At 35.5% G+C, this 72,089-nt stretch overlaps 1 protein-coding gene across 2 annotated transcripts; it reads right to left on the reverse strand.

Moving 5' to 3' along the window:
- Positions 1–18,195: 18,195 nt before the first annotated feature.
- Positions 18,196–55,292, reverse strand: LOC131061669 (vacuolar-sorting receptor 3). Of its 2 annotated transcripts, none has more exons than XM_057995487.2 (13): positions 55,141–55,292; positions 54,686–55,003; positions 52,049–52,741; positions 51,760–51,848; positions 51,516–51,585; positions 51,358–51,441; positions 51,174–51,250; positions 50,973–51,054; positions 19,562–19,644; positions 19,390–19,456; positions 19,162–19,290; positions 18,960–19,069; positions 18,196–18,820 (listed from the first exon to the last, which is right to left on the reverse strand). In XM_057995487.2, exons 2-13 carry the CDS (start codon positions 54,993–54,995, stop codon positions 18,722–18,724), a joined length of 1,893 nt encoding a protein of 630 aa, XP_057851470.2. In that variant the 5' UTR covers positions 54,996–55,003; positions 55,141–55,292; the 3' UTR covers positions 18,196–18,721. The 2 variants fall into 2 exon arrangements, with proteins under 2 accessions (XP_057851470.2, XP_057851469.2); XM_057995486.2 differs by having other exon boundaries at positions 55,212–55,281.
- Positions 55,293–72,089: the final 16,797 nt, after the last annotated feature.

The raw sequence follows: 72,089 nt of genomic DNA on the forward strand, positions 1-72,089 counted from the left end.
TTACTCAGACCAACACCTTGCTACACACCAACTAGGCCCAATTAGCCCTCTTTTTGAAAGCAAGTACCAACAAATGGTACAACCACAACACCAAACCAAAACACAGTCTTGAACAATGTTCCAAAATAGTATATTTTTCAAGTTTCAGGACAAGAAACACTCATTTGATAGGTTAGATACTAAACCCCCCTTTTTAGGCCTAAAAACTAGGGCCTCCTTGTTCAAACCCCAAAACTCACTTCTATACCTTGAAACTTGGTATTCACAATGCATTTACCATCCCCTAACACTGTTTCACATAAAAACAATACCTCCTTAAGGTAGATCTTCTGTTGCTATACTCATGCCTCCATTTTCATGCTTTTCTTCACTCAATCTCTTACCCTAGGGTATCAACACTTCATCTCCACATTATTCTCTGCACATGTAAGGTTAGAGACACATATAATACAATATTCCTGACCCATTCCACAAGAAACAACAGCCACATAAAGTGGAATGGGTCACATTTGCATTGTGACTCTCAAAACTCCCTAAAACAATCACCTACAACAGATTTTAGAACAGCCAATAGAAGTATATCAGATTTGAATGTAAAACCTTCAATAACAGTATCAAATGATAGTACAAACACTCATCTGCATTGCCAAATCCATTTCCAATAAAAAATGAAGCAAAGAAGAAGAGTTTCAGACCAATAAAGTGCAGATTTTAGACAAAAATTGCAAGGAAAACCTTGTACTTTTATTGCCAAACCCCAAACTCTTACAATGCCAAGAAAAAACAACCCTCAACCTCTTCATTTTGGATCATTATAACCATATTTAAACCTCTTCCTTTCATAGAAACTGAAAACCAACTCTTAACCACCCATACAACCACTTTTGGGTGTTTACAACTTTAATTTATTGTCAAATTAACACTTTTAGTTGTCAATTGACAAGTTTCTAACCTTTTTGCATCTTGAAACTTTCTACTCAACTTTATTACATTAATATGGTCACACAAGACCTTATGAAACTTAAAATTCTCATTAAAAACCTATTCTATTGACATTATTTGCCCAACATGGCAATTTTTACAACTTATTACAAAATGACTCATTACATGAGTTTGATGAGTCCAAATGGCATTATTATCCATGTTTAAAATATCAAATGGTCATTTTAACCTCATAGACTTAATTATCTCATAAATCTTCATTATGGCCTCATGGTGGCCAATCTTGTCTTGGGTGCTCCTGCACCATACTCCCCACCTCAAAAAGCTTCTAAGTCTCTTGGAAATGTTGTACCTGCAAAACAATCATAAAAAATGCACCATCTTGTCCTTTAAGTGCTCTCATATTCACCTTGGGTTTGTACTTGTCATTATATTTAATTCTTATCCATGCTTTGTCTCTTGTACCCTTCATTGTTGCTTTTTCCACTTCAATCTTCTCCTCCATGCTCTGATTAGGTTGCTCCCATATGCTCTCTATCTGACCTCCATCTTTACACATGCCAAAACATCTGATACTCTGACTCTTTCCCTTCATCTTCACTCTTGGTTTCCTATTCATTAGCAATATCAACAAAATAAAGAAGCAATAACATGCCCCTTCCACCATCTGACTTCTACCAACATCCATCATCTTCACCATGTTTGGAATCTCTATCACAACAACATACATCTGCAAAACAATCAGACTTACCACCCAAAGATAACTCATAGTCTTATCATCAGCATATTCCATCTCCATGCTAGGAGAAATCCCACTTTCACTAGCCTTCTCATTCCCCATCATTATCTTATCAACCAACTCAAATTCCCTTTCTCCATCTTCTTCTCCCTCTACTAATACCTCATTTCTGGTAGGAATCTGGAAAATTAGGGCCAACATGTCAGGGGACAAGTCAATCACCACTTTTCCATCTACATCGATACGTTGCCTAGTGTCGGGGTTGTAGAAGCTTGCCACTTGCATAATAAATTCAAGTGCTTGCATCGACTGTGGGAAGACGGTTGCCTCTACCAGGCCGGATCTTTTAATCTGCCTATACTCTGCACTCAACCCTGGTTTCTCCAATTGTTTTTCTGTCTTCGAGCTCTATGTGCCCGATCTTGGTATCCATAACCCATTGGATGGCATCCTCAAGCTTGGAGGCGTATGTTCACCCTTGGTATTGATATTTCATGGTGATCGATAGCTTCTCAAGACCTTTTGCTTTGCAGGAAGATTTCATCAACATAGCTAAACCTACAAGGGCAAACAAGTTGGATTAGACCACATACTTCATAGAAACTTAACACTGCAAAACTCACCTCAGGAACTCGAGATTTGGGGTCCTGATGTAGCCAAACAAAATATAAATAAAACAAACCCAGAAACCCAGAAATTCGAAGTCCCCAGGTAGAACTCACTAAGCTACGACAATCGAGTTTGGGAACTCAGGAACTTGAGTTACTGAGATCGACAAAGGAAAGACACAAAGCAACTTTTGAAATCTGAGAACCCGGGTTACCGAACTTAAAAACTAGACTAAAAACAAAAACTAGAAAACCTACAAAAAACCGACACGGGAAGAAATACAAAACACAAGGGAACCACTTTTAGAACTCCGGAACTCGGGTTTTCGAAGTGGTCAAACAACCCAGAGGACCAGCAAATTCGGAACCCCGGGAACCTGAGATACCGAACTCACCAAAAACACAAAAAGGGAACCACATCGGGAACTCAAGAACCCGGGTTTCTGAAGTGGTCAAACTATTGACTAGGAATAAAAACCCAGGACTTCAGGGTCCCGAAGTTCTGAGGTTGGACTCTAACATGCAACATGAAACTTTGGAGAACTGAAGTTCTGACAAACTACAAAGAAAAAGTAGATAAGAAGGTTCAGGACCCTGGGACTACGGGGTTCCGAATCGAACAGACAGGCAAAAGAGAAACCAATTCAGGAATTTGGGAACCCGGGTTTTTGAATTGGTTCAAACAAATAACCAAAACCAACAAAACCATCATTTCAAAAACTTGAGAAACGGGTTTCCGAATTGGTGGAAAACAAACCAACAACCCCAATTTTGGAAACTCAGGAACCCGGGTTTCCAAAGTTGCGTAAAAGAAAACAAACAAGGAAAGAAAAAGACTATCATTTTGAGGACTCGGGAACCCAAGTTTCTAAAATGATAAGACAGCAAGAAAACCCCTAACTCGGAATCTCGGGAACCCAAGTTTCCAAGGTTAGGGAAAAACGGAAAAAATAAGAAAAACAAGCAAGACAAGCAAAAACAAGAAATCTAAACTAAGCCAAACAAAAATCTACCTAGGAGACACAAAAACCATATGGAGGAGGTGAGAAATTCACCTACCTAGCATGAAAAAAGGAGAAGGTATTGGATCAGGCACGCGGGAATTTGAGATCACGACGTCAAAGCTCTGGAAGCCAGGGAATCCAGGTTTCTGAAGAACAGATTAGAAGAACCCAGGAAGTTCGAGAATCTGAACTTCTGAGGTAAAAACTAAAAGGAAAACAAACACTTCGAGAACCCAGAGTGATGCTTCAAACCAAAAAAAAGGAGAACTCGGGAGTTCAAGAACCTGAACCTCCGAACAAGAAAACAGAAAAATGACTTAGAACTTCGGAGACCTAAACCTCCAAGTCAAGAAAAACAAACGAGAACAAAAATGAACTCGGGCACCCAAGGACTCAGACTCCCGAACAAAGAAAAGGAAACAAGAAAAAACCCACCCCGAGAAATTAGAAACCCGAACTCCCAAAGTGACCAAAACAAAAGCCAAAAAGCAAAGGGAAAACTAACCAAAAAAATACAACAAAGGGGACCCGTATTTTCATTTGAATGAAAATGATGGGACTAGATATGCAGGTAACAGCTCGGTCAGAAGAAAGGATCTTTTCTTTTGAGATCAACTAGGTTTGGTGATTTTTCCATTAAAGACAAAGTTTTAAAAAAAAAATGCAAAATTATATCATTGTGAGGTATGCTTTGAAATTTGGAAGTAGATGAAATTATCATCTTGAGGGTTTCATGGAGTGGCTCAAAGATGAGCATATAAATAATGGCCATTTTGTACATGACATTGACTATAATGAAGATTTAATAAGAAATTGCATTGATACTACTTCTGTTATTTATAGGAGAAAAAAATGGGCTATCCTTGTCAGAATTGAGGATGAAATGAGAAAGAGACACCCTAGTTTCAAGAGATTTTTCAATAAGGAAAAGAATGAAGTGAAAAGAATAGAAACTATGATGGAAATTTTCCACATAAAATATGAAGGAAAATATGAGCTTGGTACAAAAGAAGCAGGGTGGGATGTTCAAAGCCCTCATTAGCTTTCAAGTGAAATAGCCCAAGCACCATTAATATTGACTAATCAATAAAGCGTTCACCAATTGTAATGCATATAGGGGCTAAGGTTGTAAGGACCCCATTGGTCCTATATGGAGGATCTACTTAAAGGTGGGAGACCAGTGAGGCCACAAGTGTTCTAAAAAAATGAATATTTATGAAGAAGAGGTGGAGCAACCATTAGTATCACCCCCAAGAGATGAGGATACAGGGGAGGAACCTAAAGACATAATTGATCTTGATAAGGAAATTCTTATTGAGGAATGCAAATATGAACGCACCCTTGCTGCCCATGCTATCATGTTAGATGATAATTTCATCAAGTGACCAGAATTTAAAGCATTATGGCTAAAAGTAAAAGGACCTATAGAAGAGCTTCCAGAAAATGCAACTTTGGAAGATATTAATCTAGATCGCATTACCCAAGATGAGACAGGATAGATTGTGAAGGAAAGTGAGATGTTGCTAGTTATTGGTTGGAATCTAGAAGATATGTTTCAGTTGGATCAAATAAGGCAACAAAAGGATCCACTTTTTGTTTCTGAATTTGATAAAAATGGGAGTTTTATAGGATCTGGTTACTACCCTTCCCTTAAGGCACTTGCTCAATAGGAAAGAGCCCCGAATAGTAAGAGACCTCTGTTTCTTATTGAAATAGAGTAAAAGGGTAGAAATGGTGATGAGTGCCTGAATATGATATTTTTAATGATAATTTATGCTTAAAAACTCTTAATATTTTGTTATTTAATGTGCCTATCGACAGACTATATACATGCATGTTTATTGATTTTGATTTTATACTCTCCTAATTAGATGATATATATTAGACATAGTATTTTGTGTAAATGTATTACTTTATGATTGATTAATGAAGAAACAACCAATCTTTTAAATTTTTGTTGCTATATCTCATACTATCTTTCTTGGGTATGTTTTAGATATGCTTGGAAGTTATTGTAAGATGTGGAATCATGAAATTCTTGTTCAAACAATGTGGAATGCTTGGTCACCCCTGGTCACTCCAGTTGGATGATACTTTCATTTTTCTCCAAGTCTATTTCATCGGCTATTCTATCAAACTTCAAGTTTCGGATTGAATAATAAATGCATTGTAAAGTCTTTAGTAGTTTAGATTGTAGTCATTACTCATTTTAGGTGAGTAACATTATTTTGAATTTGAATAAGGATATGTATATATATATCCTATGGTTTTTGTTAGAAAGCTAGTTAGCTAGATCGTAACTTAGTCGTTAGTTCAGAGTCTCATTTTTTGTAATTCCAAAACTTGTTTTACTCCCTCCTGGGAGCCAATTGCAATGAAAATTTGAAGTTGATTTGAGATATTTTTGTTCACATAACCCACCAAAGGATGAGTAGTGCCTGCTCAACTGAAGGGAGGTGAACCTAAGTTAAATCTTTGTTTTATTCAGATTTTGCATGCTTAATTTAGTTACATTCTTTTCTACATATTCTTGGCAATTTTAAGAATTGGAAATCAATTGCAATCTGTAGTTTTCATTCATAAGTTGATTCAGTAGCTTTTATTAATTCATTCACATAGGTTAAGATTTGTGTTTTCTTAGTTTACTTCAGATTGATCAGAAGTTGCATTCCAGTTTAGTATTAATCTTGTTAAAGAAGATGGCAATGGTGATTGAAATTATGATTAAGACAAAAACTTTGTTAAATTTGTTCATGAAATTTAGTTTTCTTTAAATGTTTTGTAGAATGAAATACTGATTTCTTGCAAGTGTTTAATAGATTTCATTTTCCAATAAGTAAAATATGATTTGAATTCGTGTTGTAATTTAGATGCGGTTTAGTCCTAGTTAGATAATTTCGTGAATTAGTTCTAATTAAAGTTTTGTCTAAATTGCATCAGAATCACTAGAGTCCTCTTTAGAGTAGATTTGTATCTTCAATTTTGGCTTGAAGAAAGTGTTATTAGCATAAGATTCAGTTCTTAGAAATAGATCATAAGAGCTCTTTGCGGAGCATGACCAAAGCAAAAGTCACCGTTCTCAGTGCAACCTCCCCCCTCCAATTTAAACTCATCCTTATCACATATAGCTCTAAGACACACTCGGTTCGATATTGAAAGAATTAAATGATGCGAGTTGTGACACCAATGGCCTCGCCCATTATTTTTGGTGTCGTTGCTAGGGAGCTAAAAGATCTGGCTACCAAAGTTTGAAGCATTAGTGTTGGTAAGGAAAAATTCAAGCAGTTGATGAGAAGAGCTAGAGATCCTTTTGGAAGTTTTCTTCCAAGGTATTTTAATCTTGATCAATTGCAAGAAGCACAAGAAGATGATTTTGAAGAACAATTTGAACATCAACAACAAGAAGAATGGGTGATGAAGTAGCAACTAAGGATCCCCCACCTAATAGGACATTTTTGTAACCTATTAATTTGAATGTGACAGATAATGAGCCCCCTATGAAAAATATATCACCTTAAGATTTACCTAGTTTCAAAGGAAAAACTTTTGAAGATCCTGATTAGTTTCTCTTTGAATTTGAAGTCCTTTGTCAGACGTATAATTACACATTTGATAATCAAAAGTTGAAGTTATTTCCTTCTACTTTGAGAGAATCAACATTACGATGGTTTATTGTTGTTGATACCATGAATGCCCTAGAGGCTGAGGTCGCTAAGACCCTCAAAAGCCTTATGTAATTGGGTTGTTTTTTGTTGTTGGTTATATCTGTGTCTGGGTTTGGTCATTCTGATGTCTTTTTGTGCCTGGATGGGCTTTTGTTGTCTCTTTGGTTGTTTTTTTTATGCTTATCCTTGCAGCTCGTTTTGTTTTGGATGTTTTTTTCTGATTCTATACCTCTTAGACTTATTTTGTAAAGGGTTTCAAGGCCCCTTCAAAACCTGTTTTTGCCTTAATCCAAAACATTACGATGGTTTATGGATTTACAATCCGGTTCTATCTCAACATGATAGGAGATGGAAACTCTATTATTGGATAAGTAACAAGATTATTGTTGAGTAAGAGATAGGAAGGATGAGTTGTTTTCAATGAAGCAAATGGCAGATGAAAGTTTGGAAGATTAAACTTATAGGTTTCTTTTTGTATATAAAAGATGTGTTAAAAGACTTAATGATGATATTAGTAGGACAATTTTCTTAAGGGGAATTGATGATGAGTCTAGAGAAGCTTTGAATTTGATGGGAAAAAGAGATATCAATAGGATTCCTTTGAAGACATTATTGGTATATGCAAAAATTACTCTAGGACCAAAGTTGGAACTAGGGATTCTAGAAGGAACAAAGTTTTAGGACTTGATGTATCTCAAGTAATGGAGGAAATAGAAAATTTGAAAACCAATCTCTTCCTTCACCTTTATACTCAAGTGAACAAGAAAAACATTGAGCCCTTAGCTATTTACTGTTCAAAATTTAGGGGAAAATATCTTTTGAGGGAATGTCCATTGAATCAAATTGATCTTTGTCAAATATGTGAAAATCATCATGCAACAAGCTCTTGTAATCTCTTACCATAGATTAAGAATCAATTGAAAAAACCTCCTATGGTAGAAGATGAGCTTAATTATGTTGGACAAAGATCTCAAAATACGGTGTTTAATTCTTATTCAGGACAAAATGGCCCTAGAAATAATTGGAATTCAAATAAGCGACAAAATGTTAATCAGTGTACCCCTCCTTATGCAAAGCAACCACCTCCTACATCTTAGGGACCTCAAGAGTGGGTTAGTCCTTAATGGAACCAACCATAGTGGCAACCACAGTGGTAGCCCAATCTACTGTTGTGGCAGCATAACCAACCTCAATTTCAACCATGGCAAAGTCAAGGCCCAAAACAACTTTCGGGACAACCCCCACCTCTTATTACTGGACCAAATTTTGCTTATGAGCAAGTGAATCAACTTCAAATACTAGCGCAACCAGTCTGAAACCCTAAGAATAACCATCCTCAACAAACATTTAACGCTAATTCTAATCCTCTTGGTTTGAATGCAATATAAGTTAATGATATTTAATTAAGGAATTGTAATATTCCTTCAAAACATGATGCTTTAGACAAGGAGGGGGAGAAGAATGAGGAAGCTTAGGGAAAAGATCAGAGTTCTAACAAAATAAAGGAAGTAACTAGTGAAGCACCTTATCTAGAATGTTTTAAAACAACACAAGCAGCTCCTGATTCCTTTCGACCTGATTATCTTGACGTGGTAGATTCTCCACTTCTTCGTGAGCTGAAAAAGATCAATATAGAGACACTTCTATTACAAGCCATTGAGGACATACCAAAAATTAATCAACTTGTTAAGTCACTTAGTATAAAAATGCCTGGAAGAAAAAGGAAGTTTTCTTCTACAATCCAAGTAGGGAACAAGCTCACTAATGTATTCTCAGGGGGATTTCTTCCTTGAAAATATAGTGACTTTGGGAGTCCTATAATTACTTTGAGCATCGAAGGAGTTGAGATACCTAATGTGTTGATTGATTTAGGAGCAACTATAAACGATATCACTGATATTGCCAACACTAGTGTTTATGAGGATGTGATAGTCACAATTGACACTTGGGATTACCCAATTGACTTTTTGGTCCTCAGAGATAGGAAAAAAGAATTAGAATATCCAATAATACTAGGAAGACCTTGGCTATCAACTGCATCAACATTGATAGATTGCAAATCTAGTAGTATGACTATTTCTAATGGTAAAAAAAAAAAAGAGTTGACACTTTGTCCTCCAGCTAAACCAACATTCCATTATGACACTCAATATTGGGTTGATGAGGAAATGGAGTCAAAAGGAGATGGAATGGTTGAGTTAGCCATGGTTACCTTGTCAGAACATATTGGGGAATATGAAGAGTCTGTGGAATGGGGAGAGGAACTTAATGCCAAATCTAGTGAATTCAATCAAGTAAATGAAAAATGTTCCTCTCATGAAGAAGTTAAAGAGGGAAGTTGCAAGAAAACTCTACATCATGATAAGTTACACCCTTGTCCTCTTAATGCACTTATAAGAGGTCCATTTGAAGGGAAGAGTGACACAAAGGAAATTGATGTATCTTCAGACAAACCTCTCTTCATCAATTCATCTCTTCTTCTAAAGCAAGAAGAGGAGTTGAAGCTCACTTTAGAAAAAAATTCAAAATCTTTTACTTGGGAATACAAGGATATGAGAGGAATACACCCTTCTATTTTTACACATCAAATTTACACTAAAGATGTTGAATCTATGAGATAGGGACAAAGGAGGATCAATTCAGCTCTAAGAGATTTTGTTAAACAAGAAATAGAAAAATTGCTACAAGTAGGGTTCATTTATCTAATTTTTGATAGTCAATGGGTTTCCCCACTGGTTATGATACCCAAGAAAAATGGTAAGTGGTATGTTTGTGTGGATTACAAAGAATTAAATAAAGCCACTAATAAGGATTATTTTCCTTTACCATTTATTGACCAGGTGTTTGATGACCTAGTTGGCAATAGTTATTTCTCTTTTCTTGATGGTTTTAGTGGTTACAACCAGATACAAGTGGCTCCTAAGGACTAGGACAAAACAACATTTACATGTCCTCGGAGAACTTATGCATATAGGGTCTTACCATTTGGACTCTATAATGCACCAAGCACTTTCCAACAAGCTATATTGGCTATTTTTTGCAAATTTAACTATTTCATGTGTTGAGGTGTATATGGATGATTTTACAGTTCATGGAAAGACATTTGAAGAAGCACTGTAAAGTTTGAATAGTGTTGCAAAGATGTAAGGATCACATGTTATCATTGAATCATGAAAAAAGTTCCCTTTATGATGATAGAAGGAATTGTTTTGGGACATCATATTTTTAAGGAGGGAATCAAGGTTGATCCAAAGAAGGTGGAAGTTATTCAACAAATTGAAATCCCAAAACTCAAACTGATGTCAAAAGCTTTTTGCGACATGCGGGGTATTATAGAAGATTCATTGAAGGATTTAGTAAAATTGTTGAGCCATTGTTTACATTTCTTAAAAAGGATGTAGAGTTCTTATGGACATCTGATTGCTAGAATTTTTTTGAAACTATTAAGCATGCCTTAATTACTTCCCCCATTATTAAAGGACCTTTTTCGGGAGAACCATTTCACATACATAGGGATGCCTCCAACTTAGTCGTTGGAACAGTTTTGGTAAAAAAAAAAGATGAAATTGGAGCAATGCATGCTATCTATTATGTCGACAAAAACTTGAGCCCCACATAAAGGTACCATACAACAACTAAGAAGGAATATTTAGTTATGGTATACATGATTCATAAGTTTAGACATAATATATTACTCCTTATAAAGAGTTTTTCTACACTAATCATGTAGCCATTTGGTATTTAATGAATAAAGTTGTTGTAGGTGGCCGAATTATAAGATATTTGTTACTTTTACAAGAATTTGACATAACTATTGTGGATAAGCCTGATAAGGATAATGTTGTTGTTGACTTTCTTTCAAGAATGATTTTGTAGGGTAATAACGAACCAGTGGATAACACATTCCCAAATGAACATTTGTTTGCTATTTCAGTTCAGTCACCTTGGTTTGCCGATATTGCAAATTATCTCATAACAGGGAAGTGCCCAATTTATTTCAGTTCGAAGCAAAACAAAAGCTTATTCATGAAAGTTCTAGATTTTCATGGATAGATGGTCTTTTATTTAAAATGTGTCCTAATCATGTTCTTCACAGGTGTGTGTGGGAAATACATGTTTATGACATTATACATGTTAAGATATAGCCCTCGTGAATCTAACTGATGGTAAATCTATTATTATCTGGAGAGTGATATATTAACAGAGCATACAGTTCGGAAATTAAACATAAACAAACTAATTGTTATGAACGGTTGCCTCCGTAGGGGCATGTCCATACATGGCAACTGCCACATATGGACATGTCCCTACGTAGGCAACCTTTCCTCTTGTATTTAAACCGGAATCAATGATGGAGACGATCAATAACTCACGGCAATCATTCTTCCAGAATCGCTGTCATTATTCTTTGATCCATATTTCACAACATGGTATCAGAGCCAGCATATTAAGAAAATAAATTAGACAGCCATATTACCCATAAGCATTTATCGGAAGTAAATAACAAATCGACGCAGAGGCTATATACGCAGAGGATATATCCAACTAAGAAAATATTCAAAATGTCAAGTAATATGAGAGTGGAAGATAGACTCGAAGGAGCCTCCAACTTCGTTTCCTGGAAAATACAAATCATTGCCATTCTTGAAGAACTAGAATTAGAGTCTTACATAGAAGAAAATGTAGACATGCCAAATGATGAACTAGAGAAATCTACCTGGAAAAGGTGTAATAATAAAGAAAAGAAAATAATTATTGAATAAGTCAAAGATCATATTCTTCCATCTATAGCCAGACTGCCTAAAGCATATGAAGTATTTAAAACCATTAAAAATACATATGAAGTTAACAATGCGAGCAGAATGTTAACCTTGAAACAACAACTTTTAAACATAAAGATGAATAAAGATGATACAATATCTACATACTTTTCAAGGATATCTAAAGTAAAAGACCAATTACAAACTATTGGAAATGAGGTAGATGATCAAGAAATCTCTCTCATATCCCTAAGAGGATTACCAATTTCATGGGAATCCTACATTCAATGTATTAGCAGAACACCCCCCTTACCCAAATTTGAACAACTTAAGAATGAGTGCATTCAAGAGGAATCTCGACTAATCTCAAGAGGATTAGGGCCAAATAAAGAAGGAGAAATCCAAGCACTTAATACAAATACCTTCAACAAAAAGAAAAAGTTCTCCAAACGGAAGAGAGGAAATAAAAACCACTAGAAAAGAGGCATGTCTAAAATTCAGTGTTACAAATGCGACAAATATGGGCACACTCATAGGAATTGTCCAGAGAGGAAGAAAACACAAGCTACTCTAGCCAAAGTCAAAGGAGAAAACTCACTTTTCTTCTTAGCCCTATCAAGCGAAATAAATACAAATTAAAACACTTGGATCGTAGACAGTGGAGCATCAAGGCATATAACTGGATTCAGAAATCAGTTTGAAACACTTAACGGGCACTCAAGTGAAGAGGTTACTGTTGGAGATAACTCCACATATCCTATGAAAGGAATTGGGACCTATACTATCAAACTAAGAAATGGAGTATCTCTACAATTAAAGTATGTTCTGTTTGTACCTGGAATAAAAAGAAATCTAGTCTCAATCTCAGGCCTAGCTGATCAAGGATATCGGGTTACCTTCAATGAAGATAAAGTTCTACTCTGGCCTAAAAATACAAATATAAAAAATACCATAACAGTAGGTTCAAGAGATGGTAGCCTATACAAACTATGCAGTGATCAAAAGGAAGCACTAAATCTTGAAGTTTCAAATAACAATGAATTATGGCACAAAAGATTAGGACACCTAAGATATAGTGCTCTATCCAACATAAAGAAGATTACTTTAGTACTTCAGGACTGCCCCAACTAAAATCTGAACACACAGGCATTTGCAAAGGATGTGCCTTGGGAAAGAATGTGAAAGAGTTTCTTTTCCCTCAAGCGAGCACAAATCAAAAGTTATTTTAGAACTAATTCACTTAGACCTATGTGGTCCCATGTCAACACCATCCCTAACTGGATCCTTATACTACACAGTCTTTGTTAACAACTACTCTCGAAAAACATGGATATATTTTCTAAAGTGCAAAGACTCAAATGAAGTACTATCTAAGTTCAAAGAATTTAGGGCACTAGTAGAAAACCAGTCAGGGAAGAAAATTAAGGTGTTAAGATCCGACAATGGGGGAGAATATACATCTGACAACTTCAAAGACTTTTGTAATTCTATTGGGATTAAGAGGGAGTATACTGAACCATATAATCCACAACAGAATGGAGTAGCAGAAAGAAAGAACAGAACCATAATTGAAGTAGCAAAAGCCATGATGCATGACCAAAACTTACACACTTCATTCTAGGCAGAAGCTTCAAATATAGCAGTCTACATTCAAAACAGATGTCCGCACTCAGTTCTAGAAAACATAACTCCTAAAGAAGCTTTTACAGGGAACAAACCAAACTTAAGTCATTTAAGGATATTTGGTTGTCCCGTATATATCCATGTTCCTAAAGAAAAGAGGACAAAACTAGAACCATCTGGAAAAAGAGGTATCTTCATTGGCTATAGTGAAAATACTAAAGGATATCGCATTTACATTCCAGGGAAAAAATCTGTTGAGATAAATAGAGATTTAAAGTTTGAAGAAAACACTACACTCAAAGAACCTGAGGATGATAACATTACTAAAGAAGAAGATCACATAACAGAGATTGAGAGGGAGAATATCATAGAAAATTCTAAACCTTCAGACACTGAGAGGGAGGACATCATAAGAGCTTCTAAACCTCTTGTTGATGAAAATATTGAAACACTCAATAACAAGAAAAGACCTCTATGGGCAAGGAAAATGATTGAAGAGAATAATGTAGAATCAAATGAAATTTCCAAAGAAAATAAGAGAACAAGAACTCTAAAATGTTATGTTGCACTTCTAACCGAACTCACAAATTCTGAACCAACAAATGTCAGAGAAGCCTTATCAAAATAGGCTTGGAAAGATGCTATGGTTGAAGAATATCAATCTATACTAAAGAATGATGTTTGGGATATAGTGCCTAGACCAAAAAACAAATCAATTGTCTCATCCAAGTGGTTATTCGAGATCAAATATACATCTGATGGCAACATTAAAAAACATAAAGCTCGCTTTGTGGCCAGGGGACTCTCAGAAAGCAGGAATTGATTATGAAAAGACATTTGCCCCAGTTGCCCGGTATACGTCAGTAAGAACAATCATTGCAATTGCAGCATCCAAAGGATGGAAAATTCACCAAATGGACGTAAAGACTGCCTTCCTAAATGTTTCAATTGAAGAAGAAGTATATATAGAACAACCAGAAGGATTCACCATACGTGATAAAAATTGCTATGTTTGTAAACTAAAGAAAGCTCTCTATGGGTTAAAACAAGCACCTAGGGCCTGGTACGCAAGGATAGACAACTATCTCTCCAAACTAGGGTACTCCAAGAACCTAACAGATCCCAACATCAACTTCAAGGTTTCAAATGGCAATATGATTATATTGGTCCTTTACGTGGATGATCTTTTGATAACAGGAGAGGATAATCTCATTGAGAAATGTAAGCAAGATCTGGTAGCAGAATTCGATATGAAGGATCTAGGGCTTCTACATTATTTTCTGGGATTAGAAGTATGGCAAAAGAAAAACTACATCTTCCTAAATCAAGGAAAGTACACCACAGATATTCTAACTAGATTTGGGATGATGGAGTGTAAGCCATTAGCTACACCAATGGAAACTAATTTGCACAAGCTGAAAATTGAGGCAGAAGATTCAGAACCCACAGATCCCACACTCTACAGACAAATCGTCGGTTCGCTCATGTATTTGGTAAATACTCGTCGTGATATCTGCTATGCTACAAATGTATTAAGTCACTTCATGTGTGAACCTAAGAAGATACATCTAATGGCTGCTAAACACATTCTAAGATATTTACGAGGCACAATCGGATTTGGCTTAAAGTATGAAAATGTTGAGATTCAACTTGAAGGATATTCTGATTCTGATTGGAACGAAAGTACCATTGACCGTAAAAGTACTACAGGGTGTTGCTTCAGTCTTGGTTCTACTATGATATCTTGGTTCAACAGAAAACAGTCAGCAGTTGCACAAAGCTCCACCAAAGCAGAATATATGGCAACCTCCATGGGAGCTCATGAAGCGGTATGGCTAAGAAAGTTATTATTTGGATTATTTGGAAAAACTCTGAATTCAACAATAATTCACTGTGATAATCAGAGTTGTATCAAGCTCTCAGTAAATCCAGTTTTTCACAATCGATCCAAACATATTGAGATCCCTTATCACTACATAAGAGATATGGTAGATCGAAACGTCATAAAACTAGTGTACATTAGTACTGAAGAACAAAATGTTGATATCTTCACCAAGCCACTTGGAAGATTGAAGATAGAATACTTCAGAAGTAAACTTGGTATGACTAGATTATAATTGAGATTATTAGGATGAAATTCCTACCATGTGTAAGTTGTTCATGAATGAATAAATAAAATGTATACTGCAATATTCTAACTGTGTTCAAGAAGATGACGATCTTCTTATGTTTAAGGTTACTATTTCAAGGTGACGATCTTGACAATAGTTGACCAAGTGTCAAGATTGACTACATTAAGTTGTTGTCCCGGACTGTGCCAGATATCTTGATCCTAAAGTATGTGATCATCTCATGATTGACTTCTTAAGTGATTGTCCCGGACTGAGCTGGATATCATGATATTGAGTTTATTATCATGACAAGACTATATTAAATGTTGTCCCGAATTGTGTTGGAAGTCATGACAGAATATGCTCCCAAGAAAATTACTTAGATCCACTCATGCTAAGAGGGAGTGTTAAGATATAGCCCTCGTGAATCTAACTGATGGTAAATCGGTTATCATCTGGAGAGTGATATATTAACGGAGCATACGGTTCGGAAATTAAACATAAACAAACTAATTGTTATGAACGGTTGCCTCTGTAGGGGCATGCCCATACGTGGCAACTGCCACATATGGACATGTCCCTACGTAGGCAACCTTTCCTCTTGTATTTAAACCGGATTCAATGATGGAGACGATCAATAACTCACGGCAATCATTCTTCCAGAATCGTTGTCATTATTCTTCAATCCATATTTCACAACAATACATGCATGTCATAATGAACCAGAAGGGGGACACTATTCAATGGTCAAAATAATTCACAAGATCTTAGGAGTAGGCTACTTTTGGCCTTCCATGACCAAAGATATAACATTTTATGTGAAACATTGTGATGAATGCCAGCACATGGGAAGACCTACACCAACAATGGAGATGCCACTACAACCTCAGATAGCTCTTGAACCATTTGAAAAATGGGGAATTGATTTTGTAGGACCTGTTGATCCGCCTTCAAAAGGACATCATTACATTCTGGTCTGTATAGACTATGTCACAAAATGGGCAGAAGTGAAGGCATTACTGGCAACAAAGGAAGATAAGCTAGTTGATTTTCCGTAAGTATATTTTTCAGAGATTTGGTGCACCAAGAAAAATAGTTTCTGATCAAAGACCTCAATTTCTAAAAGGAACTCACATTTTGTGATGAGGGATTAAAATGAACAAGTGTTTTCAATGATTGGTGTGCTTGCACATCTATAGTGTGGACCCACCATTACACCAAGTATCAAGCATTTTCCACTCGTCAACATTATGGACACATGTAGTGAGAGTCCTTACTTCCTTTAGGTTATTAATCGTTTAAGATGCCACAAGGGTTATAATTTTAAATTCCAAATCATTAGAGATGTTATTGAGAAGGTTGGGCCAAAAAATGTTGTGTAACTAGTAACAAATGCAACATGTGTATTCAAAGTAGTAAGGATATTGATTGAAGTAGCCTGCATGAATATTTGGTAGATTCTTTGTTGTGTACATGCAATGAATAATGCACTTAAGGATATGGGCAAAATTAGATACATCAAAGAAGTGGTTATTGATGTTAGAGATGTGCATATATTTATTTGTAACCACCATGCTTCACATGCACTCTGTAGGACCACCTCTAAGTTTCTGAAACTTGTGTAGACTAGATATTCATCATACTTCATTCTATTGGAGATGACGTTTAAGTTGCTCAAGGAATTGCTTCTAATGGTTGTAATAGTAGAGAGGAATTGTTGGCCCGATTCTAAGTTAGAGTAAAGGAGGAGGATGAAGAAGAAGATGGTGAAAAGATATTTTTTGGGTTAAGGCAAATTACACTTTTGTCATTGTTACTCCAAAAGTTATTAGACATAAGGATGCAAATGCACCAAACCTTAGAGAGATTTGTATGAGTGCATTGATAATATGCTTGGCAAAATGAAAGTCGTCGTACAAAAAAAAAAGATCCCACTAAGGCTTTTTGCAATAAGCACATTCAAGCAATCATTCATCGTCAATGGGAGAAGCTCAACACTCCCTTGCACATGACTAGGTTTGCATTGAACTCGAAGTGGTATGTGCAAAGGTCATGTAGAATTACTCCTATATAGGATGTTGAGGTGAATACAATATTCATGACGGCCATTCAAAAGGTGTATGCTTTGTTACAAGCCAACATTATTTGTACTAAGCGGACAAAATTTTCAACTCTTTTGAGATATTCAAAAGAGGCCAAGATGGATAGGGAGTCTATGGCACAAAAATATCCAATTCTATAGTGGACAATACATAGCCCTAATTCTTTGACCACCACACTACCATTTATCTACTATCACAAGTTTCTAGGTTTTTTTTTCTATTAAGAGAAATTGGTCTACTTATAATTTCATCCACTCTATTAAGAGAAACCTAATTACCTCTAGGATACTAGAGAAGCTTGTAATTGTACATAATGCCTTGTGCTTCATTGATTGCAAAACACTTATGTGCATAGAGAGACCAACAACTCAATGAGATGTAAAGCTAGAGGAGTTAGCACAAGGTGACAAAGATGTACCATAGACAAGGTTCAAGATTGGTATTGCTTTGTAGGATCTTGAGCTTGAGGAGCCTAGCAGTATGAGTGATGATAAGTTCAGTTCAAACTTTGGGAATGAGTGATGATTTGAGGCATTGGGCCATTAGCCAATTATAATTTTGAATGTAATCATCATTTTAGATATAACATAAATATATAGATATTTGACATTTTCATTATTCATTCAATGCAATATCAGATATGTTTTAAGTATTTCAATGTTTCATTTGTTATTCATTGTATATTTTTTATAACCATTTTTTTAAGTACCATATATATTTGCACCACCATCTCCAAATCTAGACCCTTAGTCCCTGTCACTGAGACCTGTTCCTGCCTTCCCTGTGGAACATAGTAGAGAACGTAAACCTAACTTACTGCACCTTTCTAACCACCTCCTTTGAATGTAATATGTATACCACAAATATGGAGTTATTTTACATAAGTTGTACCTAATAACTCCTGCACAATTCTGAAATGAATTGCCTATCACAACAGTTATCTAGAAGCATAGCAGACATGTACAGAAGGCTCAGACAGCTTTAGACAATGATTAAGTCAAAGTTTCATCTGTTAGCCATCAAGTTGGAAAAGTCTGAACTGACCACTTTTTAGAAATACTATCACGTTATGCAGTTATTGAATCTAAGGATTTCTTTTCAAGGGAAAAGTTAACAGACAATGAAAACTATTTTTGACAAAGCATGCAACAACTTTGACCCTCCATTTCATAATGCATCGTCCCGGAGCTGATTTGGGAAATCTCCTTGGCCATCCAATGGCATATACTGTGCCATGATTGCTCTGATTTCTGAATCCATGTATGACTGCAAATAATAAGCCACAAACAGCCATTTTAGATATCATGCACAAGCTGCGGTATATGAGCAAATACAACCACCTTTGAACAAGAGTGTCTATTAATCGAAGACAAGATGAAAAACAATATCCGAACAGCTGACTTACACGCAATCTGTATTTGTAGACAGCATATGCTCCAACAGAAGCGGCAGCCAAAGCTAATAAAATAACCAATACCGCAGTCCATCCAAATTTTGATGGTGCTGACAGCAAACCTGCAAATAAACCACCAAAAAATATGGGCGTATAGCAACATTTAAACAAACTTTGTTTTAAGGATATCTTCATTAAGAAACAATATGCTTACTTATGCATGTGTCATGCTCTCTTATGTACAGATGACCAACTTCACAATTGCACTCATAGCTACCCCATGTATCCTTGCAGCTGCAGTCTGGGCATTGGCATACTAACTTTTCTTTGCATTCATCAATGTCTGAAAGAAGAGTGAAACAAACCCAGCCCAGTAAGATTGCAACTACATTTTACTCTCTATTACGGAGGACAAAGGAGGGTGCATATGAGCTCAGCTCACCTTCACATTTGTTGACACCATCTCCTCTAAATGCAGGAGGACATTGGCATCCTTTAGACTGTGATAGCTGCAGAGAACCCGTTGAAAATTCCAAATTATTTACAATTAAATTCTGAAGATAAGTCTGAACAAGTAAAGAAGAACCCCAAAACACTTAAGGATCATCTCTCACCAGACATGCAGAATATGTCTTGTTATCCTTTGTTTCCTGCCAGCAACCACCATTACCAATCTTGCACCGTCCAATTCCAGAAGCTGAAAAAAATAGTTTGAAGATTTTATGTTCAAGCATCTACATATATCAGTTGTTATGTTTCTACTGTCGACCATCCTAACCTTTTCATCTATTTAATGACATGACTTTTATACGATGATAGAACTTCAGTGGAAAATACAGAAGAAGTAATCTAATTTTTGGTTTTGCAATTATTCTTCCGGATGGGATGGTCCAGTATCTGACATGAACAATGCCAATATGAATTTGACCACTCACTGGATTTCTAAATTTGGGTTGATTTGCATATAGAGGTGCATGCCTTCATTTGTTTTCCACTTCTTTGATTTCCTTTCCCAGATCACTGTACTGACTTCTGTTATCTTTTGTGTGACCTCCTATTTGTATTATTGACTATAGTCAACTCCATATACTTCTAAACTACATTTTCTTTCTTAATTTGCTTATCAGAAGTAATTGATAATATACCCATTGAATTAGATTATTATGTGTTGAATAAAGAAACTATTTTGTACCCATTCCCTACCATGTTTATAAATAAAATCATAGTTAATACAGTGCATAAGTTTGTTCTTTTATAAGAGAATTTTTATTAATACAATCAAGAAAAAATTGTATAAGAGGATAAGCGGATAAGCCAAAAATAATATTTTGAATGAAATTCCTAACTTTTTGTCCATAGGATATGATGCTTTTGAGACTTGAAAATGTTCCAGCTTTTTTTATCGAATTGCTCTCAAAGCTTTTCAACTGCCCATTTGTGAAAAGAGTCTATAACTATCTACTTTATTAGTTAACATCTTTGATGTAATCACAGGCAGTGTGTTTAAACAATTTTTCATGACATGGTTTAGTATGCACCCTGAGCCATTTATTCTTAACATATTCTCTTAATTTATCTACATAAGAAATTTAGTTTTATATGAATGCATAAAAAACAACCCTTATAAAGATTTATAAATTTATCACTAGCCATTTGTGTGATTTACACATGTAGAGATGAAAATCTCCATCTAAATAGGATTAAGAATATATTTTAGAAAATCTCCATCCAAATAAAATTAAGAAAATATTTTAAGTTCATTTTATGCAGTAGAAGTTTGAAGAAATAAAATGCTCTAGTATAGTTTGTCAGTTGACAACTTGGCATTTTTGCAGGCAGCACTAGTACTTTCAGCAACGTAATTGTAAACAAAGAGCACAAGTGCTGTTGCAAATTGGTGATTATGCAGAGAATATATCACAGTATATTCAATATTCAAGTCACTAGATGTTGCTCCCACGATGAATATATGCTAAGCCGCACATGTGATAAATCAACCGGAGTTTACCTTTACCTCAGGTTAGAACTTCTATTCTGCTAATCCAGTAAAGAGTGCAGAGTCTCAACTAAATACATCTGAGGATGTAGAATTATTTCTAGATAGTTATTAAGATGCCATCTTTTCTTCCTTTCAGTTCCCCCAAAAGAAGGACATGCTTTCCAGAAATTTCTCTTTAAAGGAAAATATAAGCTAAAAACTGCTTTCAATTAACTGACAGAAGTCTGGTAGAAATAGAATGCATGCTCTGAGAGTATCACTGTTTTGTGTGTGTGTGTGTATCCATAATGGAGACTGGCACCAATTGTGAGAGTCTTGTGCACTTATAGCTACTCCAAGGATGTATATGAGGTCAAATATGGGCGAATCATGTGGAATTGGACCTAATGATTCCTCTTCTACATATCAAAATTATGTCCTTGATGTTTTTCATGCCATCAATATCATAATTCTATGGATGGAACTGTCTACTCTATTTTGGAACTTTTAATATATGTGGAGTATTTCATATGTATTCATGTTACAAATTCTATATTAATATTTAGAATTAAGCACGTGTTTTAGCATAAGTTTGATCATATTTGGATATCTTTCAAGTTAAATCTTATGGGTTGAAAAAGAACTATCTTTTTGTGAGATTCTATTTTATGATTTGGTCAAGATTTTTGACAGTCTTAGTCAGCTTGGACTATTTGTATTTCTAGTTTCAAATCTATCTACTAGGGTTACAAGGTGAGCCTAAATACTGCATAGTGAAAATAACCTCAACATTTATTAGCAAGGGGATTGAATATGAAAATTTTGCTAAATGTGAAAGCTTAATCTAAGAGGTTTTATCGCCTTTATTGTGCAACACATACATGTGTCAAAGAAGTGACAAGTCTTTCTCGCTTCCCTTTTTGAGCAAAGAAGCAGTGCTTCTTGTAGACAACCAAAATAGATTTCAGCACAACTTGCAAGGTGCAAACATGATTCCCCCCTTTTGGTAGTTGCCATGAGATGCATCATTTCATCTTCCACGGTGTATAATTATCTTTTGTTCCACTTGCTTTTAATTAATACATAGTTTACCTCTTTGGCAAATGAGAGATACACATTACGTATCTCTTCTCAAAGACCTCCCACGTACAAGACTTTCAGATTAAAATCATGTTTTGGTTCTTGTTTCACAATATGTCATATTGTTCTCTATGTATGAATGAATTCATGTTATATTTCGTTGTTGTTCTGCTGTAACACACCACACTCTACAATTTGTGTCTTGTCCTTCAAATTGTCTTTTGGGATCTAGATCGATGTTGGTTAGGTTCCTAAATTACTAATCCCTAGAATGGCATTGAACATCTTGAGATGGCTTTCTTCAAGTGGTTTTGGTGTTAATTATACTACATACTTGAGCTTCTAGATTGTGTGGTTCTAATGTATGCATCTCACAAAAATGTTATTTACTTGCGTACCATTATTGATAGCATGTTCTCTTGTATTTGATACTTGAATGTCTTGTGTAGTGTAGATGAATGATAATCCATAACAAGTAGGGAGGTACTGGAATCCTTCAAAACTAACATATTTATGTTTTTTATGTTCTCTATGTTTGTTGTGATTATAGAAACTGTCCTAACACAATGTAAGTAAGCACAAAGAAGGGTGTATGTTAACAAGCTCAATTTTCTTAAACTTATTAAAAAAACGTAGTGAACTAATGTTGTATGATATTGTAGAGTTAAAAATTGCTTAGTCTACACTTTTCACTCTATGTTACCCATTTTAGTGTCTATTATCCTTAGTCATGTTTAGGTTATATTTCACTCATTCCTAGGCCTCAAACTCCTACAACTTGAGTACATCAGGACACTAGTGTTCCCACACTAATGTCTCTTACCAAAATCAAACGTAAAAACAACTAAAATACTAGGTTTTTTGCCTCACCAAGTTTTTGTAAGGGCTCTATTGCCTATCAAACCTTATAAAAAACTTTTGGCCTTCACTAGATACTCTCTATTAAGATCTCATGCACTCTCTTGCTCTCTTGGATTCTTCTACCCCATACCAAGTTCTTGAATTCCTCCATTGCTAAACACTTAGTAAATCCCTATAAATCCAAGTTCCTCTATACCCATTTATTGCTACTTACACCTCTCCATGGCACATCTTTGAGTCTAACTCCCTATCCTTAATTAAAAACAGACTAGAAAGCCTTTCTAGAATTTCCCCTTTATATCTATTGCATGCACCACCATCGCACTTGCACTCTTAGGGTATCCACACTCCCAAATTTGCTCCTATTATAGAGGCTAAAACGTGCCATCCTAGGGGATTAAATGATGCAATCACGACTCATTATTTTTATTTTTCGTCAAACTTCTATAGGTAACATCTCAATACAGAAACCTCATTGTTGGAGTCTACAAGCCATGAAGACAAGAAAAATCAAGTGGGCAACCTCAAAAATGTAGCAAGACTATACCATTAGCCGACTCTTGTAGATTTATAGGTTAGGATAGTGTCCACAAGATCACTAGTGCAAGTTGCAAGTCTCAAGTGTCTATTACGCCAAACCTCTAGTTTCAGTAACTAACACATCGAAGAGATCAAAAGAGTAACCTTGAGGTCAAGAGTGTGACCTTCAGATACTACCACGAATGTGTAGTTTTCTATACCAGTACAAAATTTTCATATTGTGTCCACTTTCAAGCTCAAGTCATTTTTCTAAAATATGTTTTAGCTTTTGTCTAGTTTTCTTTTTCTTGTTGTCCTTTGTCCTTTTCTAATCTTTGTAGATCCATGGAGCTAAGTTTTTCGATCCATTCATCATGGTGGAAGAGGCTGCTAATGAAGTTTTAATTATTATCATGACTGTTCTTGATAAAAGGAATAAGCTTTCAAAAGAAGGGTATATTTTGTTAGTTTTAATTAGGGTGAAGAGCGGATTCCAATTGCCTAAGGCAACATTGGAATCTGCCCTTTAGGGCTGGACCCTTTCTCACACGCCACCCTCCAATAGGGTTGGGCCCTTTCTCTCACGCCACCCTCCAATAGGGCCGACCCTATATCTCACGCCACTTGATGTGCCTCTCATGAAACGTGTTAAGGAAAATAATTAATAAATAAAATATAATTATTGCTAGCCGACCTACAGGTCTACCATCAAGAGGAAGATATATATGTGTGTACTTCAAGATGAAGTAAATCAATTCATATCTCATACATATCAGCAAATGCAATCTGCTCTGCTCCTAAATGCGATCTACCCTCCTACACTTGGCGAATCTGCTCCTTGGTGAACTACAAGAACATTTGGTTATATGCTGCTTCAGCCTGTTGAAGTCATCTTCTACTGATTGGTTTCTTGGTCATCTACAGCTAGGGCATCATTCTACATCACCTTGGCAACTTGTTGTTTGGACAGCAATCAGAGATAAGTGTTGTAATCGGAACATTATGCTTAATACATAATCAGATTTGGGGATCTTTCTTGCTGGGTTTTTCCTCCTAGGAGGTTTTCCCAGGGTACTTGTGTGTTGTGAGTTCATTCTGTTCATTTCTCTACTTTTGCTTAATTCTGGAAAATCCTAACACTAACAGCAATCAATATTAATCTGGAAATTAAGATAAATTTCTATTTTCTGAGTATTGTATTAATCTAAAAGACTAAATTCAACATGGTATCAAAGCTATAGGCTGGATCAACTTTCAAATTTCAGAATTTAGTACTCTTCTATTTCCAGATTGTTGTCTCATTCCCAAGTCGGGTCAATGGGGCTAAAAGTTGAAGATAGGCTTGATGGAAATCTCAACTTTGCTGCATGGAAGGTTCGCATCATGGTTGCCCTAGAGGAAGAAGATCTTCTTCTCTTCATAGAAAAGAAAGAGCTAACTAAACCTACAAATGCAGCTGAGCTAAAGCAATTCAAAAGGAATGTTGTCAAGGCCAAAAAGCTCCTTATCGATTCATTTAAAGATCACCTAGTCACCTCCATCTCCTCATTCACTACTGCAAGAGAAATATTCAGTCATCTACAAGGTACTTATGAAATTAACAATCTCAGTAGGGCAATTACTTTAAGGCAACAAATACTTAATATCAAGATGTCAAAAGAAGATTCTGTTATGTCTTATTTCATAAGGATTTCAAAACTAAAGAATCAGCTAAGTACAATTGGACATAACATGGAAGACAAGGATCTTGTTATGATTTCTCTAAATGGTCTACCACACTCATGGGAGTCTTTTATTCAAACCATAAGTGGAAGAACTGAATTACCTACCCTTGATCATCTTAAAAATGATTGCATTCAAGAAGAGTCGCGTCTTATCACAAGGGGGCAACTCAATAGTCCTCAAGTGGATGATCAACACATGCTTGCAGCCCAATGCAAGAAAGGTGGTAATTGGAAGAAGTATTATCCCAAGAGGAATAGAGATTTCAGACCACCTAGTTCTCAGCATTCTTGGAAGAAGCCAAGAGATATCTCTCGTGTTTGATGTTTCAAATGTGACAAATTTGGTCAATATGCTAAAGAATGTCAAAATGATCCCTCGCAAAGAGAAGCCAACCTAAATGAAGTCTCAGAACAAAATGACTTCTTATTCATCTATGCCCTGTCAAGCAGCATACCCACAGACAATAACACATGGTTGATTGACAGTGGTGCTTCCAAACACATCACAAGCTACCGTGATCACCTTTCAGTCTTAGTAGAAAAGGATACCAGCCTACATGTGGTAATTGGTGACGATGCTCGATATTCGGTAAGAGGTCCTGGCACTACTTCTTTAAATTTAAACTCTGGTATTTCACTTCACCTTAGTGATATCTTATTTGTTCCTGGAATTAAAAGAAACTTAATTTCTATTTTTGCTCTAGAAGATAAAGGTTATCAAGTAGCATTTTCTAGAGGATAAAGTACTTGCTTGGCCTAAGAAATCTAGTTTCAAATCTGCTCGTGTTATTGGAAATAGATATGACAGTTTGTATAAGCTCTCCACTAACCCTGTCCAAGCCCTCATTAATGAGGCTCCTGAATCCTGTGAGCTATGGCATAGAAGACTTGGACACTTACACTTTCAAGCTCTTCCCTCTCTTGGAAAGATAGTTAAAGGTATGCCTAAACTCAGTAAATTTCATGATGATTCATGTAAAGGTTGTGCTATGGGTAAAAATGTTAAAAGTTTTTTTTATAAAAGTGAAAGTAGAACTAAAGAAAAACTAGAACTTGTTCATTCTGATTTATGTGGCCCTATGTCTATAGCTTCTCCTAGTGGATTTCTCTATTATGTAATTTTCATAGATGATTTCTCAAGAAAAACTTGGATCTATTTCTTAAAGTCTAAAGAATCTAATGAAGTCTTAAGTAGATTTAAAGAGTTTAAGGCATTGGTTGAAAACATCTCTTGGTAAAAGAATTAAATGCTTAAGGTCTGACAATGGAGGTGAGTATACCTCTGGCAATTTTTATGACTTTTGTATTGAGTCAGGAATTAAGAGGGAGTTCTGTGTTCCTTACAATCCTCAGCAAAATGGAGTTGCTGAAAGAAAGAATAGGACTATTGTTGAGGCTGCAAAGGCCATGATCCATGATCAAGACTTACAAACTTTTCTTTGGGCTGAGGCTTCTAGAACAATAGTCTACATTCAGAATAGATGTTCCCACCATGTTCTAAAGAATATGACGCCTGAAGAAGCCTTCTCAGGATTCAAACCTAATATCAACCACTTGAGAATTTTTGGAAGTCCTGTATATGTTCATGTGCCTAAAGAAAAACGAACTAAGTTGGAGCCCTCCGGAAAGAAAGGAATGCTAGTTGGATACAGTGAATCCTCCAAAGCCTTCAAGATCTACATTCCAGGTCAAAGGTATGTTGAGGTAAGTAGAGATGTTACTTTTGAAGAAGATATTGCCTTTAAGAAATCAAAATGTTCTCGTTATTGATGAAGTTAATGACAATCAAGATATGAACATTGATACTAACCCTGAGATTCAGAAGGAGTCTGTCGTGTCTCCACCACAAGAAGAGCATGATGATCCTCCTGAGCCTATGAATCCCACTGATATACCTAGTGACATTGTTGTTAGCAAAAAGAGGCCACTTTGAGTAAGAAACACCATTCAAGAAGCTGAAAGATTTACAGCTCCCAGTGGCACTTTCAGAGAAACCAAGAGACCTCAAGTATTCTCCAACTATGTTGCATTGATAAGCAATCTCATTGAGTCTAAGCCATGCAATGTTGAAGAAGCCTTGAACCATCATGCCTGGAAGCTAGCTATGGATGAAGAGTATCAGTCAATCATCAAGAATGATGTTTGGGACATTGTGCCTAGACCCAAAGGTAAATCTGTTGTTTCCTCTAAATGGTTATTTAAAATTAAACATAATGTTGATGGTAGTATTGAAAAATATAAAGCTAGATTTGTAGCTTGTGGTTTTTCTCAAAAGGAAGGCATAGACTATGAAGAAACATTTGCTCCTGTTGCTAGATATATCTCTATTAGAACTATAATAGCTATTGCTACAGCTAGAGGTTGGAAGCTACATTAAATGGGTGTTAAGACTGCCTTCCTTAATGGTGTTATTGAGGAAGAAGTCTATATTGAACAACCTAAGGGTTATGAGATTCAAGATAGAGAAACTCATGTTTGCAGATTGAAGAAAGCTCTATATGGCCTCAAACAGGCCCCTCGTGCTTGGTATGAAAGAATTGATAAGTCCTTGTTAAGTTTAGGGTTTTGTAAAAATGATGCTGACTCTAACATTTACTTTAAGGTATCTAATGATGAAATGCTAATTCTAGTTCTATATGTGGATGATTTATTTCTTACTGGTAAAGATGAGCTTATCACTAGATTTAAGAAATAATTAGCTTCAGAATTTGAAATGAAGGACTTAGGTCTAATGCATTATTTTCTAGGTCTAGAAGTATGGCAAAGATCTAACGAAATTTTTCTAAGTCAAGGAAAGTATACTATTGATATTTTGAAAAGATTTAGAATGATGGATTGTAAACCTATGTCTACTCCTATGGAATCTAACTTAAAGAAGTTGAGTGTTTCTGCAGCTAACTCTGATTTTGCAGATCCATCGGAGTACAGGCAATTGATTGGACCATTGATGTATCTAGTTAACACTAGACCAGACATATGCTATGCAGTGAATGCTCTCAGCCAGTTCATGAGCATGCCCAAACATGTTCATCTTGTTGCAGCCAAGCACATCATAAGATACTGGCGAGGCACATTTGGTTATGGGCTGAAGTATCCACTTAACACTTCAATAACCTCGGAAGGTTATTCAGATGCAAATTGGGCTGGAAGTGTCAAGGACAGGAAAAACACTTCTGGCATTTGTTTCAGCTTGGGATCCGCAATGATCTCTTGGGCTTGCAGAAAACAATCCTTTGTTGCACTAAGTACTGCTGAAGCTGAGTATATTGCAGCAAGTGTTGCTTCTAGAGAAGCAGTGTGGCTTCGTAAGCTTCTTGTTGGGTTGTTTGGACAACCTTGGGTACCTACAGTTATACATTGTGATAATAAGAGTTGTATCAAGATGTCTATCAATGCAGTGTTTCATGACAGGTCAAAACATGTGGAAACTCATTATCACTTCATTTGAGATATGGTGCAAAGAGGTGCTATTCAGCTGAAGTATGTCAGCACTGATGATCAGATTGCAGATATCCTTACCAAGCCTCTTGTTGGAACCCTAAATTTTGCAATTTTTAGAATTCAACCACATATATGTGTGATGTAAAATGTAAAGAGGGGGGATAGATACAAGAGGTGGAGGCATTTTCTTTCTCATATGTGTGAGAGTTAACATATTTTCAGAAGGCAATTGCTTGTGATATTATCTAAAGGAGACAAGGTTATTTGTGTTCATCCAGTAAAGTTTTGTGTTTCATATTGCAAATTTGGATCAAAAGGATTTACTTGTGAATTGTAATTGTTCCTTGTAATTCTTCCTTGGATGGTCTCTTAAAGTTAGGGTTAAACTCATTCAAGCGGTTTACAATATAAACATCAAAATAGAGCTCATAAGAAACAGTAACTGACAGACTTACCAAAAGGGGTGGGTTTAAAAACTGTCTCATAAGTTTACACAATAAGTCCTGAAGAAATATAAGACTTTGTAGCCCAAATAAGAGGAAAGGCACTGGTCATTTGTAAACAAACCCTTTAACCATACCAATTACCCTTTACTTTTAAGCATTAAGATTAGTAGAGTAGGTATAGTAGGTAATTTAGCCAAAGTGTAACATATATACTTTTGTAAGATACATAGATCAATACACACATATAAAATCAGTCTATTTAAGAAACTTAAGCCAATCTGAAACTAGGAGATATCAGATTAAGACTAAATCTACTATAGAAAGCATTAGTTGAAGGAACAACTAGTGAGTAGGTACACCCGCCTAGGCCCTACAGAGCCTAAAATGAGAGAGTTAGTAACCAAATAGGTTCACTCTATAAGTTGGCCAAGTCAATTGGAGGGTTTGATCATAGGAGTTGGCATTTCCTTAGAACCTATCCAATCTGTTGATTTGAGACCCAACACCTCTATCCAAGGTGAAGTTTGTGTACTTCAGAGACATGCTTGGGATTTCAGAAAATGAGACCTTGGTTGAGAAGGAGTCTCATCCCCAGTGATGCATTGTGTTGCATCAACCACCCTCTACGGGCAATGTAAGGTGGTAGTCTTCTCAAAGAGAAGAGTAATTATTACCATCCTCTGCGGGCAATGTAAGGTGGTAGTCTTCTTAGGGAGAAGAGTAATTGTTACCATCCTCTATGAGCAATGTAAGGTGGTAGTCTTCTCAGGGAGAAGAGTAATTGTTACCATCCTCTGCGTGCAATGTAAGATGGTAGAAAAGATCCTCACCACCCTCTGCGGGCAATGTAAGGTGGCTTCAGTCTTTGCTTGTGTGCAAGATGAAAAGATCTTTTGTTATGTAATTCCAATCTTTGTTTGTGTGCAAGATGGAAGACCTCTGATTATGTAATTCCATTCTATGCTTGTGTGCAAGATGGAAGTCTACTATGTTCTGATTATGTAATCCATTCTTTGCTTGTGTGCAAGATGGAAGATAGCAATATTCTGATTATATTCTCTTCCCCCTAATTAAGAGGGAGTGTTAGTTTTAATTAGGGTGAAGAGCGTGTTGTCCTCATTTTTGTTTCCAAAAAATAAGGACCACTATAATAAAAATTTTGTGAAAAAATGAAAAAATTTACTCTATGGCACGCTTCTCGAGGCAAAATTTTGACGAATCCTTGGACTGGCTTAATCATCAATCTTTCCTCGAACTACGTTTCGAATTTCGTCAAATTTTGGGTTTGTTTGCTATGCCTTTCCTTCAAAATCGGATTTTAAAACCCCAACTGCAGGTGGAGAATTTTCTTCAAACTGCAAGTTTTAATGATATTCATTGTTTTGGTTATTGTAGGGGAATTTTTAGCTTATTACATGTGCATCTTTATTAAAAGATGTTACTTGCAATTTGTTTTAAATTTCCCTTTCTTGTTTTTGTCTTTTTTATTGTTTTTTGGTCTTTTTTAGTTAAAATAGGGATTTTTTGACTCAATTACAAGTAAACTTGCAGTTTGGTTAAAAAACCCTTACTTTAATGGTTTTTGCATGTAATAGGGATTTTAAATCCCCATTGCATATGTGCAAATATTTCTAACTTGTTGTAGGGATTTTATTTCCTTTTTACAAGTAATTAAAACTTGCAGTTTGCTCCAAAAAACCCGATTTTGCCTTGCAAGTGCATTTTTGACAATTTTAAACTTGTCATTTGTCCAAAAAAACCCGATTTTGGCTTGGCAAGTGAAAAAGTAAAAAATAAAACTTGTCATTTGTCCAAAAAAACCCGATTTTCATTGTTTCATGGCAATTCGAACTTGTTTGTCTCCCAAAACCCGATTTGCAAGAAAAACGGATTTGTTGAAGATGTCAAAGCGATTTTTTGTGAAGATTTGTTGGAGATGCAAGGCGTTTAGGATTCTATCCTATTCTCATGCATTTACAAACACATTTTTCGCCATTTAGGGTTTATTGTTACTGGTTTTTTGAGCTAAATCAACTAACACATGGTTCCTTCAATCCACATTTTGGGCATTTTTTACTCCACAAATTTGCATTCTCCTAAATCATTTTCCCTTCTCTCACCTAGGCATGAAGTTTGGGATAAGATTTAAGCTATTTAATGACCCATCAATGATGCATTGAGTACCACGTTTTTGCAAAAACGTGATTCCTTTGGCTGCAAATTGGAAGGGTTTAATGCCACGAATCTTTGACAAGATGAATCGTTTTTGCTTTCCATTCTAAGGCATTGGGATTTGAGGAAGATTTGACCTCTTCTTGTGTCTCCAAGTTTGCATTTTGCTGCCATGTTTTTCATATAAGACATTCTTGCAAAAACATGTAAAGGGTTTGGCATTACGGTTTGGGTTTATTGATTGATTTTGCTTCTTCATTCCAAGGATTGTTGCATTATTGGAGAAGCATTTGCATTTTCAAGAAAGCATTCCAGGTTCACAATCAATGTCAGATTTGTCGGCATCTCCAACTCCAAAGAAAATGAAATACAAATATGACAAATATCAGAATGAGGTTGCACCTTCTCAGGTTTCTTCTCCTTTGGATTGCATCAAGGACACAGAGATAGGGCACATTGATATGGCAGAATTCATCAACAGGGTAGAAGATCCACAGGATAACAACTTGCAGTGGCTGTTGGACAGCCATATCCATCATGCATCTTCCTTCCCAGTGGCTGCCCTAGAACCTGAGTTCGTTCTTGCATGCGCCCATCATTTTGACAAAGAATCAAGAGTCATCAAAAATGATGATGGTGAAGCTATAATTCGTCTTGATGCGGATACAATCGAGAAGGTCTTCAGAATATCTCCTGCACCTGTTTATATGGAAATCACCAAAGAAAGTGCAGCAAAGTATTATGTGAAAAGGGAAAAAGATTGCAAGCGACACATCAATAGGTGGATCCAAGAGCCACAACCTTCCTTCTCAAGGTGGGCAAAGTTGTACCGTTGTGATTTCAAATGGGAGATAGGAGACACCATCACTCTTCTCAGCAGGATGATGGGCCTTGAGCATTCCAATGTCTTTGAGCCATGGATGTATCAGTTCATTATGTTCATACGGCAGTCACATCACATTTCATGGGGGGAAGTCATCAACAATGCCTTGTGCGAACAACTTGCAGCAGTTCCTACCACCATGACCTTCTTCATGAATTCTTATTTGGTATATTTAGCAGCATCACTTAGACACTTTCCAGGTCTTTCTACCAAGGGTGATCGCTCGCTTATACCAGTTTGGGAGTATTATGACCAGTTGCCGTTGAAACCCAGCAGACTGCATTTTAGAAGGGTCCAAGATGCATTCTTCGGATATTTCATGTGTCAGTTTGACATGGATCTCAGGAACAAAAGAGTATCAGATGAGGCATGGGTCAAGGTGTCTGAGTATGGGTGTTTGTTTCTGCAATTTCCCACCTTCACCTATATGAGGATAGGATGCTATGATGGTCAGCCATACATGCTTCCAAGATACCCAACCGATAAGATAATTCTTATGGAGTTGGGAAGACAGATCATGGCTGTTCACACTTTTCAGTCTGCCAAGCACAAGGTTGGAATGGGGATCTCTACCACAAACCCATTGAAAATTGGTCGATACTCCCTTGTCACATCTGTGAAGGCTACGGCCATGGAGGTTGAATTGCAGGAAATCAAGCTTAAAAGGTTCAAACCTAGAGCTGATTTTGATCATAGAGGTATGAAGGAGAAGATCAAGAAATCCTTTGTGCATGTTCATCGCATTGAAGACATTTGAGTAGATCTCCGCACCGAAGCCGAAGTTCTAAAGATGGATTACTGCAGGCTCACTGTTGAGCAAATTGTTGATTTGAACTTGGTGGATATCCCACAAGGGATGATTGATGACGAGCATATACTTGATCCTGAATACACTTCACGGAGGGTTGAGGAAGCTCCACTTCCTTTGATCCAATGGTCACACAAGGAGTGCATCTCCATCCTTGACAGATTTCAGCCTATTTTGGCCAACACCAATGCATGGCTGAAAAGTAATGCTGTTAGACTTATCAAAATCAAGGTTGGTAAAGAAGATGATTCTACAAGGCCCCTTGGACGGAAATCTAAGATTCAGATTGACAACAAGGAGGGTGCTTCATCTTCGAGCACAAGGATCAAGTTACGAGTTAGTCGTGCAGTGGTGCTCCCTCTTGAGGAGACGACTATTCGTGGGAAAGAAAAATCACGATTCCATGTTCAGGTGATTGATCTGGATAATCCAGAAGAGGGGCAGCAATCTGATGACGCTCCTAAGTCTCCAATTTCAGACTCGCCTCATGAGGTCATTCCTCCAGTTTCCATTGAGACACCTCTTTCTCCTCCTGATTTGCTTGTGGATGAGTCTCCTCAAAATGCAATTCCCATTTCAGCATACGAGCCATCTCCTAATCATCTACAAGAGAGTGTGTTGAAAGTTCCTACGGATATTCCTACTTGCATCCAGTTATCAGAAATTAATACTTCCACTTCTGGTTTTGAAGAATTCATGAGGCAATCTTCATGCCCATTGGTAACTGAGCAAACCGTGGTTGTTGTCCCAACTGATATTCCTCCTAGGGTGACCACGGTAATTCAAACAGAAACTGCTTCTCCTTTGCCTACGGCTGCTACTGGAAGTGAGTTAATGACTTTGCCTCCATGGCTTAGTTCTTTCACCCCGAAAAGGAAGAAGCAAGAGATCTCACCTGATACCTTTGACTACCAGCAACTCAAACAGTCCAGATCCAAAGTTGCTAAGAAGGCCAAGACTATCTCTAGGGTAACTGTTGATAGCAACAAGATGAAAGTAGCTGAAATTGTGGAACCTATTGCAGATAAGCCACTTGATGAAATGTCCGCTGCTGATTATAAGGTTACGAGGATAGAGTTGGGCAAGCAAACGCATGAGTTCATTAAACATGATGCTCAGTTTTCTGTTGCTTCATTGGTGCAAAGGTGTGATGATCTTCTTGCGAAGAAAGACAAGCTAGAAGAGGAAAACCGACAGCTTATGGTAGCCATTCATAAAATCACAAAACCTGTTGTTGAAGGGAGTAACTCCATAGGTTCTTCTGGTTCCCAAGAATCGATTCGTGGAGTGGAAAGGGCTGCTCAAAGAGTACAAGCACTAGATTCCTGGGTTGATCAACTTTATGATCAATGTGTACAAGTAATGAAAGACATTTTTCAAATAATATCTAAGTTGGAAACCATTGAAGAGAAACTGGATCAAACTTCTAACGCTTTCAAAAAGAATCTGGAAAGTGTTGAGAAAAGTTTGACAATCTGGCGTACCATGCCCCAACAACAGCTAAGTATTTTGCAGGAGCATGCCATCATCTCTTCTAGGGTCATGTACTTGGAATTTGAAGAACTCATGGAAAACAAGACCCTTGTTCTTAAATCCCTCATTGAGGAGATCGGTGATGCAAGGAGATTCCGGGGTGAAGTTTACCGGGATATTGTCTCACATTGTGAAAGGGCCTCTTGCAACATAGTAAGTCAGGATGGAGAGCTGATTCCAGAAGAAGAAGTTCTTGCTGATTTACAGATGAGGATTCATAATGAATGGAGGAGCGAACAATTCTTGGCAGCTTCGATTCAAGCATTGATGAAACACCAAGCCTTTCTACAAGAAATCCAGTCTATCCTGGATAAAAACAATTCTGCGCTTCTCCGTTGTCACGACACTATTGTGAAGACTATGGTTGTTGCCAAGAACACCCATGAACCGAATCTTGAGGAACTACAAGCAAGCATCCAGAAATTTCAGGGATTTGTGTCTTCACAAAATGCAACTTAAGTGTTTTTCAACACTTAGTTGAATTTTCCCTTTTTTGTAATTTTTAGTTGTAATTTAGTTCTGACAAGTTGCATGTAAAAGTATTTTTTGTAAATAGCAAGTTACACATTACTTGCACTTTTATAATTACATGTAAGGCAACTGCAAGTTGTGTTCGATTAGGACTGTAATTGGAATAAGTCTTAGTTAGTTGGAGTAACTCTTAGTTAATTAATGAAGTCTCAGTTATTTATTGAATGAGTCTTGGTGGTTGAGAGAATCTCTCAAGTTAGTTAGGATCCTCCCACCTTTTTCTCAAGGCTCCTCTTCTATAAATACTTGAGGTGTCCATTGTAATTATCATCTTTTGGAAAGCAAGCAAAAACTCTGCCAAATTTACAGCAAGAAGTCTTTGAGCTTATGTATGTGGATTGAAAGTTTTCGAAGAATAATAAAGAAGGATTACTCAAGTTTTGAGTCTTTGAGCTACATGTTTGAGTTTGAACCTTTTATTTCTTCTATGCCAAGTGTTTCTAAAGGAGCTTAGTCCAATCTGATTTGAAGTCTTTGAGCTGCAAGTAGAGAAGATTAATTAAATTAGGAAACTCTCTTGAAGGAGCAGCAAGTCTTTGAGCTTGCGTCTATTCTTGAGGAAAAATTACTGTTTGATAAGAAATAGCAGCAAGTCTTTGAGCTTGCATTAGTTCTTGTCTTTGTGTTGAAAGAATAGATTATTCCAATCTTTGAGCTGTTATCTTTTATTCGTTGAAAAAATTAGTATAGCAAAGGGTAGATAGGACTTCCAATAGTCAAGTCTTTGAGCTTGGTATTGTTGTCCCGTCCCAAAGGAAGTGACGGAAGTCTTTGCACTTTCAGAAAACTTCATTTCCTTTCTCTTATTTCACTTAAAAGTGGTTACTGCTGTTATTCAATCACTATCCTTTTCTGTGAAGAGAAAAGGATATTGTCTTTCTTGAAAAAAGAAGAAAGATTGCTGTCCCATCCCATTTTATTTTCCGAGTTGTAGTTAGATAGGGGGAGCCTTCCCTTAATTAGGAGAGTTTTTACTCGTGTGTTGTGGTTGAAACCACAATTTTGTATATTTCCCCAAGTGTACAAAATTTTCAACCAACAGAGCGGATTCCAATTGCCTAAGGCAACATTGGAATCTGCCCTTTAGGGTTGGGCCCTTTCTCACACGCCACCCTCCAATAGGGTTGGGCCCTTTCTCTCACGCCACCCTCCAATAGGGTCGACCCTATATTTCACGCCACTTGATGTGCCTCTCATGAAACATGTTAAGGAAAATAATTAATAAATAAAATATAATTATTGCTAGCCGACCTACAGGTCTACCATCAAGAGGAAGATATACATGTGTGTACTTCAAGATGAAGTAAATCAATTCATATCTCACACACATCAACAAATGCGATCTGCTATGCTCCTAAATGCGATCTACCCTCCTACACTTGGCGAATCTGCTCCTTGGTGAACTGCAAGAACATTTGGTTATATGTTGCTTCAACCTGTTGAAGTCATCTTCTGCTGATTGGTGTCTTGGTCATCTACAGCTAGGGCATCATTCTACATCACCTTGGCAACTTCTTGTTTGGACAACAATCAAAGATAAGTATTGTAATCAGAACATTATGCTTAATACATAATCAGATCTGAGGATCTTTCTTGCTGGGTTTTTCCTCCTAGGAGGTTTTCCCAGAGTACTTGTGTGTTGTGAGTTCATTCTGTTCATTTCTCTACTTTTGCTTAATTTTGGAAAATCCTAACACTAACAGCAATCAATATTAATCTGGAAATTAAGATAAATTTCTATTTTCTAAGTATTGTATTAATCTAAAAGACTAAATTCAACATATTTGAGATCACAAAATATTTAAGTATAGTGTTGAAGGGTGCACCTACACGAGCACATTGTGATAACCCCCATGATATCACCTGCGGGGTTAAGGATATGGTAAAGGAATAAATTGAAATAAATAATCTAAAGGAAATATATTTAATTTATTTAATAAAGGGAAAGTTATTTAAATAGTTAAATGGAAAGGTATTTAAATATATTCTTGATATGTAATATCGAATATATTTAAAAGAAATGCATATATTTAAAATTAAAAAAAGAGAGGAAATTATACTCTTTTGAAATGTAATTAATATTTAATATATTAAAAAGAAATAATATATGAAATGCAATTAATATTTAATATATTAAAAAAGAAATAATATATTATGCAATTAAAAATTAAAAGGAAATATGTTATGAAATACAATTAAACCCATATTGTATAAGGGGGGGGACGTAGGTATCCCGAACGGGCTGGGTACATCCGCACGAAGTGGTGCGTAGGTAACCGCAGCCTAGGCTACGGTTACCTCTACACCCCTTCATGCGGAAGGGGGCCCGTGGGGACACAACCCCTCACAAACCATAAAGGGAGGCTGCGGTCAAACAAAAAAGAAAGGCAGCAGACTACGGGGGAAAAAGGAAGGGAGAGAGGTCAGCGGACAGCAAGGTAAGAACCCTGTCCTATATTAATTAAGTTGAAATATATGAAGGGTTTCCTTATTATTAATATTAATAAGTAGGATTAAGGGTGAAGGCTCAATAATATTAATTAGTATGAATTAATGAACAATGGGAAATGTGTAAGTCCATTGATAAGTCATGTTCATAATTGTCTAGTAAGAATGTATACACATTGTAGGGTGTAGCATTCACTAGATATAAATAGGAAAAAGGTAATCTTGTAAATAATATACACATAAGTTGCATATCAAGAAAGACTTAGGAATACAAGGTATTTTAAGAAACATATTGCAAATATGAAAGACGAAAAGTAATGTTGATATATATATCTATAAGTTAATTATATAATGCATTAAGAGTTCATGTTAACATAAAGGAATATTTATGAACAAAAATGTTATGTAAATACAAGGCTTGGTTGGGTCAAACTTAACCAAGAAGGGAAGGATTGAGTCAATCCCCTTTGAGGACTTGGATGATGAAGGCATCATCCAGGGCAAGGAAAGGCAAGGGTCTTCCTTGGCTGGTTTGGGTATAAGAGGTTATACTCAAGACAGGACTCAAAGGTCAGGCCAATCCCTTATGAGGACTTGGATGATGAAGGCATCATCCAAGGCAAGGAAAGGCAAAGGGTCTTCCTTGGAGGGCTTGGGTGTAAGAGGTTACACCCAAGACAAGATTCGAATTCATCTTCGATTTCCTGGAGGGCTTGGAACCAAGGGGTTCCAAGAAGGCGAGCCTCATAGCCACCTAAGGACATACATTCGTATGGCATTCGTATCCTTTTTATTAGATTAAAATTATGATTATGTTAATTGAGCATTGAAGTTAGGTTGTAAATTTCGATTACTTACATATGTATATATATGTTTGTGGTGTTCTAACCATCTGTTTTGCAGGTTAATGATCTCTAAATAGTAGGGACATTACACACATGTCCATCTAGCACAAAAGGGCCTTTACTTTTCAATTTGGAAATTCAAAGTATCATGTATTAGTGTGCATCAAAGGTTCAAAAATGCACCCCACAAAGGAAATTCACAGTACCATGTAAAAGTGCATGAAGTAGAGATGGGTGTGTGCTAAACAATGAAGATTGTAAGGTTTTTAACATAGAGGACAAGGCATAAAATAGAGGCACAAACCTAGAGGATTAGGACATGCCTAAAAGAAGAAAATTTAAATTTGAGCTTCTATGTCTAAGTGTACTGCAAGTCGCGCACTTGAATCTCAAGTATTAATCTTAGGAAAGAAAATTAAAGTGGTATATACAAGTGAGCACTTATCAAAGTGCAAGATCAAAGTTTGGGAAACCAATGCATAGGCATGTGTACAAAGATAAGGTGTACACCAATATGAAGCAATCAGCATTTGACAATGAAAGTAGAACATAAGTCTATACAGGGGCACACATAGTCTAGTGGCACACACCTCACCAAAGAAACAATTAATTCCAAAATTTAAACTACATATAAAGGTATGCACCTAACTTATAAGGGCACACTTGAATAGTCATTTCAAAAATCATAAGATCATTGATAGGTGCACATTTGAGAGGAAGACATGAACAGTCATTTCAAAAATCATAAGATCATTGATAGGTGCACATTTGAGGGGAAGACATGAAGAGTCATTTCAAAAATCATAAGATCATTGATAGGTGCACATTTGAGGGGAAGACATGCACTTGAAACAGAAATATATAAAATTCTTTGTATTGTTATGTGCACACTTGAAGTCATGGCATGCACCTAATCAAAAGAGTGAAATCATTCCAAATTTGGTGTGCCAAACATTAATCCAATTGTGTGTAAGGAAGCAAAGTGCATGCCTAAATATAGAAATTTTGTTTTGAAAATTCATAAATTGCCCTGCTAGAAAAAGGGTGTGTCCATCAAGGGAAAAAAATAGCACTTTCAAAAGGCTTGAATTCAATACAAAGTTGCACACCAAGTGAGTTAGGCCACACCTCTTCGAACACGTATTTAAAGTTTGAATTCAGGACATAGGTGCAGCAACTTAATGAAGGAAAAAACAAATGTTAAAAAAGGCCTTTATTACACGTCTGGGGTACAAGTGCACATCTCACCAAGAGAACTTTCAGATCTAGTTATCAAGGGTATATTTGAGGTATAGGTGTGCAGTTCATAGAAGGGATATTTTTAATTTTAAACATAATGTTCATAGGTGCACACAAAGTGATAAGTTGAAAGTATATTTTCTAGAGTATTAGTGCATGTGTCAAGCAAAAGTGCACATCTATCACAAGGATTCAAAATGTGAAAATGGATTTTTTAAAAGTCTTTAAAGTTTAAGGTTAGCCATGATCAAAGGAAAATATGTAGAATCATCAAAGTCAAGCAAAGCCACCTATCCAAAGTCTATTGTTAGCCCATGCACTTTGAGATTTTCTATATTTAGCCAACAATATTTAAAGCTCATGATATCTCTATCTTTTGTTATTTTTAGCCTAAAATCCTATGTTACCCCGAGTTTTCGGGACAGGGATGGCAGAGGACGGGGGTATGTGTTTCCGGGAAGGTGATCTTTTTTGCCAATTTTGGTGATGGCAAATGGGACACCTATATAAAAATAGGGAAAATTAAAATACATACGGAAATTTAACATATTCATATGAAAACATGGATAAAACATGCACATATACCTTATAGAACCTTAACATATAAAAACTAGCAGAGTTCTTATGGCAAATTTGTGTTAAATTGAGAGTCAAAGTCAAATTGCTTATAGAATTCATTGTCAAAATTCACTGTCTATATGCAGAAATTATGGGGACATCCCCTAGGAGTCCCCTATCCCCGAGACGGGGACGCCTGAAAAAAAAAAAAAGGGGGACGCATCCCTGGGTAACATAGCTAAAATCATTTATTTTTAAATCATCTACCTTTAGAACACTTTCCATGCAAGAGATGTGTATCTAAGTCGGAATTTGTAAAACTTTGTATAAGCAATTTAACTAGAGTTTATCAAAGTTTAGTATTTTTCCATGGATAGGATTTTACAATAAAGAAGGTCAATAGCTAAAGTTGAAGTAGCAGTTAGCTTTTTATTTATTTTCATGCAATAATTTTATAAACATTATAAATAAGTGCTAATTTGCACTTAAATTTCCTAATGGTAATTTTCACACTTCCATATTGCTAAAATTGCTATTCAATGTTATTGTTAATCTGAAATTCCACATTTATTCAATAGAAATTATTATGCCTATTTTGTTTTAAATTGTAGTTGAAATGTTGGTTATGTGTGTTGAGAAATATTAAATTGTTTTTTTTGGTTGAAAATTTTGTACACTTGGGGAAATATACAAAATTGTGGTTTCAACCATAGTGTGTGAGTAAAACTCTCCTAATTAAGGGAAGGCTCCCCCTATCTAACTACAACTTTAAAAATAAAATGGGATGGGACAGCAGTCTTTCTTCTTCTTTCAAGAAAGCCAATATCTTTTTCTCTTCACAGAAAAGCGATAGCAATTTAACATAAAACAGCAGTGACAACTTTTTGAAATGAAATGAGAGAAAGGAAATGAAGTTTCCTGAAATCTCAAAGACTTCCGTCACTTCCTTCGAGACGGGACAGCAATATCAAGCTCAAAGTCTTGATTATATGAAGTCCTATCTACCCTTTTCTATACTAACGCTATCATGAACAAATTATAACAGCTCAAAGACTAAAATATCTTATTCTTTTCTACATAAAACAGTGGGAAGTAGTATGAGCTCAAAGACTCATGGCTATTTCTCAAAAAATTTACTTCTAAACTCTCTTAAGAATAAGTGCAAGCACAAAAACTTACAACTCCTCTCAAAAGAATATTTATTCTAATTTATATTAACCTCAAATACTTGTAGCACAAAGACTGCAAATAAAATTCGATTAAGTTCTTTGAAGAAACATTTGCAAGAAAGATAATATAGAACACACACTCAAGAATGTAGCACAAAGACTCAAAGCTTGAGCAATTTCCTTCTATTTCTTTCAATTCTTGGATTCACACATGAAAGCTCAAAGACTTCTTTGCTGTAAATTTTGTAGAATTTTTGCTTGCTTTCCAAAAGATAAAGATTACAATAGACCCCTCAAGTATTTATAGAAGAGGAGTCTTGAGAAAAAGGTGGGAGGATCCTAACTAACTTGAGAGATTCTCTCAACCACCAAGACTTATTCAATAACTAACTATGACTTATTCCAATTACAGTCCTAACTAAACACAACTTGTAGTTGTCTTAGATGTAATTACAAAAGTGCAAGTAAAAACTTAACTTGCAATTCACAAAAGGTTTTTACTTGCAACTTGTCAAAAGAAAAACTACAACTAAGAGATTACAAATCTGGAAAAATACAACTAAGTGTTGAAAAACACTTAAACTGCAGTGTGTGAAGACATGAATCCTTCAAACTTCTGGATGATCATTCATAGCTCAGCAGGATTCGGTTCATGGGTGTCTTGGCTACAACCATGGTCTTCACAATGGTATCATGGCATCGAAGAAGCATAGAGTCGTTCTTCTCCAAGATGGACTGGATTTCGTGCAAAAAGATTTGATGTTTCATCAAAACCTAAATTGAGGCAGCTGAAAATTGTTCGCTCCTCCATTCATTATGAATCCTCATTTGTAGATCTGTGAGCACTTCTTCTTCTGGTATCAGCTCTCCATTCTGACTCATTATGTTGCATGAGGCCTTCTCACAATGGGAAACAATACCTTGGAAAACTTCGACCCGCAATCTCATTGCATCATCAATCTCCTCAATGAGGGATTTGAGAACAAGGGTTTTATTCTCCAGAAGTTCTTCAAATTCGAAATACATGATCCCGGAAGGAATAACAGCATGCCCCTGAAGAGCACCCAATTGATGTTGGGGCATTGTGCGCCAAATTGTCAAACTACCTTCAACCCTTTCCAAATTTTCTTTGAAAGTCTCGGAGGTGTGATTCAATTTTTCTTCAATGGTCTCCAACTTAGACATCATTTGGAAAATGTCTTCAGCACTTGTGCACACAGATCATGAAGTTGATCCACCCAAGAATCCAATGCTTGTACTTTTTGAGCAGCTCTTTCAACTCCTCAAATTGATTCTTGGGAACCAGAAGAACTTGTAGGATTACTTCCTTCACCAGCAGGTTTTGTAATTTTATGAACAGCTGCAACAAGTTGCCTATTCTCCTCTTCTAGCTTGTCTTTCTTTGCTAGAAGTTCATCATATCGCTGCACTAGCGAGACTATGGATTGTTGGGCATCATGTTTGACCACTTCATGTGTTTGTTTACCAATTCTATCATTGTAACCCTGTAATCAGCAGCTTTAATTTCCTCACGTGGCTTATCCGCAAGGGGCTCAACAATTTCTGCCACTTTCATCTTATTGTTGTCAACAGTTACTCTTGAGATTGTCTTGGCTTTTTTAGCAACCTTGGGCCTAAACTGTTTGAGTTGCTGATAGTCAAAGACATCAAGAGAGATTTCCTGCTTCTTCCTCTTTGGGGTAAAAGAACTAAGCCATGGAGGTAAAATGACTATTTCTCCTCTAGTAGCTGCTAAAGGCGAAGGAGAAGCAGTTTCTGTTTGAGTAGCCATGGTCACCCTGGGAGGAGTATCTGTTTGGATGGCGACCATGGTTTTCTCAGTAACCAATGGGCATGAAGATTGCCTCATAAATTCTTCAAAGCCAGAAGTAGAGGTATCAATCTCTAACAAATGGATACATGCAGGAGTATCCTCGGGAATTTCCGGCGAACTCTCTTGTTGATGATCAGAAGGCAGCTCAACTACTGAAATAGGAACGGCATTCTGAGGAGACTCTTCTACTTTTACGTCAAGAGGAGAAAGAGGCATCTCAATGGAAACTGAGGAAGGAATCTCATGAGGTGAGTCCGAAGCTAGAGACTTAGGAGCATCATCTGATTGTTGTCCTTCTTCTGGATTATCAGGATCGATCACATGAACATGAAGCTGGGATTTTTCCTTTCCACCAATTGTCACCTTCTCAGGAGGAAGCACTATTGCCCGACTAACCCGCAATTTGATCCCGGTGCCTGTAGATGATGCACCTTCCTTATTGTCAATCTAAATCTTAGACTTACATCCAAGAGGCCCCGTAGAGTCATCTTCTCTCCCAACCTTGATCTTGATGAGTCTAACACCATTACCTATGAGCCAAGTGTTGGTGTTAGCCAAGATAGGCTGAAATCTTTCAAGAATGGACGTGCATTCTTTATGCGACCATTGGATTAAAGGAAGTGGGGCTTCCTCAACCCTTCGTGAGACGTACTCTAGATCGAGCACATGACCATCATCAATCATTCCTTGTGGAATGTCCAACAGGTTCAGATCAATAACTTGCTCAACAGTAAGCCTGCAATAGTCCATCTTGAGAACCTCCATCTCTATATGGAGATCTACTCAGATATCCTCAATACGATGCACGTGCACGAAGGACTTTTTGATCTTTTCCTTCATACCCCGATAATCAAAATCTGCCCTGGACTTAAACCTTTTGAGTTTAATGTCTTGCATCTCAGTCTCCATAGCTTTAGCTTTGATGTGACAAGAGAATACCGGCCAATTTTCAATGGGTTTGTTGTAGAAATTCCCATTCCGGCCTTATGTCTGACAAATTGATAAGCGTGCACAGCCATGATCTGTCTTCCCAACTCCATAAGAATGATCTTATCAGTCGGGTATCTAGGGAGCATGTATGGTTGCCCACTGTAGCATCTGAATCTCATATAAGCAAAAGTTGGGAATTGGAGAAATAAACATGCATACTCATTGACTCTTTCCCATGCCTCATCTAACACCTTTTTGTTCTTTAGAGTCTTGTCAAACTGGCACATGAAGTAACCGAAGAATGCATCTTGAACTCTTCTGAAATGTAATATGTTGGGTCTCAAAGGCGGCTGATCATAATATTCCCACACAGGTATAAGCGAGCGATCACCCTTGGTAGAAAGACCAAGGAAATGTCTGAGTGACGCTACCAAATACACTAAGTATGAATTCATGGAGAAAGTCATGGTGGTAGGGACTGCTGCAAGTTGCTCGCACAAAGCATCACTGATAATCTCTCCCCATGATATATGATGGGATTGCCTTATGAACATGGTAAACTAATACATCCAGGTTTCAAAAACATTAGTGTTCAAGACCCATCATCTTGCTGAGGAGAGTAATGATGTCTCCAATTTCCCACTTAAAGTCACAACGGTACAACTTGGCCACCTTGTGAAGGCAGCTCATGGCTCATGAATCCACCTGTTAATATGACATTTGCAGTCATTTTCCCTCTTGAAATAGTACTCGGCTGCACTATCCTTTGAAATTTCCATATAAACAGGTGTTGGTGGTATTCTGAAGACTTTCTCAATTGTATCTGCATCAAGGCGGATTATTGCCTCACCATCATCAGTTTTAATGGTTCTCGTCTCCTTGTCAAAGTGATGGGTGCAAGCAAGAACAAATTCAGGTTCTAGGGCAGCCACTGAAAAAGAAGATGTGATGGATGTGGCTGTCCAATAACCGCTGCATATTGCTATCCTATGGATCCTCCACTCTCTTGATGAATTCTGACATGTCCACATGCCCTATCTCCGTGTCTTTAATGTGATCCAAAGGAGAGGAAACTTGCAAAGGTGAAACTTCATTCTGGTACTTGTCATATTTATACTTCATCTTCTTCGGAATAGGAGAGGATGGTAAATCTGACATTGAAGGATAAACTGGTATATTGCGATGAAGACTTAAAAGTGTTAAGGCAACATCATAATCAGCTGCAACTAACATTTCTCCTTCTTTAAATGGGAAGAACTCCAACCCTTGCACTTCACGAATTTGTGAGAGAAAGATGAGAAATAAATGGGAATGGTGGAAATTTGACTTTGACCAATTTTGGATATTGGGGAAAGTTTTACGAGTATACAAGTTGGGAAGAATGAACATGCAATCGGATTTTTAAAACCCGAATGCAAGTATACATGTAAAACGGAAAATGAAGGAATGAGTGAAAAATGAGACTTAGACTTGTGGGAAATGACGTGAACGGAAAGTATGGATATAAGCAATATGGATGGATAAAAATAGGAAGGTTTTGGGAATGTCATTTTCAAGAAAATGGGAAGAACTTTGGACATGCAATCCGGTTCTAAAAACCCGATTTTGGAAGGATGGGTATTTTTCATCTTTACAACTTGGAATTTCAACAAAAGATGGTTAAATTCTTATAACCATAAGGGAAGATAAATTATTTTCATCCAAATTGTAATCGGGATTTAAAATCCCAAATACAAGTAAAGAGGGAAAATGGAGAGGAACAATGGAATTCAAAAATTGCTTTGCAAAGGGGAAAAACTCTCTCACAAAAACCGATTTTTGAGGCAAAATCAACATATACACAAATTAACAACTAGAATGGAAAAACAAGAAAACAAGAAAACAAGAAGATGAAACAAGAAGAAAAGAAATCATACCTTGTTTCAATCCAAAATGCTTCTTCAAAAGATGATCAATCTTTGATTGAAGAAGACAACCCCTTAAGTAAGCAAGAAACAAACTTGAAAGTTGAAACCATTGCCACGTTTTTGAAAAAACATCTTAAGCAACAAATCGTGGCAAAAAATGCAAGTATAATGGCACAAGAACCGGTCAAATCTTCCTCCAACCTCAACGCCTAGGTGAAGGAAACCAAAACAATTTAGGGAAGAAGAGATTCGTGGAGTTTGGATCCACCAAAACGTGGTATTTGGCAAACACGTTTTTGCTGTTTTAGACCCAAAAAACAGCAAAAATAAACTCCAAATGGCGTGATATGAGTTTCAAGATGCATGAAAATAGGCAAGAATCGAAAACGCCTCTTCTTCCCAAAAAAAAAATCTCCACAAAAATTGCTTCAAATCTCCAACAAAATCGCCTTCCTTAGCTGGTCGGGTTTTTGGGAGTGAATGACAAGTTTCATTTTACATGTAATAGTGAAAATCGAGTTTTTATTTTCATATTACAAGTTTAAAATTTCACTTTTCTTTCAACAAGGCAAAATCGGGTTTTTAAGACACAATAGCAAGTTTAAATGCCTTTATTTTCTCTTTATGGAGCAAATCGGGTTTTTAAGACTCAAATGCAAGTTTAAAATGTCACTTTATTTTCATTCTAAGCAAAATCGGGTTTTTATGAGAAATATACAAGTTATAATAACTTGTAAAGGGAAAATAAAATCCCTTCAACAAGTTTTAATAACTTAACACATGTAATAGGGGAATAAAATCTCCATTACAAGAAAAAAACACTTAAATAGGGATTTTACAAAAGAATTACAAGTGACTTTTAAATATGCAATTTAAAATTAACTTGCAACTTATCCAAAAAATCCCTATTATGACTTAAAAAACCAAAAAGCATCAAGGGGGAAATTAAAAGTAAGTTACAAGTTCATTTTCCATAAAGTTCACTTGTAATTAGCTAAAAATTTCCCTACAAAGACTAAAACAAAGAAAATCATTAAAACTTGCAACTTAAGGAAAATTTCCCACCTGCAGTCAGGGAGAAAAAACCCAAAATTGAAGGAAAGACATAGCAAACGAACTCAGAATGCGATGAAATTTGAAACATGGTTCGAGGATGGACTAAGGATTAAGCCAGTCCAAGGGCAAAGCAAAATTATGCCTTGGGAAGCGTGTCATAGAGTAAAATTTTCATTTTTTGATAAAAATTTCATGTAATAGTCCCTCATTTTTTAAAACAAAAATGAGGACAGCAGTTTTTAGCAAGTTGCAAGCTTTGTATTACAGGTTTTCTGAAAGTGCTTTGTACCAATCTTGTAATTCTTACGTTACCGAGTACTGCTAGTGAAGCCCGGGTCCAAGTACGGGTACGTTTCGGGTTTGAGTATGTTTGGCTACGGCCTTCAATTCTTCTTGGGTTCCTAGGTTCATGCCTTTTGTGAAGGACCCATACCCAAGCATAGTTTCATACATTAAAACCTCAGTTTCACTCTTCATAACTTTGTGACAGCATTTTTAATCAGATTATGCCAGCAAGCAAGCAATTAAATATCATTTCAGTTGCATTTGTGAGCTATACCTATGAACACGGGGTTAGTAAACTTTATATCAGCATTAATGAGATTGATTGTTGATTTACATTATGCATATGTAGCAGTTGTTTTCTGATGTTCTGTGAAATCACTTTCCTTGTGTTGTTAATGATTTGGCATTTTGTCAAATGTTTAAAAAATGGAATTGATCCAGCTTCTACACTTGACACATCTAGTGGTAGTGGCAATCCAATTGATTGTGGTTGAAATGAAATTGAACCTAATGTTTATATTGACCTTGATGCTTTTGATGAAGAAGAACATGAATATTAAATATCGATTGTAGTTTGAATTTTCATTGTGTAATGACATTTTGAGACTTGAGTATTTTCATTTTTGCAAATTATGAATGAGGTATATATATAAGGAAAAAAATTGTCGTGCCCACAAATTTGTACCCATACCTGAATCGGTAACGTAGCATAATTCAATTTACTAAAGCATTCATGTCTTCATATTTAATCTTACCCATATTTATGTGCACTTGCATTGTTCAGTCTCTTCTTGTAGCCTAACAATGCAAGCATGTAGCTGTAGAATTTATTTTTAGTCCAAAAAGAATAAAATCATTTTCCTTGACTTGAAGATCATCTCAACCTTTTTCCATACGTGAATCCAAAAAGACACTTTTAATTTTATTCAACAAGAACATGAACCACTATAAGATTGTGAATAGCAAGTACATATTGTTCATAGTAGGTTAGTATTGTGTTAGAGGAAGCTTCCTTCTTTTAATTTGAAGAGTGGTTCTTCTACTATGCATGTTCCATTTTGTCTTGTACTAAAGGTGCAAGTTAAAACACTAACGTAGCTACCTACATGACTATCAGGTCAAGAGCATCTATTGCAAATCCATAATCTATTATTCAGGCCCAAAACAGTTCCAGATCACCTTCCAACCCTTTGCCTTCATCATTAGCCTTAAAAAACAAACAAGATCTCCCTAACTCTATTCCCTGTCCTTTCTTAGACTAGCTTCCATTATTGTTTCATTCATAGTTGCAGTGTTTATCTTTACTTGGCAAATAATTTGAAATATATGTCATCCAAGGAAAAAATTTAGATTAGTCTAGGTAAAAGAAGACACATAAAAGAAAGCAAAACTCACCTTAAACCACACAAGGTAGCTCTTATTTTCAATTTATTTTGGTGAACCCAGCACCCTAACACTTACAATCTTCTTCCATAAAAAAAGAAAACCAGAAACAAAAAAGAAGAAAATTGTCAAAAAAAATTTGGGGTATTACCTTCAGCCTACCCATAATCCTCATCCATTGATTCATCATTTAAAACAATGCAATACCATCTTTCCATTTCCTCTTCTTTCTTGTGAAACATCTACTTTAATGCTTCCCTCTTCCATTGGCATTTCTTGATATCTTGCTCCTTATACAATCACTTCTTTCCTTCTCTCCAATCTCTTAGTTCTCATAAACTGCACCCTTATTTTCCTATTTCTCCTCATACCCACTCATGGCTTTTCCTTGCATTCTCCATGGCTTCCTACCCACTCATGGTTTTTCCTTGCATTCTCCATGGCTTCCTACCCACTCATGGCTTTTCCTTGCATTCTCCATGGCTTCCTACCCACTCATGGCTTTTCCTTCCATTCTCCATGGGTTCTTCCCTTTCCCCTCTCTTTTCATGCTAATTTTCTTGATCCTTGCTTTTGTCACGGCCTCTTTTCTAGCCATCTTCATGTACATAACCATATCCTTGCCTTTTTAAATTATGCTCTATCTACTTCTTCCTACAACCACGTTGTAGCTTATCTTACCCATCACCCTACCTTTGCTCATTTGCTTAGCACCTCCCCTTGTGCCATTCATTCCCTTTGACATTAGTAATTTTACATCTCCTCTACCTTCTTACTCCCGTTATATTCTCACTACACCTCCTATATACTCATGTTTCCTCCTATTCCACTCCTTGTGATCACTTCTCTCCTAAGGCTCCTATATTGATAATTGATCAAAATGACGCCTTTACTGAATCTTCCCACAATGAAGATGAGGTTCATGTGCCTTACAATGGCTTATCTTTTCCATGAACATCCTTTACACAACAATGCATATCCTAAAACACCTTCTCCCTCCCCCTCTTACGCATCTTCCTTTCGATGAGGAGGCTAGTTATCATGATGATATTGAACAAGAAACCATCATAGACCATTTCTTAACTGTCACATTGGATGCACTCCACAGCAATGAATCGAACATCACTTCTTCTGCAATTCTTCCTCTCCTCCCCAACTCTATCCCTTTTCCTTCTCTGTCCATAACCCCTTGTAATGCCTTGTCTGCACAATATGATACACAATCTCCCTTTGCTGCTTATTCTTCTAAATCTCTAGCTTCACCTACAAGTTCGAATGATGAAATCCTACATTGTACGTGCAAATATTCATGGCTACTATACATGAATTTTGTTATTATAAAAATATTCTTTCTTATTTTCCCAATACTTTACATGGAGATGCACTTAGAGGGCTTAATTTACGTGGAATGTTTTTACTTTATTCCATGCATTAATGAACACCTTTATTAGTCACTTTACAGCTCAGACTCAAACGTGTCTTCCCCTTCCTCTTGTAACACAAAGAAATTATTCTTCAAAGTTACCTTCTTGCAAGATAGTACAACTCATTACACAGGTATCCAAGGGTCGTCGTGGATAAAAATATAGATCTTTCTAAGAAACACCCAATCCTTCTTACTCTGCAATTCCAAAACATGAAAATTCACTTTACTTCTCCTAATACTTTCTTCTCCCCTCATAACATTGTCTTACATGAGGCATCTCCTCCTAAGATTGTCTTATGTGAGGCACACCCTCCTTATTCTCCTCCTCATTTTTCTCCTTATTTCCTTGACTATTCTTCTTTCCCATTCCTCCTCCTTTCTCTATTGCCCTATGTGAGGCTCCTTTTAATACTGATTTTGATGCTAGAGCCACACTTACACACTAGACAAAATATAAAAAGTACTTTTGTTCCTACTTTACCACCTACATGAGGTTCCTGCTAAAGTCCATGCACTGCCCTGTGCTGCAGAATATACCTCTGTTACAATAACAATCTTTTGTTCTCGGGGAAGACAGTTCATCATATTCCCCCTCTTCTTCCTTTCCTTCCTATCAATCTTCTGATGAAACCTAAACATATTAAAACACACTATTTTATTTTCTAAATATAGAAACTATAAACCAGCCCAAAAAACTATTTCAAATAGAGAAAATGTGTCCATATGGAGGCCAGCATACCCCCAGAGATCTAGCAGATTTGTTTTGCATTTAAGTAACAGAATTGAAACATGTTCCTATAATTCAGGAACTTTTAAGTCTACCCCATGTCCTCTGATGCAAGACTACATTTATATAATAAAAAACAACAAAAAATACATTAAAACTAGTCACACAGTAATACTTAATTATTGAAGAAGGTGCTTCAAAATAAAACAAAAAGCTAATGATGAAAAACGCACAAAGCTTACCTTCACAATAACTGTATCCATCACCCTGAAATTTCACGCCATCAACAATAGGGCACTCACATACTCGACCCCGAAATGTATCCTTTCATGAAAATCCAGAACAAATGCAACACAATTTTTTATTACATTGATCCGATTGCTTAAAAAAGCTGACTCTAAAACTTTTATGGCTGGTTCCACCTCAATGCGGAAATCATATACCTTGCAAGCAGTGATATTTGCCTTTGTATCTTGCCAGCACCCACCATTATTTTCCACACACTCATTTGTCTGTATCCCTGCAAATGGCAAAGAGTTTGAATCCTAAAATATTTGTGACTTTAAAGTTTGAAGAAGTTATTACTTTAACCCTATCGATAAGAACTTACATTGAAGAAGAGCTCACCTTCACTCAAACAAGCAGCTGGCTCGGTTGTTTCTTCAAAGCCTGCGCAAATTGCTTTCATGACAGCATTTTTATCCAATTTCCCTGCCAAATAATTTGAAGTTATAATTGAGTTTACAGTCTTCCCAAAAAACATTCCACGGAAAGTAAGGAGTTACCTCTATACTGTATGTTGTTAATAACTAGAGTGGGCAATATTGTAACATCGCCTTGAGAACCATGTCCGACCTATAAAACAATGTCCAGTCAGAGATATAAGCATTCAATAATAGAGTACTGGAATCAAAAATAGTGTACAGTATAGAAGATTATTTACTCGACCAATAGAATGCATATAATATCAAATTAAAATACCAGAATATGAAAGCAGCTGAGAGAAAATGTAAAGACCATACAGCTAACCTGAACATCTTGCTCTGATTTCAAAACACCGTTCTCTGCATTTGCTTCTGAATCTCCCATGCACTCATCAATTTTCTTGCTATCCAGACCTGTTAAATAGTACACAATCACGATGGGAAACAACTGAAGGATGCTTAGAGACACTGTCTCGGAATAACTTACAATAGAACCTCAGAAATTACCGAAGAGCTTAGAGATTTACACATCCCAAACTTAATGTGATAGGCTTTGCTTGTGCAAAAGAAATGTTGATTATATCATATCTTCAAAAGATTATTAAAATACCCACCTAAAGAATTAATCACTTTCTCTGCACATTCCTTGTTATATTTATTCTCTTTCATTGGACATCTAATGTGAAAGTCGGTCACATAATCCCACCAGACCCACGGCTTTCTATTTTCCGTTGCAACTTCGAAGACACACAATTGTCTCAGATTTTCAATTACCACATCTTTGCCATCATAACCTTGGCTAAAATCATGTTCTGGATCAGGAGCACAGTACCTTCCATGATTAATGCATTGGGATTTACACTGCTTGCTCAAAACAAAGGCTTCTGGGCAGTACCATGTTATGTAGTGAGGAGTAAACAATGTATAACCCCCTTTCTCAAGCGTCTGAGCCACTCCTTTAAAATTCTTTACAAAATCAATTTGACCTTCACATTTTGGCCCACATTCATCATTGCTGTTTGTCCAAAACTCATACTCAACGCGGTCATCAGGGTGTGGAAGGGACTCCCTCCAGTCGAGATTAATAGTGACCATCTCCCTATTACTCAGAGCTTTCTTCAAGCTATCGCCCAAGCTTTTTTCAATTAGAGCAGATGGAATTGTAATCTTTTCCAAATATTCTGCTGCTGTGCTATCCTCGGCAGGTGAATCCATGGTTATAAGAGGCTCAACCTTGTCGTCTGTAACTAACACAGCTGCTGCTCCTGCATTTTGGGCATTCCAGACCTTCAAAGCAAAGTAACAATCTGCAATGGAAAAATGAAAAAAATTAATTACTTGAAGTTAAATTACATTTTTTAAGGCAATAGGCTATCCGGACTGACCATCTAACATATAGAAAGAGGCTAAATCACGGCACGGACATATTCTCAGGACTTTTATTTATAAAAAATAATTATTTAACAATACTGGGTTGTGAGAAGCATATAATTAGATATATAACTCTCAATTCTATTGAAAAAATGCGCAAAGAAGTTGAGAGTTTTCCACCGATTTTGCATTACATTCTAGAATAAGAAGAGAAGAACTTTGAGTAAAATCAAAATATACATGAAGTACAAAGTATCATTTGTGGTAGGAATGACTAATACATTTTCAATTCTATTTAGTTTATTCTTTAAGCATTGTATCGTCGTTACCACAATACGAGCTCCAAATAATTCTGGAGTGTCATCTATCAATTTTGCCTTACTGTTCCAAAAATTATTGGTTTTTATTGTTTTGCAGGGACCTGTTGTTCATGACTCAGCTATCAATGACGGTCGATCCTCCTTTGTGATTTGTTATACTCTCATATGCTGCCTATCCTTTTGTTGTTGCCTAGGTTATTGAAATTGAAACTGTTATTTCATACTGTGGTGGGTGCCTTGTATGGACCCGTAAACTTTTATGTTACTAGACTTATTTGATATCTACAGTCAGCTTCTGAGATATGGGTACCTTTCATGGGTTTTGATACTCCATTTATAATAGTCCTGCTTATGCTGGTTTGAGGATATGGTAGTCTCATTTTGACACATATTTTATGGACCTTTTATCTCAATTTAAAAAGTTGACTGATCGTAGACAAGGTGATTCGGCGACTGCATATGCCACTGAACTTTGAAGTTATGGCACCTTGTTATTACTGAAGTTATATGCAACTTGCACAGTAAAAAGAAGCAAATATACAATTAGCCTCATCTGGTTGCAAAACTTTTATAAATAGAACGCGATTCCTGCCTTGAAAGTTAAAGAAGAGTGAGACAATATCAATGTACAAGAATTGCAAAACCTTGAGGAAAATCCATGGAGCTTTAGCTTGCTATTCATCTTCTCAACATAAATTATGCTTTCATTTTGCATTACAGTGCAGCATCTCAAGGGACATTGACACGTTTGAATTTAAATTGTGGAAGTTTCACCCACTGTGCTCTGCTCCACCTAACTGAAAAGGGGTGAAGCATCTAATGAAGCATCTATGATCTAAGGGATAACCAACTGGACATATGAATTGTGATCGACCTTTCATAGACCATCTAGGAGTCAAATCTAAGACCTTTCATTTGTTGTTGGGTGCTTTCCCACTAAACTATCAGTCATGCAGCCATCTTGATGCTGGTGCATATTCAATTTAGGTGTAGCTCATTTTCTACAATCCCCTGTTTTAGCTACCCTGCAGGTGCTAGGGGAGCTCCAAGTTCCTGGCTTTGCTGAGCTTGACTTTGATATTATTTTCAAAGACCAACTACCTAGGATCTCCTGTTTGCTCTTAAAGTCCTTTATCACTACGCTATGAACCATCTTCATGACCAATCCATCTTTGATTAATATGACCCATTTTCCAACAAATTGCTTCTACCAAACATAAGCTTTTAACATAAATGTTATTAACGGATGGGACTTAATCAATACCTATGGAACTTCACCTTAATTCAACAGACTTTATTTATTGAAATTCAATTGTACAAATTATCAATCTGTCTTTAGGGACCCATATTTCATTAATGATGGTTCCCAAGAACTCATGTCCCTCATGACCATAAGCACCTAAAAACTAAATTAGAATATTTAAATCCCCCAAAATTCATTCAGATTAGAACACAGAGAATGTCTAAATTCCCCACACAGAAGGGCAGCTTAGATAATATCTAAATCCCCCAGACAAAAGAGCAGTTCAAATTAAGTATATAAGGAGGGTGAGGACTTGCCTCCACGATCAAGGAGCAAAAAGGAGGGAAGTGCTCCAGGGCGCGATTCATAAGAAGTGCCGAAGGCATCAGGAGATTCACAGCCGTTCCGATTCTTTTGGGGATAAATGACTGTTCCGAGCATTGCTCCCCCGTACTGTGGCACTCCAAAATTACCTATGGCGCTGTCATAATTTCTCTTCAAATCCTCTGGTGATATTACTCTCAAGCTGTTCTTCTCCACATTAAACTTTGACATACAGGGAGTTGCCAACCAACAAAAAATCATCACCACACCCCAAAACAAAAACACTTCCTTTCTTCTCTCCATCCTCGAGTCTGCTCAAACAGAATACAGAGTTCAGTAAATTGTACAAAGATTTACAACCCAATTGCGAAACAAAGTAAGACACATGTTCATAGACTTAGGCTGGGTCGTGGTGAATCCTTTGGCTCTGGCAACGAAAAATTATTACTTTCATTGTAGAATTTGATAAGGAAGAAAGCCTCAGATTGTCTAGATAGGATTGTTCTTCCATGCCCGCACCTCGTGTTGGCTGGCCTGTTGCGTGCAAATTTGATTTTTTAAATCTTGTGCTCATTCAGGTATGTTACACGTGAAAAGAAAGACAAAAGTAAAAGAAAGATTTTTCACTTTTAGTAGTGCACGTCGCTGTCGGCAGTGTGGGCACGGGCTTTTGTGTTATCGAACAGCTCTGGATATTCGTTGCTTTCGTGCCCCCACACACGTGCCAATATATTCCTTTCTCCTCAAGATACTTCATCTTCCCTCGTTCTCTTCGGAGGTGTCTTTTCAGTATCATCTTCTTCACAAGTGTTATTTTCATATCAGAAATGTTAATTATTAATAAGAATCAACTCACATCAACTTAAATGCAAAATCCAAAGATGGATGATGTCTAAAAAGGAGTTGGAAGATAGAAGATGTAGATATTGTACTAAGGGGTGGTGGAGACAAAATGGTATTACACCATGGAGTGTCTAGCCTACAAGGATATAACACCAATTGTGTTGAGACACTAAATGTAAACACTTTGAATAACCTATTTGACAAAGAAAAGATAACAAGAGTTGTAGACTCCCTAATCAAGATACGAAGTAGAAGATTCGAGAAAGAAAATGAGGTTTAGCCGTCTGTAATGTCTTGCTAAAGAACCCCAAAGGACAACTCATCTAGCTAACTAACCTCAAGAAGACAAACATATTTTTTTAAAGAGATACATTAACTCATTAAACTATAATAATGAATAACATAATATTTAACATGAGAACAACTTATCTAAGCACAAGTTGAAACAACTTAAACCAATAACACCTACGTCCTCAAGGGTCCCCTAACGTCGCTACAAGGCAACACTAACACTTACTAAGGCATAAGAAGTAGATCTAACTAACCGTTGCATAACATAATTCCTTAACATAAATAAATAGATCTTAACATAAAAACAATATCATATAAGAACTAAACAAACATGATTACCCCAGAAACTAGGTTCACTTTAAATCCCAAATCTTAATGTTCCTAAGATTACTTTCCACATTATCACATAACCATAGCAACTGAACTTAGATAAATGAAACTATGCTCATGAAATACCATTTTATGTATTACAACTAACATCTGCTCACTAAGAACCTAATCATTCATAAGTGACAAACAGTACCAACATCGTACTATCTAAACTCACAAAACAATCACATAGTTATCATCATTACATTACATCTTCCTCTCAAAGAGAGAGTGTTCAAAAAACATAATGAGTATAAATGGAAATTTATTCTAGATACATGAATGAAACATTACATAAGAGAATACAACTTGCATACTAATTCCAAAGCACTTGTAATTGAAGAATACACAGTCCATCCATGAAGCTCGCGAACACATCATCAAGATTCTCAATGGAAGAAAGCATCAACCACCCGACCATGTGGAACCCAAAGGTCCACCCCCTGTACTCTGGAGAATGACATAAGTCCCCACACACCAGACATACCACTAAGGCTGACACTAACACAACCATGGAAATGCAATGAACACACGTATGCAACAATCACAAGGTACTAGAACAATATATAACACTGACTACTAGAGGCTTCTACACATCACCACATAAACTAGGGTAGCAAGCTACAACTAGGGAAGAGTGTCATCACATGGCATCAACATGGGTTTCCTTGGTAGTCCAACCCTTTCCAAACTCATACCCCAACGCCCATTTGACTGCGCATGTGCAACTGAACAATCCTTCCATGGAGGCAAGGAAGTTCGATATGCCATACAAGCCTTCCCAATCTCATCCTGAGTCTAAATGAGCACTCCAAACCATGAGATCTCATCCTTTGTCTATACAAGCATATGAGGCATGATTGGGGCACCAACAATTATCTTATTAATGTGTGTACAACCCATCCCTTAATTCATTTAAGTTAATGTTATCACTTTATTAATACAACTCTCAATGAGATTCCCTAGTAGCCACTTTAGCGCCCCAACACCCACTTTAGAGCCACTCCCCCTAACTTGTACCTAGACACCACTAACCTACGGGTACAACAAAAGGATCACAACAACCTCAAACACATCCAAGGAACATATAATGATTCTTCACAATCTATCTCATAAATAAAGATCTCATTAAATAAAATAGGAGTTCCATAAGACCCCAATCAACAAAAAGGGTAAAGTCCTTAATCCACTGATTCATAATCATTAAAGCATGGGATTGGGCCCATGATCACCAATCCAAATCCAAGTATCCATACATAAATCAAATCATATAATTCACATTAAAATCTGAACCATAACTTACTTTCCAATCAATATGACATTCCTTTATCCAAATGCACTTAAGGCATCATCATAAATGCAAAATAAACAAACCATATTGAATGAATGCATAGAACTGAAAGAAGAAACATGAATGCATTTCAAACCAACCACTCAGCCTCTGGAAAATGCATATCAGAAGTTATAAACCCAATAAAAAAACCCTGGATTGACCCGGACTTACACAAGTCCCAAAAACTAAATCCGGAAGCCAAACTAGGTTGATTTTGGGCTCAGAATTCAACAAACAAACCAATCCAAAAGCAAAATATAACCGAAACCCATTTGGGAGGGGTGAGTCCCCTTTCCATAAATTCTTGTAGATCACCCACAAGACAAATAATAAATCTGCACGAAATCAAACACTAAAAACTATCCAGAAATACACTACATAGAGAACACATACTTCATTTTTCAATCAAACAAATAGCAATGAATGCATTAAACTTTCAGAATGAAACCATGGCATAGAAAACTTAGAGAAGACAAACTTTTCAAATCCACAAATCATTTTTATGCATAGAAATTAATTAGCACAATAATTCCAACATGGGAGTAGAAGAAAATGGACAAAAAAGATGGAAGTCCAACCCCTGCACGCTCAACTCCACACGAGCAACACTTTTAGAAAATCAAGAAAACACTCAGGTCACAAAAATCACATCAGCCAATCTCCAAAAAACCACACAAAACCCTCTCCCAAATATTCACAAAAACTCTCACCAAAACCCCCTTCAATTCAATGCAAATATTGCTCTCCAATGCCACACACAAATCTCCTCTCAAACTCCAAATTTTCTAGCAATCATTGCCCCAAATTCTCTAGCATCCACACACAACAAAAACATGTTATTTCCACAACAAAACCTTTCCCAAAAAATAGGAGTTGGTGTTTGTGGGAAACAACCAAATTTCCCAACCAATCACAACTAAAAACATTAATAACATAACCAAACTCATATAATCATAAACATAGAATATGCATTATCCCACTTAGAGTATTTTATGTATATCAATATTCATTTGGCACCAATAAAACCTAATTATTAACCAAATAATTCCTCCTAAAAAGTAGGAAGGAAAATAGGGAAAACAATTACCTTAATTATTTAATCCCACTTACTCAAAATACACACATAATGATACAAGAACAATATTATTATAACTCACACCTTACCTTATATAAATAGCATTTAAGTAATTTAGTACACCAATATTAATAATAATTAACCTAATATAATAATAAATCTCAAATAAAATAAAATAGAATAAAATAAAATAAAACATAGCTATACACGTATTAAATGCAAAGGGTGACATTTAATTTATAAATTAATATTAATAATATTTATCCATATTTCAAAATAAAACTTTAATAGTTCAAATTAAATAAAATATAATTAAAAGGATAAAGCACAATTACTCTCATAGCCATCCACAAGACCACATAACCAAAATGGAGATTAAACCAAAGGTAGAGCAATCAAAACAAGGATCAAAACCAAGACAACATCACATCCTTATCATGATGAGTGATGTGATATCATCCCTTACACACTTGCAAACAATAAAACAACATAAACATAGATATAACATAATCAAACAACCATCATACATATACAATAAGACTATCAGAATTAGGGTTAGCACAAGATATAACATCATAAGTAGTAAACATAAACCATGTCATCTAAGAAATGCATTATCACCAAGTCTATCAAATAGTAAACCCTAACATCATCTAGTAGCCCTAGATCTAGAATAATCATCATAAATACCACAGTGTATCCATTGATATGCAAAAGTGTAAAGATGTAAAACGTTCTAAACTCGATAATAAAATGAAATACTCTTTATTCTTGAACAAACTTAGAAATAATTTAATAATTTTATCTCTAGCTCTATGGATACACAAAACTTCTACAGTTAAAATGAAATTCTTTATTCAATAAAAAATATACAAAATAATTCTTCAGAAATCCTCACATTTATTAAGCTTTTTAATTTGCCTTAAGTTCAAATAACAAAAATAATACAAAGAAGGAATGAGATGCATCTATTGATCTTCAATCCAAATCTATCTTCAATGCACTCTTTTAGAAATGAAGATGAGAACAAGATTCAGGGGTTTTTTCCAACTAACCTTGAAGCTTACACTTCCCCAAAATTCTTAATCAACCAGGAATACCCGACCCTGCACGAATTGCTTAGCAAAAAGAATTCGATAGACAATATGGAATCTGGTGCGAGCCTAGAATGATACATGTATTTTCAATTTTCTAATTCCATTAAGAAACAAACAAGATCAATCAAGGATATGGTAGAGAGTGTAAATAAATAAATCCATCTTTTTCAATGGTCAAAAAGTTACTCGGTCGAGTACAATGCAATGGCTAGAAATAAAATATAGTTTGGAAAAGCAAACTATCCTCTCTATAATTCCACATTCGTCACCCATCCTAGAAGGTAACCTTCCCCAAAAACACATGTAAAAGTATTCTAACATTTCTAGCTTCCTATTTTTTTTTCACATGATACCAAAAATATAATAAAAGACAATCTTTCATTTCGCACATAATTTTGAAAACAAATTTTAAACAAGAAGGTGTAACACATGTATGCATATTTAGCATATAAATGAATTTAAAATGCAAGGATAGAATCTGAGTAGACATTCTTCTATGTATTTCTCATCAAATTCAAATAGTATAATTATTAATAACTAACACTTCGTTTTCTATGGTTTACGTGTTTTGATTATCTAGTTTCTATGTTTTCCACAATGAGTAATACAATAGAAATTATCTTTGTAATGCACCTACATCTATATGACTTTCCAAAATGGCATTTGATATAAACCAACATGATTTTTGTAAACAGAAATCTAATCCATATCTCTAATCCTTTTCTACATTATTTTTCTTAAAACAAACTATTCTCAAAGCAAATCAAACTCTACTCTTTCAGATTGATATCATAAAACATTACTCGAATAAGAGCCTACTTGTGAATTTCGAAGCCAAATCTGAGATGATCGATGCTAATTCTTCTTTCAAAATCTACTAGTTGTGTTACTTTCTTTGTGTTCTTTCTAAATTTCCCAATATTCTTCTTTTCTCTATGTTTCCAATTATGTCGTTGTGTGTGTTTTACCAAAAATAATAGTCTTATTTATGTTGTTTTCCAACTACAATTTCTCCTAGTTTTTGGGCTTATACCTAATTATTGTTAATGTGTGGCACATCTAACAGTTTGCATGGCCCATGGCCAGCGTTTGTACCACGTAGGTTAACTCCCAACGACTTCCACCACCTAGAGACCATGTTTTACGGCACAGTCCATATACTTATTCAAATGCAACATGATTATTCTTTGCAAAGTCTGTGTTCGACTTAAACACTGTGTCTGTTTTGTTGCATAGTCGATATACTCATTGACTCCCATTTGCAAGGTGTTTTGTTATGTGGGATAGTCCGCATAGTGCCCACGTTTCATAGCACATAGTCCTTATCACATTTGAACTCAATGAGTTCAATATGATGCTTAGTCGATATCGATATTGACTTCCCCTTTGCAATGCTATATAATAAGTTTGCCACCATATTAACACACACACACACACACACACACACACACACACACACACACACACATATATACACACAAAATACATGAAGTATATATTAAATTTCATAATAATAAGGTATATATATATATCATAATTATATACGTATATACATGTATATGATCAAACTCATATATATATATATATATAGACACACACACACACACAGAATACACAAGTGACAAATAAGTTTATTTGCTTCATCCATTCACTCATATCCATTCACAAAAATCACATACATCTATAGTCAATTATCATATTTAATCTAATAATTTTAAAAGTAAAACTTACTTCAAAATAAAACATGTCATTTTGCAGTCACTCATGCAAATTTGAATTTAATTAAATCATAAAATCAAATCATGCAATAAATACACATATTTATTCTAAAGTGGTGTGTGAGATCCCATCTATTTTACTGAAGTCCATGAGCTAAGAAAACTCTACCTGAACCAAGTTCTCGCCTTCATCCACGTTCACCTATTCCTGCATTCACTTGCACTCGATTGTTTATTAGCAATGACAATCCCAAATTTCATAATAAATATAATTTAAATCATTCATTTGCATTTATATCTCCATCCTAATCCATATCAAATTTCAATTTCAATTTCAATTTCAATTTCATTTTCATTTCCATTTCATCCATCTAATCATAAAATATAAATCATTTTCATAATTTAATAATTGCAAGTAATTATAGCTAAAACAGTTCGTGACAAGAGGTATCTCAAAATAAGAAAGAGCAAAGCATAAAACAAGAAGTATCAAGACATGAGAAGAGTCCATCAACATCTATCATAACCATCATAGAGTAGAATCATGGAGGGGCACTACACCATCATAGTGTTTTTGGGCTTTGTGTGCTTTTTTTGCTAGCTATTTGTGGGTCTAATAGGTTGTTCAACCTCGTGGATGTTATTAAAAACATTCATTCATTCATTTCACTATCTGATAGAGTGAGGAGAGAAATGGTTATATGTGGATTAAGATAAGCCATAAAAAAAGATAGAGGGAAGGACAAAATGAATGATTTTAATTAGGTAGGATATGTATTTATTTTGAAAAGAATTAGAGAAGACAAATGGTTAGATGTGGATGAGACATAAAAAACGTGACGAGTAGTGAAATGGAGAGAATATTGTACAATGATTGAGACACAAGACATTATTTAAAAATAAATAAAACTTAAAAAGTCAAAAATGCAACAAGGTGAGAAAGATGACAAGGAAAGGTTTAGGTGAGAAAGATGACAAGGAAAGGTTTGAGGGAAAATGTCGTGTGCCTTGAACATTGTGCAACATTTACCCTACACCCTACCCTCTCTCGTTTTAAATTGTTTTGGTTTGCAACTAATCATTTTTCTCCTCTAGCTCTCTATTATCTTGATGATAGATCACAAGTGTGATCTTGAAACATTGATGCCAAATAATTTTTATATAGGTAAATCCAAAAAATACATATATTTAATATTTTGGATTGTGACAATCCGATGTCTTTAATATAAATACAATGCAAATGGTTGAGTTCTATACAAAACTATTTTTTGTTTTATGTTGTTTATTTATTATTTACACATCTATCTATATGCTTATTATTATTTTATGTTTAGAGATTTTTATGCATGTATTATCTAATAATTTATTACATTAAGTTCTCATTTATTTCTTTGCACATGCTATGTTATATGATCTAGCTTATTTTATGTTCTAGGATTGATTTGCAATTGTAGGGTTATATTTGTGATTAGGCTCATTCTACTCTAGATTCAATTTTTAATTCAAATTTAAATGCCTTCCCTCTTTTAATTTTTTATTTAGGAAAACCAAACACAATTTTCTGCAATATGTTGTTGTGTCCCTATATTTAAAGGCATTCAAATTCATTCTAATTGTCTAGAAATCCATAAATCAGGAGACCATATCATCATAGAGAGAAATCATTTAATTTACATAATACAAAATTAGTGTTCTAAAAGGAATCTAACTCTATGTTTGCATGATTCAAGAGGTTTTTTTTAATCATTTAATTTGAAAGAATTTATTAAGGCATGGAGTACTCGTGAAAATTTAATTAAGATTTTCATTGATACTACCAACTCTATAAATATCAAGAAGCATAAAAGAATTCAAAACATATTGGGTGAAGTGAATAAAAATAGCTAGCAAGTTACACAGGTCAAGTTTGTAGGTGCAAAACAAAATCATGGACCTAGATTCATCTCTTATAGTTGAATTTGACCCTCACAATAGAATATTCTAATTTTTAAGCAAATTATTAAGTTGTTAGTAGTTATTCTATATTTTGAGGTACATCATTTCAAATCTGTTTCATTTTTTAGTTGTCTTAATTTATCAAGCTAAGTACATCAATTTTCTATTTATATTTCCCTCATTCATTCATTACAAATAAACAATACCCAAATATCATTTATTTACCTATACTAATTTGTGCTCATTTATTCTGTAACAACTATCATTTTACAACCAAAAAAACTTTTTTAAACAATTAATACAACCATTTGTGCCATACTATCAACTTGCACATACAATAAGGTAACATAAAATGATATTCAATAATAATACAATCTCACATGAAAATCAATACATAAATCCAACAAGAAATATGCAATCATTTATATGTATATAATTTAATAATGTAGAATAGATCACAATTATAAACCCCCCATAGAACATATATTAGATACATAACCCTAATGTACCACATACAATAATGATCCAACATAGTGGTACAATAAACAAGTGAAGTCAATAATCCATCAACAATCAACTCCCTCTAATATCTTGTTATGTGCGAGGAAGGTATATTGAATCTACATGTTGGAAGTAATTAGTATTTCCTAATTATTAGTTTGACTTGAAGTGTATAAGCAAATCAACCAGTAACCTAAAGCAACTAAAATAGTGCATCAAGTTTTTCTTATATAGAGTACTTTCATGTTCATTGCTAGATACATACATACAAACATAAATAAACAAATCATCTACAACATACAAAGCTTATACAAACTATAAGTCACTAAGAACAACTAACTATATATCCTCAAAAACATAGGCAATACTTCTAAATGACTATTACTTATATTATTTTTAATGTTGTGAGCAACTCACCTAAGTTCAATTTCATACATCTTAATTATCTTAATTAATAGCACTAGCTCAAGAAAAATATCATCCATCTCATACAACATGTATTCATAGTAATTTAGCACAATCCCTCATCTCTCACTTAAAGAACTAGCTTACAATTAACATGAAATACAACTCACACTAAGCAAACAATAATGTAGATTATGAGAGTACACACAACATACAATCAAGATAAATGCAAACACAAGGCACATGCTTAAATACTAAGTAGAAAACATGAATACAAGAAAAACAAGTGAAAAAATAAAACATAATCATGCTCACCAAATAATCACAAGACTAGAAACATAAGGCAAGACAATCTCAAGAATACATCCATCTAGTAAGTTGCCAATTGATACCCTTAAAAATAAGTTATACCAAACTACGTATTCCTCAAGATACAAGAACTCTCCTATAAAAACATCATGATATCATCACCATGCAATAGTATGATAACACAAAGGAAACTTGGAAACTATCTATCACCTATAAATCACCTTTACATTTTCAAAAAGAACCCTACTCTTTCTAGTAGACACCCTACCTAGTAATGCCCTAGCATGAGATCTTATTTCAAACTATGTATTATGTATATGTTGTGATGGTAGATGATCATATTTTGATTTTATTATTAGATATATTGCATTATGGACATATTTCTTCAAATACATGTATGTCATTGTATCCATTAAGATGTTATCATGTGCTCTAGCTATCATATAAATTTTACAGATATGCATAATATAGAAATTGAGTATGCAAGTGTAGAAAAAAATTTCTCCTAAATTGGCAAGTCTAAATCATTTTCCAATAATGGTTAATTCAGAGATGTCACAATGGGTCATCCTATTACTATATCCTATAATACTCTATTTGAGTATGATATGTGTCTTGTTGACCATGTGTTACCTCATATCCAAATCAGAGGTGATTTTCAAAGTCTAGCTACGTTGTGAATTACTAGTAAATGTCTAATTTAATATTTTTGTTTAATTTCATGTTCTCTATAAAATAAATGGAATGGTATGCATATATGGATTTAATCATAGTTTAAATGTGCTAGTAATCAATGTGTATTTAAATGTTTTATTTGGCTTGGGTGAAATTAGGTCTAAACAAGATTAATTCATATTATTTTCAAAAAAAAATCTTTGGGTTGGGAATTCTTATGTATATTAAATTTAATTGTATATATTAAACGATTTCATAATTTTACAATTATTCTATAAAAAAAAATTGGGAACTTGCTTATTACAGAATTTACTTGTTGTTTAAATTGTGAAAATTAGAATGATTTAAAATGTGTGTGTGAATGTTAAACTTCAAACTAGTGTTTGGGGTTAAATGGATAAAACTTAAATTTATATAGAATTTTAATTAGAAAATAAGGAAATAAGGAAAACAAAATGGGGTTGCATATATGTATTCTCTTCTATTAAATTACGAAATCTTTAAAGCATCGCATATTTAATTATCTTCAAATTTTATTTTAGGGGTAGTAGGAAAAAAATAAATACCATAAGAAATAAAAATAAAAGAAAGGGAGACAATAGAATAAAAGAAGATGGAAAAGGGTTTTTGATTATTCATTTTTATTTTGGGAAAATTTGATTTTTTTCCAAAAACCCTCTCCCGACCAAATCTTGTTTTTCAATTTGGAAATGCAATTGTGGATGGGTTAGCATGGGGTTGGAATGAGGAAAGGAATGTACATGAGATTGGACTTCTTCTCTTCCTTGGTGTGCATGGAGGTAATTTTTTCAATTCTTCTCTATTGTCTATTATTTTTGTTTGTAATTGACTTGTATGTGATTAGAGAAGTATTAAATCCTCTTATTTTATTTTTAAAATTAAAATTCATTTAGAGATTAGGGGAAGAGCACTAGTAGTCATCATAGCTAACTTCATGCACCTACAGATTCTAAATGGTACTTCGGATTTTGATGACTTTTTTTTAGTTGTCTTTGTATGCGACTTAACTGCTTCTAGTTATTGTTATGGATTTTGGGTAGTAACTATTAATATTATTTTGGGATTGCTCGTAGATGGCATTTTGGTCAAGTGGTAGTGACTTCTTTTGATTTTCGGCCATTTTCTCGTTCGTCAGCATGCGTGCCAAGTGATGTCTCGACGTTGTCCCGAGTTGCTCACTTTTCTTGCTCAAAGTTGAGAGAACGCGGAGCTGTTGCATGGCTCAAGTTTTTATACCGGAGTATGCTTCTTGGCCCCATCAATCATTATGTAAAGATGGTGACACTTGGTGTCCCTGCATTGCACAATATAATTCTCTTTTCGTGCTCAACTTCGGGTCTCCCCCGAGTCGCTGCGTGTCTTCCATGGTAGTTCGTGAACCAAGATGCAATTTGCATCGGGATTTTCTTGTTGGGCAAGTGTACAGGTCATCATGACGCGGTTGGGATAACAACTTTGAAGGTCATTTTGTTGGGTAGCATCTCGCGGAGTGCCACACTAGGAGTTCCTGTCAGAGGCGGTTGCTAGGATATTGTTGATGTTGTGAACTATTAGTTAGGAGTTGGGGGCTCTATTTATGCTTTCTTTTTCTTGCTTTTAGGGGTTTAGACTTTTAGAGAGATTTTTAGACTTTGGCTCATTGAAGAGGCCTTTATGTTAATTAAATTTGGTGAATGATAGACATGTCAGATTATGCCTATGGTCTTTGTGATTGTTTTATTTGAAGCTAAATATACTAACTTCTGTGTTGTTTTCAAATTCAATAACTTCTATGGTATTTGTTGTGAGACTCCACGGATTAAACTATGTTTTGAGACTTGTTATCTGTTGGATAAATAGTTAATGTCATTTTATGTTGAATGAGTTTTGTTGAATTACTCTCTCAAAATGGTTCTGAGCATGTAGATTCTTGAATGAGCTTTAAAGCCGCATGTCTTTGGGTTTTATATGTTGTTAATGTTTTTCCAAAATATTTTGGCGTATCGCCTATGTAGTGTAGATCATTTGTTTTAAGTTTTTTTCTTCCCCTTTTCTCCCCCAAATTGTATGAAGAGACGACTTCTCAATCTCGGAGGTCATTCAGTGAGTTTCGTGCAAATGTCCCCCATCACTGAATTTCCCATAAGGTTGTTAGCGTTTAAGGTAAAATTAAGAGTCGACAGTTCTTTTTTTTGGCATGCCCGATGGGACCGTAATTTTGAACAAGCCTAAGCAAGTTTATGAGTCGTAGGCCCATTACCAGGAGCCAGACAGCTTGAAATCTCAATTTCCTTCTCCCACCCCTTGTAAACGTCCATTCGCCCATAGCTACTTCTTCCCGGAATCCACCTATTTTCCATGCAGTTGTTTCCATAATAATGGCTTAGATCTGTAATACCCTAAAATGGTCATCTAAACCATGGTCCCCTAATCTTGACAACATCACCAAGGTCCTAACCAAAGGCAATTAATCAAGCTTGAGCACCTAATTAATTAATTCTTCAATCATTAATGTTAGATGGCAAGTTAATCACTCTATATTAATCAAATATTTATTTAATTAATTAAATCATTCCAAGTAAATCATTTTGATCAATTATCTTATTTATTTAATTAAATATCCTAGCATATTTAATTAATAAATAAATTTGTCATTTAATCATAAAAAGAGGAATTAATTTACAAAAAAGAGATTTATCACAAAAAATGAATTAATCTACAAAAGAAAGACTTAAATTGAAAACAAAACAAAAGAATTAAATTGAGAGAAGAGAAATCAAACTTAAGATGTTACTTTTTCTAAAATTGAGATAACTTGAGAAATTAGAAAAGCAATTAAATTGAATTAATCATTTTCTCTAAAAATAAAACTTAAAATCTTTTCTTGAGGAAAGAGGTTCAGTTGCATTAAAAAGCCTTTTTGTAAATAAAAATCTTGAGCAAATTAAAGAAAAGTGCATGGAATCAACTAAATTTATCCCCAATGCAAACTTAGACTTATAATCTGAATGCATTTCAATCAAGCTATAATTAGAATCTATCTCAAGATTAACTTAATGTGATCTCTCAATTATTTCAATTATCCTGAAATGTGTTTTTTATTGAGGAATCTCAACCGCTCATTGTTAATCGATCTTGACCGTTGGTCTCTCTTTTGAATCTCTATAAATTCAACCTTCATCTCTCATTCAAAACACCTTGGAGATTTATTGTTATTATGCAGTTTTTTATCTAGAGTCATTGAAGATATTGTGCTTTTGATATTATTGCATCTTAGTTTATCTTTTTGCATATTTAGTTTAATTATGATTGCTTGAATTCATTTAGCTTAAAATTCATTCATTTAGCTTAATATTCACTCATCTAGCTTAATCTTGCATATCTAACATAATCTTCCATACATTTAGCTTATTCTTATGCTCATATAGATTAAATCCTTCATCTTGGTGTAGTCTACTCACTGGTATTGCTTAGATATATCTAAGAACAAGTCTATACTCGCATATTTTAGAAGGCAATAGGTCGATTTGTTATGGTTTTCATATTCATGATTATATCCATCTAACCATGCATGCAATGACTTAATTGAAGTGTTGTGTCTTACAACTTGCAGACTTATTTCACTTTTCACACACACATTTTTGGCGCCCACCATGGGGCCGAAGACTACATCTTTCGGCATTGCAGATTAGCTTGCTTTAATTTTTCAAATTTTTTTTTCGTATAGTTTCTCGCAAAAACTCGTACCAGTTTTCACAGAGCCCCAAACAAAAAACTGCAGGTATTGTAGGGTTCATTGTGAATTATCATACGGCTCGGTGAGAATACTTATACAGTATTCTAGTTTTTTATATTAAAACAGACTGTATTTTGGGGTTTTTCTTATTGAATTTTATGGTACTAATGTTGACCCTAGATTGTTTTATGTTTGCCTGAGAGATTTTGGCAGCCTAACCAGTTTTTTTTGCAGAAAACTTGTCGAAGAACACGCCTGTTGCACAAAAACAATATGACTACTGATTCGATGTTTTTTCAAGTTGCCTAAGGAGGTTCAAGTGAACATCGTGTATTCTTTAAATTCATTTTTAGGCACTTAAATTGCTAACTGGTTAATGAACAAATTTGTCTTTTGTGTTTTAAGAAAAATCTAAGAGGTAGGAGAGTATGCTCTTGTCTGCACAGACAACTAGAAATCCAGACCCTCGAAGCTTTTTCTAAGTTTGAGATTTGTGTACCTTTAGTGGGCCTGTCACAGTGGCAAAAAGTAATCACCCTGTGAGAAGGACCCAAGTGAGTACAGTTGGACCTGAGCATTCCAACTCACTATAATAAATAGGCCTCTGGTGATTAAAGTCTCATAAGACAGGATTATTTGAGTTTTGTCTTTGAGCTCTCTCATATCGAGCATTTTTCTAAGGCCTCGCGGTCTCAATCATGTTTATGTGACTACAGCTTATTTCGGTACCTTGTCGGGCTATAGGCCTCAATCATGTTTGTGTGACTTCAAGGGGTAACTTCAAACGGAATTCTTGACTAAGAACTATAAGATAGAGGCTACCCAATTCACCTCTAAAAGGGGGATAATCTTTGTGCAAGAGAGATAGTAACTCTCCCAAGATACTTGCATTTCATGCCCCCATTAGCATTTGGAGTCGGCTAATACGACATTGAGAATCCATTGTGTTAGACTCAGTAGTCGTATTTTGATTAGCTATCGGATGTGTATCTAAGTCTGCAAGCAAAGGTTTTCTTCTCTAAGCCAACTTCTGTAGGGTTAGCATGTTGTGCTTGAAGTCATTATACATCTTGTGTATTTACTATCTTTTCATCCCTGAAACTAAAATTGAAATACTGAAACTAGAGAAAACAATAAACAACTATGTGATCAAAACTTTGTCCGTGTCAAAATCTGATCTCTATCAGTCATCAAAACTCAGTCCTAGTCAAAATCTGATATCTGTCAGTCATCAAAAATTTGTCTGTGTCAGAATCTCCTCTCTGTCCAATCCACTTTCATATGAGCCTACTGAATTATTGTCTGGCTATATACGAGTTGTCGTACGAGTCTTTATTGGTCCTGTCAGTTTATCTTCTGATCCTGTCATAAATATCATTCGGGTATATAGAATTATCATTTCGTTATTAGAAAATTGTCGCCTAGCCTTTAGCATATTGTCGTACGAATAATCATCATACCCATCAGATTATCGTCTAGAGGTCATTAAATTGTCGTGCGAGTTTAGGAAGTAACTTGTATGAGAAACTGTCTGTATCGTCTGAGAATTATTAAATTGTCGGCTAGGTCTGAAAACTCTGTCGTACGAATTCCTAATTTTGTCAGTCCAAAAATTTGTCTGTCTACACACTTTTCAAAAACTGTCATACCTACTTAATCAGTCTAATTGCCAAATCAACCTACAGTGAGCGTATATTTGGTCATCATAATTCTGCACATAAATAATCTTGATAGTGTATCCATGTTGTTGTGTTGCACAATTTTGTCGATCATCTTTCAGCTAGTTCAATTGAATACTTATTAAAATCAAGTTACTTAGATCACGTAGTATACAAGATAGATCGTTCCTGAAACCAGACTATCACTTTTCTCAATCATTGTGTCAAACGAACATCTAGCTTCAATTTGATCTTGACTTCTACATCACATCTAGCTCTCGGTCACATCAGTATAAATGCCTACTCAAACCAGAAATTCTCACAAGAAAGATACCAAAGGTAAAAGATCATCCTTTTCATTACAAGAAAATCTATTCTTTGTAGAGGACCCAGTCTCTAATAAACCTTCATCATCAAATATACTATTTTTTATCAACCCTTATCTCCCATCATGTCTGAAGAAAGACAAGAAATATTAGCTAATAAACATGATACTTATGAAAATATTGACACCCATGCTAATGATAGTGATTCCTCATCTAGTGAGTCTAAAGCCTCTGAACCTACAGAAGTTGTTATAAATAGCTATCAGAAGGATAAAGATTTCCGAAAAATGATGAATATTATCATGGCTAGAGAAAGAGAAGAACAATTTCTAGAGCTAGCGAAACAAGGTGCTAAACTTCCTACCGATTATAACATTGAAACCCTTATCACTAAAGAGGAAGAGACACCCTTAGCGTTGGTAAACAAACAATTACAAGCATTACAAACTGAAATTACAGAAATGAAAAACAAGGATAAATCATCGAAGCAGTATTCTTTACACACGATCTACTTGTTCCCATTTGACAAAAACCTTTACATGCCTCCATTTCCTTCAAGAGTGGAGATTCCTAAGTTTGACAAATATGACGAAAATGCAGATCCTCAAGACTATGTCAGCGAATTTTTTGCTTTATGTATGGAGTTCATGCACAAACAAACATATCTCATTCAACTACAAACTAAGTCTACAAATGATAAATCTGGACTTGGATACCATTTAGAGGAGTTGTCAAATCATAAACTCACTTCTCATCATCAGTCTAAGTGGGGGAAAAAGATACTACCTTCAACATCACAGGAAGTAAATACTCAACAAACTCAGGAAGAGTATCAAAAAGAACAAGAAGAACTTGCAATCAAGAGAGAAGAAGAAACTTGTAATCAAGTTCCAATTGTATCAACAGTTAGATTACAAGAAGTAGAAATCCCAGAAGATGTGAAAGAAGAAATGGAAAGAATTAAAGAATTGTTTGCACCACTGAACATTCCAGTCACATACATAGGGAGAATGCAAGTAGATGATTTAGAAACTGACTCGAATGAATATGAATGGAGTTTAGAACCTCTGTTAGATGCATCTACTAAAGAAACTCCTAAAGAACCTGGTGATGTCATAGATTAAGG

This window comes from Cryptomeria japonica, chromosome 7 (genome assembly GCF_030272615.1).
Source record: "Cryptomeria japonica chromosome 7, Sugi_1.0, whole genome shotgun sequence".
NCBI lineage: Eukaryota > Viridiplantae > Streptophyta > Pinopsida > Cupressales > Cupressaceae > Cryptomeria > Cryptomeria japonica.

Excerpts from the sequence above, each read along its gene's own strand:
- LOC131061669 (XM_057995486.2), bottom strand. The coding sequence starts at position 55,266 with ATGAGCACAAGATTTAAAAAATCAAATTTGCACGCAACAGGCCAGCCA. Across the intron at positions 19,645-50,972 it reads TGGATACAGTTATTGTGAAG|CTTCTGGAATTGGACGGTGC; the intron begins GTAAGCTTTGTG and ends TATTTTTTTCAG. Across the intron at positions 18,821-18,959 it reads TCTACAAATACAGATTGCGT|TCATACATGGATTCAGAAAT; the intron begins GTAAGTCAGCTG and ends TATTATTTGCAG.